At 40.0% G+C, this 58,661-nt stretch overlaps 5 protein-coding genes across 5 annotated transcripts; 3 read left to right on the top strand and 2 right to left on the bottom strand.

The window, feature by feature from the left end:
- Positions 1-38: 38 nt before the first annotated feature.
- On the bottom strand, positions 39-15,729 carry LOC109623096 (saccharopine dehydrogenase-like oxidoreductase; the record flags this gene model as incomplete). The annotated part of the gene is given in 2 exon segments (XM_062846983.1): positions 39-330; positions 15,481-15,729. A coding segment is annotated over 1 exon segment (236 nt), but the record flags the coding sequence as incomplete, so codon positions are not given.
- A 10,627-nt stretch (positions 15,730-26,356) lies between these two features.
- Positions 26,357-31,458, bottom strand: LOC109623095 (saccharopine dehydrogenase-like oxidoreductase). Its single transcript, XM_062849564.1, has 3 exons — positions 26,920-31,458; positions 26,588-26,847; positions 26,357-26,522 (listed from the first exon to the last, which is right to left on the bottom strand). The coding sequence occupies exons 1-3, from the start codon at positions 27,829-27,831 to the stop codon at positions 26,420-26,422; spliced, it is 1,275 nt and encodes a 424-aa protein (XP_062705548.1). The 5' UTR covers positions 27,832-31,458; the 3' UTR covers positions 26,357-26,419.
- A 6,341-nt stretch (positions 31,459-37,799) lies between these two features.
- On the top strand, positions 37,800-39,647 carry LOC109416868 (saccharopine dehydrogenase-like oxidoreductase). Its single transcript, XM_019690966.4, has 4 exons — positions 37,800-38,099; positions 38,199-39,014; positions 39,073-39,426; positions 39,490-39,647. Coding segments are annotated over exons 1-4 (1,278 nt in total). The 5' UTR covers positions 37,800-38,097; the 3' UTR covers positions 39,596-39,647.
- Positions 39,648-46,980: 7,333 nt separating this feature from the next.
- Positions 46,981-50,435, top strand: LOC134291950 (uncharacterized). The gene is made up of 2 exons (XM_062860447.1): positions 46,981-47,604; positions 48,078-50,435. Exons 1-2 carry the CDS (start codon positions 46,981-46,983, stop codon positions 50,433-50,435), a joined length of 2,982 nt encoding a protein of 993 aa, XP_062716431.1.
- A 477-nt stretch (positions 50,436-50,912) lies between these two features.
- Positions 50,913-54,133, top strand: LOC134285693 (uncharacterized). Its single transcript, XM_062846982.1, has 2 exons — positions 50,913-52,938; positions 53,218-54,133. The coding sequence occupies exon 1, from the start codon at positions 50,919-50,921 to the stop codon at positions 52,599-52,601; it is 1,683 nt and encodes a 560-aa protein (XP_062702966.1). The 5' UTR covers positions 50,913-50,918; the 3' UTR covers positions 52,602-52,938; positions 53,218-54,133.
- The last annotated feature ends 4,528 nt before the right edge of the window (positions 54,134-58,661 follow it).

Raw genomic sequence — 58,661 nt, 5'->3', positions numbered from 1 at the left:
GCCCACAGCAGTTAACCACAATCCGGCACTGCTCAGCCAATTTCTTCAGCGATTCAGCATCTTTCACATCGGCAATCACCATCGGCGTCTCCGAGAGATCTTTGTCGGCCTTCTGGCCAATCTCTTTCAGCACCTGGGCTAGTTTTTCCTTGTTCCGGCCGGCGACGCCCCACTTGAGACCCTCCAGCAGTTTGATTCCCTCGTAGATGGTGTACTTGCCGGTGAAACCGGTTGCACCGAAAATGACCACGTCCAGCGGGCGGTCGGCAGACATGATCGTGTCGTGCTATAGGTGACGTTGGTGTGGGTGGGTGAATGCAAGCTCGTCGGCTGAAAGTAAAACGTGAAAAATAATGTGGAATTTAGTTTGAGGCGGCTTGATTGAGTCATCGTTATGCTTATCGGCAAGCTTATGATCGTAGGGGGTAGATCTACAACCAGTTCAACATAAATCTAACTGGTAAAGAATATTGCCATCTACCGAACTATAACCCTGATTCGAATAGGGAAACTAGTTTGGATACTAGCGATCAGCATGATAGTATCAGGTATCAGTAGGTCGGCTCCAGAGGCACGCTGATAGTGCAGTTGAAGTCTCAGATCTTGCCGTGTAATTCATTAACAACGTAACCTTTTTGGCATTTTTTTTACGGTTCTACTCCATTAGGCCGTAAAGGTCGCTAGGACGAATGATCCTTTTGGCCTAATAAGTCGTTAAGCCGAATACCGTTAAGCTGAATGTCGTTAGTTCGAAATGGTTGCTAGGCCGAATGGGCCGTTATACCGAATGAGTCGTTAGGCCAAATGGATCGTTAGGTCGAACGGGTTGTTAGACCGAATTGATCACTAGGTTTAATGAATTGTTAGGTTGAACGATTTGTTAGAGCAACTGAATGGTATGGTAACTACAGGGGATACTCAAAATAACTGGGATACGTAAAATTTTCACTTTTCAAAAAATGTTCAACTCGTTGTAACTTTTCGAAAAGGGCATCAAATATTCTCAAATTTTTACTGTAAGTTCATCAACTAGTTGTGTATCAGTGGTCAAAATTCGGAAAAGATCGAGCCATTCTACACGAAGTTATAAAGGTTCTAAAAAAAGGTATAATTATCCGATAGCCAACTTCAAGCTGTTATATCTCCGGATTCAATGAACCGAGTGCAATGAAATTTTGATCATTTATGACTTATATAATGAACTTTGAAAAACAGTTTACTTAACATGTTGATTTTTTGAAATTTTACGCGATAAATTGGATGCAATGTGAAGAAAACCCCTCATTTTTGCCACCTTTTCAGCCCCTTGGCAAGCAATGGATCTAACAATTTAATCCAACCAAAGTGGTTTTCATCTTTATTTAATATTTTCAGCTAATAAGCAAGAAAAATAAAAAATCCCAGACAACCTGGTTTGAACTCAGAGAGAATTACCCATGACAAAATTGCTGTCCCATATTCATTTCATATGTCTTAACTTTCCCAATGCATCACGTTGGGAGCAGCTCGCTGAAGTAGTGTACGGTTTCGTTTGGTTCAAAAATGACCCTAATGCCTCAAAAGGGCTAGAAGCCGAGCTAGAAACTGACCTTATACGCTTCAAAATCTGTTATCAAATTTAAGAACGATGGGGAATGAGACACGGAGACAAATTTCGTTCGTTTGAAACAAAAATATTCATGGTTATTCGGTAAACTGATAAAATATTTAAAACTAAAATATTAATTTTTAAAACTAACTCAATTACACATTGATTTCTACAATACCCATTGAAGAGCCCCCCGTTCCGCCGTCGAGAACATAAACAAAACTCTCATGTTCCAGCTTCAGCACCAAACAAGATTTCCTCTTGCAAAAAAAGTCAAGTTTCACCAAAAGTTTCCACGAAATCCTATTGATTTCGGGAGCGTATGTTATCTACATGATGTTGGCATTGAAAGTGCCACGCGGGAAGTGGGTTTTCCTAGAGAAGGAAATGACTGTAAATTTAATTGGAAAACAAATATTTCCGTAGGGCCGACCTGCCACAAAAAAAAAACAAAAAAAAAATTACATTTGTTTCTAACATTACCTGTCAGAAGATGCATGTTTGTTTCAAAAATGGATTGAATTTGCTTCAAATGTTACATTCGATTTGCTCCAAGCAGTTTTATTTTTGTTACCAGAAAAAATTGATAATTTATTTGAGTTTATCTGAAATATTTTTGATTTTACCATGCTTTTTATCTGCGTGGAAGTGAGCAATAAAGAGTTAGGAGTAAGCAGTGCAGAATGTAAAGTGTGCAGTAAACCGTGGGAAGTTTGAGCAGAAGTGAGAAACGTGAGTAGGGAGAGATGATAAGTGAGCAGGAGTTTGATGTGAGTAGCGAGGAGTGAGCAGTGAATAGTGAAGAGTGCGCAGCAGTGGGAAGTCTGAAGAAGTGAGAAGCGTTAGAAGTGATAACTGACGATTTAAGAGTGAGTAGTAGAAGTGAGCAGCGATTACTAAGTATTGAAAAGTGAGAAATGATTGGTTCGGAGCAGGTGTCAAATTTCTCGCTCACGTGATCGAATTCATGGAGATATCCACCTTCGCTATAATGAATTTTCACTGCATGCGAAGAAAAATAAATATCCACAGCTCACTTTTTTGTGTCAAATTATAATTGTCACTGCATAAGATTTTCCGGATAACACAGTGAAACAAATATTAACTATTGGTCTGTGTCAAGAGCAAACCTACATGTGTGTCTCCGACGAATTTTAGGCCGCTGAATCCGAATCCGGGCTCAGATTTACTCCATCACGTCACAATTTTATAGGGCAAAATATACAATTTTTGGGCTTTTTTGACTATGCCATTAAGCATGGAAATATTTGTTTAAGCAATTGAAAGGTAAATTGGTCAATTAGCATGTACATTAACGACTCATGTAAAATATTTCATTTAAAAAAATCGAATTTGATAGTTTTAAGCGATTTCCCATACAAGTCACCCTCCAAAAGTTGCATGCCAGCACGCTTTCATCGCGCAAATGATCCCGAGTGAGAACCTTTTCAATCGTCAGAGTGCAAGGAACATATCACAGGTTGTTTTAACCGGATAACATCACGGTGTGATAGATCGTTACTCGCGTGAGTGAGGGAAAAATTTGGTGGCTGGTTCGGAGTGAGTGGTGAGGAATGCGCAGTGAAAAATGAGGAGTGAAAGGTAAGCAGTGTAGAGTAGAAGAGTAAGAAATGAGCAGCGAGGAATAAACAGTAAGTAGTATCATGCTGTGAGATGTGAGTAAGGATGAGAAGTGAGAAGTGAGGAATGAGCAGTGAAGAGTGGTAATGAATCATAAGGTATGGGCAGGCTTGATAATCCTCCTCGAAATCAAAAGAGTTTTGCAACATGCTCTAGAGCGGTGTTTTGCTTTTCCCTCGTCGCGAGGGAGCGAACGAACCCCAAACAGAGAGGCAATAAAAACTGAGCGAGGAAGAGGGGAACGAAAAAAGAGCCGATGATTATTTTGGGTTTTTGAGTGCGATTTTCGCCTCGAGAGTCTTGCTTTGTATGGGAGTCGAACTCGTGGAGAGCTTTTTGAGTGTGAGTGGACGTGAGAAACACAACAAGTAATTATGAGTGTTGGACGAACTCCTCGCTGCGCGGCAAGCTCACGCTCGATGCTGTTGAGGATTTGCGTTGTGATGTCTGAGTTTTATTTTCACTCCTCAGAAAATCGCCAAAATCGCTTCCTCATTTTCTCGCGAGGGAGTTTCTGTCAAGCCTGGGTATGGGCAGTGAAGAGTGAGGAGTGATTAGTGAGGAATGAAAAGTGAGGAATGAGAAGTGAGGGATTGTAGTCAGGGATGGGACCATTCATTTGCAAAGAGTTACATTCACTTGCCATTATCTCAATTCAGAAGCATGCTATCGAAAAACAATGTATGGGTGAATTTAAACTTCTAGTTTTATCTGAAAGTTTACCGAATAACATTGGTATCAGAAGGCCGGCTCCAGAGGCACGTTATCCTCCATTTGGGACATTTGTGCCATAAAATTAACATTGGGGTTGCACGCGCATACCAAAGTCGTGAGCGAGCTGTGAAGGCAACACTCCATGCGATGAATGTAAATTACATTCACGCCGTGAAGAGTTGCGTTTGCTGCCTTCTGTTGACTTAACTATTGATTCTACGCTAATATAATCTTCTACAAAACTTCAGGTAAAACAAAAATGAAAAAGTGTTGTAAATGTTAATGATTGCAAATGAATGATCCCATCCTTGATTATAGTCGGAAAGTGAGAAGTATAAGTGAGCAGTGAGTAGTGTGAAGCAGTGAGAATTAAGTACTTATAAAAAGTTGTGAAGTGAACTGTAAATAATGGTTAGTGAGTGGCAAGAAATGAGTGAAAAGCAATCTGTAAGGGTGCGCACTAAGAAGTGAAGTACGAGAAGTTAGAAATGGGCAGTGAAGAGTGAGGAGCGAAAAGTGAGTAGTAAGAAGTAAGCAATGAGGAATGAAAGTAAGGAGTGTCAATCTGTGAAAAGTGAATAATGATAAGTGAGCAGCCTTTAGTCAGAAGTAGAGAGTGTGCAATGTGGAGTGAAAATTAGGAAGTGAGCAATAGAGAGTGAGAAGTGAACCGTAAGGAATAAGGGGGTGAAGTAGCGATGATTGAGAAGTGAGAAATATTATGAGTGAGAAGTGAATAAGGACGAGTAATGAAGAATGAAGGGTCAGGAGTGAATGGGAAGTAATCAGTGAAAAGTGAAGAGTGAAGAGTAAAGAGTGTGATTCAATAAGGAGTGAGAAGTGAAGTGTTAAGAGTTACCTACCAGGGAGAAAGGGCACATTGCAATAATACCACTTTAGATTTCAACGGGGTGGAACTGAACGTAGAATCAAAACAAAACAGCTAAAAGGGTTACCATCAGTGTGTTTTTCGATGCCCACAGGGTTACTAGAAGTTAAAATTAGAAAATGAACCCCGTTTGTTTGCATGAGGTGTCGTTCAAAACAACGGGGTTAGACGGTACCGACAAAATACCGTTTTTTTAAATCGATAGATTTCGGTCTGATAGATTTCTTGTAAGAGCTAGAGCTTCACTGGTCGTCCCTTTAGCAACGCCATTGGGTGGATGTAATTGGGGTAACACCGTATATAAGATGATTCGATTTAATCGAGTCGATTGTATTCAATTCTTAGATAATTTGGTCAAGTCATCATAACATGGCACATTTTGTTTCATAATCGTACATTTATTTCATCAAATCCCAGCAGCTTCAAAACAAGTGAGTCACACATGCCGGCATTCGAGAACCTCTGGATTACATCTTATTTTTAAACCACCGAAAAGCCACATACACAGGTTGTTGTCGTTGTTGTACCTTGGCCATGTGTTGCGTACCCCGTGCACGCTGTTATCAGCGATAAGAGTTGCCCACGGGTACGAGGAGGTGACCGGCTGCACTTGGCAACGACGAAGACGACGACGACGACGCAGGAAGAGAAAGGTTACATTTTTTCGAGTGCATAGCCATTCTAAGATGCACGTTTAAATCGAGCCGAAAGTGTCTAAAAACAATCAAAGCGGCGATCGGTGATTGTTCATTCATTTCCCGTTTCGACTGACTGACTTGACTGGTGGTGTAGCTCCGTTTCAAAACGAGACTGCCCGCCCCGCGGAGGATGTTGAGCACGTGTGTGGGAGAACTTCAAAGCTTGAACTTGTTGGGAGTAGGGTATTAATAGCACCGCTGCCGCCGTGACTAATGCCACCTTATTGAGTTTGTATGCACAATGAGGCAGTGGGCATGGTAAAATATGGTTGGCAGATTTATTTGGGTTTGGATTGGCAATTTCACTAGAGCCTTGTGCAATACTATTTGTAACGAAGAAAGGCTTACTTCAATAGATGCATTGGCGCTGAAGGAAACCTTCTGTGCATAATGTCGAGGACGCAACTTAAAAAGGCAGTGCATTTAGCGCATTCCAATTATTTTTGGACATGATTGATGTTCTATAAAGCTGTTCAAGTTCCACGACTCTTTCTTCAATGGAAGTCCAGCAGGGTAAACTGCTAGAACTAGCCAATAAGGCACGCCGTGTGGAGCTTGAGATCCTAGGACTAGGCGAAGTCCGTTGCCCGAACTTTGGATAACACATATTGGCATCGGGTCAAATTCTGCTATATTCTAGGCTACGACGCGAACATGCTCTTCATCACCGTGGATATGGTTTCCTGCTCTGCGCTCATGTTGCGCTCATGGAGTGGAAACCTAGAAATGAGAGAATAACTGTGGCCAGCTTCAGAACACGGGTTCGAAACCTTGCCATAATCCAATGTTACGTGTCAACCGACGTTGCCGGGATGAAAGTTAAAGAGAACTTTTACAGCTTTACTGACTAGCTCGTGGATGAGATTCCAAAAGGTAACATCAAAATCCTTATGATCGACTTCAACGCGATGTTAAAAAAAAAACTGTTTGCAGAGTTTTGGAGCAACAACGATATGGTGATTGGGGGATCACTCTTTCCCCATCTACCAGAGCACGGAAAATCTAATCGACCACATTTGCATCAGCCAAAAGTAGTGCCGGCATTCCTTCTGACCATCATCTCCTACCGACGAGATGCGGCTGTGCATTTGCTAGGATCCATCGACAGGAGGAGAAAATCGGGTACCGGTTCAACACACGCTGACATGAAGACATCAAGACATCAAGAACGCCTTCATCGACACCGGCGAGAATAATTAGAATGAGCTATGCACCCGGAGAAAGCAGTGGATCAAAGATGATACCTGGAGGAAGATAGAGGAACGAAGGAACGGAAACTTTTTTCAAGTATCGGTCACGCCAAGGGTTCGACGCATTACCCGTGTCAACACCGATGCTCCATCAGTGCAGGAGATAGAAACAGCTGTCGATGCAAGGCGTCTTAGTGAAGGGACCCAAAAAGGGTGACCTGACTGTCTGCGATATTTTAAAAGAAAAGACAATTACACCGTCTTCGACCTTGTGGCCTCTACAGACTGAACATTACTAACATTCGACAACGGACAACATACACATAGAACACCCAGTGCACTATGGGCCAGAAATCAAAATTTCGCGACAAAATTCAAAAAAGCTTTTTTTTTCTGAGATCAATCAATTGTCATATATGTATGATTGTTTGGGCTATGTTTGATTGTATACTGACTGATTTATTCGTTTTGTAATAAAATTGTATAGTTTTTGTATGGAGAAACTTCTTATAAGCGAAAATTCTTAATTTTCACCAATATTAAATAAAGTGTGATTTGTGGTAAAAATGTGCCCAACGCATACATTTCCTAAATTAAGTACATTTGCATATTCAATGCACAAATTGTGATGTCTGTAACTGCCTGTGATCGCATAACTGTCCTAAAGGAATAAGAAATCCAAGAAATATGCGGTCATAGGCAATTAAAATTTCACAAAATTTACTCCAATTTGACGGTTTATTTGTCAATTTATTTAAAAAGTAGTGGTATTCGACCGTATTCGACATGCAACCGGTCTAGGAAGCTATATTAGACACTTTTTTCAGATGCTACCTGACTTTTTCGCGGGAATTTGGGTACCAAGTTAGAGTGATTTTAGTGCATGCGTTAATTTTACAATATTTTACGCTGTGCTTCAATAATAGCCCACTCCAAGATCCACTTTTTCCATTACGATGCAATCACTTTATGGCTTGCGAAACAATGTACATATCAACAAACAACTATTATTCTGGAAGGTTTCGTTTCAGATATGACTGTGATTGTAGGCTTTTAAATCAATACCACATATTTACTCAAAATTCAAAGTTTCGGTACATTAATTCGTGTGGTCAATTATGATTTTTAATTAACTCAACTTATGTATAGATGGATAAGTTTTTGGTGAAAAAATCTGCTGCTCTGGTGTTTCAGATGTCCGGCCATTTGGCCGAATGCCGCTTGGCCGAATTATGTTCAAAATAATTCAGAGATCCCTTTTCACATTCTAGCTGCCAATTTGATCATCATTAATTTTCCTTTTTTTAATCATTGACTATTCTTTCTAGTTTTGCCATTCAGGGATTAGTTGGCGTTGAAACTGCCAATATTTTATCAGAGCTTTTTCCTCCTTTAAATCATAGGCAATTATTTTGAGTTATACTGACGTGGAGAACAGTGGCACGATCATTTAAGTTCATCCTTTGTCCTTCAGCCAAATGGCATTCAGAAAAATGGCGTTCGGCCAAATGACCCTTTCGGCCAAATGGCGTTCGGCCAAGCGGCAATCAGCCAAATGACACTCGGCCAATTGACTCGGAGCCCGTATTTGAACAATAAATAAATTGCGGTCACTCATCATCGTACATATGTACAAGTCAGATGGATATATTTGCGATCAGGGGAAAGATTTGATTTTTCTTATATCAACTAAAATGCCGTGTCATTGATTGGCTCGGTAGCTTTGTCGGTAAAGCACTTGTGTAGCATATAACGGTTGTAAGTTAAATCGCACCTGAACTGTGGATTTGTTCCTAATTTCACTACAAAAGATGTCCATCTGTACATATGTACGTTGAGTTAATTAAAATTTTAATTGATCACACGGATTGATATACCGAAACTTTGCACATTTAGTAGGTGTGTGGTCTTGATATAAAAGCTTATTATCACATTTATATCTGAAACAAAACCTTACAGAATAATTGTTCTTTGTTGCTATGTATATTGTTTCGCAAGCCATAAAGGGATTGCGTCGTAATGGCAAGAGTGGATGATTATTGAAGCACAGCGTAAAATATTGTAAAATTAACGCATGCACTAAAATCACTCTAACTTGCTTTCCCGCAAATTCCCGCAGAAAGTTCGGAAGTATTCGAAAAAGAAGAGTCTAGACTAGCATCCTAAACCGGTTGCATGTCGAATACGGTCGAATACTACTACTTTTTGAACAAATTGGCAAATAAACCGTAAAATTTGAGTAACTATTGTTAAGTTTATTTTTAAAATTAAAATCAACGCAATTTGTGCATCAAATATGCAAAATATACTAAATTTGAGATTAGGAAATGTATACGTTATATTTGTTGGGCACATTTTTCATCACAAATCACATTTTTCTTAATATTGTTTAAAATCAAGAATTTTAGCTTATCTGAAATTTCTCCATACAAAAAACTACACAATTTTGTTACAAATTGAAAAAATCAGTCGGTTTACAATAAAACATAGCCCAAACAATCATACATATATGAAAATTAATTGATCTTGGAAAAACAACTTTTTTGAATTTTGTCGCGAAATTTAGATTTCTGGCCCATAGTGCAGTGGCCCAATAGAGAATTTTCCTTTTGACGAAAAGTTTTCTCCGACTGGAGCGGGAATCGAACCCACATTACGAGGCTTACGAGACACCTAAACGACTGACGCCGCTAACCGTTCGGCCACGTAGCCCACAATATTTGGTGGGGTATCATGCTGTTGTGCATCGTTCTCAAAGTCCTGTGCAAAGTGATCCTAAACCGGATACAGGAGAAGATTGACGCAACTCTCGACGGCAGCAAGCAGGATTCCGTGCCGGACGATCCTGTGTGGATCATATTGTCATGCTCCGCATCATCCTTGAGCAAATCAATGAATTCCAAGAATGTTTTACCAGGTGTTAATTAAATACGTAAAAGCTTTCGACCGTCTCGCAAAAGTCGAAAGCGAAAAAGCTTTTGACCGTCAGGCGTGAAGGTCAAGAAAATTATCGGCCTTATTCAAGCACAGTACGGGGCATTTTTGTGCAGAGTTTTGCACAGCGATGTCATGTCCGATCCTATCCAGGTGGTAGCTGCAGTGCAGGAAAACGGTAAGGTAGATAGATGGTAGAGCGGACAGTAGGATAGAGGATTAGGGTAGAGAGTAGGATGAAGAAATTAGATGAGATGAGATTTTCTCGAGATACCTTCGGGAATTCTCTCTGGGATTCAGGCATTCTTTTCGAAATTCTTCCCAGGATTCCGATAGTTGTTCCTTCTGGAATTCCTGTAGGGATTCTTCCTCACGGCGTGTGTATGGGAAAGGTTTATAACAAAAAATTGGGCATCGCCAAATTTTTCGCTATTCAAAAATAGAGACTTCCAGCTTTCATTTGCACGGTCCCTCAAAAAAATCCACCGAGGGATCTCGAACAACTTTTTCAGAATACTGTTTTTCCCCATACAAAATGAACGGTTCCAAATTAATCCCTATTTCTACTTAACAAACATACCCAATTTTTGTATGAAAAAGTTCCCCCGATGGAATATTTCGATGTTGGGCTTGAATGAAAGCTAGTAGCGTCAACTTTCACGTAACGTAAAAATTAGCGATGCCTATTTTTTTGTAATAAATTTCTTATACCAGACACACCGTGTCCTGAGATCTCCAGGTATTTTTAAAGGAATTGCTTTAGAAAATCCTGAAGCGATGCTTATAGTTATTCTAGTTGGCATTGCTTCAGATGTTCCTGCTGATTTTTTTCCAAGATTCCCTCCGGAGTTTGGTACAGGATCCCTTTAGTGATTCTTGGTATGATCCCTTCCGAACAGTATTATGGAAGAATATAGATTTCTACCGAGATGTCTTGCAGCCATTCTGGAGGGATTCTTTTAGGTATCCGTGCTGATGGGATTCCTTCAAAAATTCTTCCCGAGATTCATAAAATTCTTCAATATTTCCTTCCGCGATTCTTCCAGAGATTCCTGTTCAACTTCCAGACGAGATTCCTGCCGTGATTCCTCCAAGAATTCCATCAAGTATTCTCTACTGGATTCCTTCAGGAATTACTTCAGGGATGTCTGCCGGGATTGCTGTAGAAAATCCTGAAAGGATTTTTTCAGGTGTTCTAGCCGGCATTCCTACAGGGAATCCTGCTGGGATTACTTCACGGATTCCTCCTAGCTGTCTTTTAAAGTTTTCTGTTAAGATATATTCAGAAAATCCTAGTAGAATAGGGCACGATCGGTGAAGTACTAGATTTGTAGTAATGAGCTGAATTTTTGTATGGTGAGAAGGTAAATTCTCCGTTCCTGCATTGAAATGGTACAAAAAGCGTGGGTATTATGATCCCTTGCCTAATTTGATGCTGTTTGAGCAAAACTTTGAGTAACGGTGTTGTTTAAGTTGCAAGAAATGGAGAAAACAACAACACAGTTATCCAAAGTTTTGCTCAAACAGCGTCAAATTAGGCTAGGAATCATTGGGTCGTATGAATAAAAAGAATCGAATTTTATTACTTGTAGATCTACTTAAAAATAGAGTCCACAGAGTTTACTAAATCATAGGTCTGAACAAAAAAGTTTTCGATTATGTACTGTTAGTGTATCCATCTGGAAAATCGGTTACAATGATTTTTCCTGAAATGCTGTTGGGGTATTCTACAAATCATACAGAATTTCTTTCCAGTATTGCTCCCAGAGTTCCCGTGGGTTTCTACCAGGATTTATCTCTAGATCTCCTGATCCTGGGATGTCTCTCGAGAGTCTTTCAGAATTTATCCTGGACTTTCTCCTAAGATGTTTTAGAACAGGGGTTTCCAACCTTTTTGAGGTGGCGACCCCCTTTGATAATTCAGGCCAAACATGTCTAAAGGCCCTATCTGCAGAAGAGAGGCTCTCTTTGGTTTCCCTCTCTTTCGTTAATATCTCAGCTGTTTATTTGTATTATGATTGTCTCCTTGCATTGAACGATGGTCAAAACAATCGTCTTTTGATTTGTGCTGCAAAAATAGTTGAAAAGTGTACCTTTACATTGCAATAATTGAAAGAGAAAGCGAACAAAGAGAGCCTCTCAAATGCAGATAGGACCTATTGAAATGTTTGGCCTGAATTGTCAAAACATCCGCGGCCCAATGAAAATTTTTAGAAAAAAAAATATGAATTAAAAATTAAATGAACAAAACCGAGTTTTTTGGGTACAGTGACGTAGCCAGAAATTTATTGTGGGAGGGATTTTCGACGATCAAGGACACTCACATTTCGTAAAAATGATGTCATGAACATTCAATTTGAATCATAGCTGAAAAATAGCGGCGCAGCCGAAAAAATTTTTCTTCTGAAGGCGTTTTATACTGAAAATTTGTTCCTCAAATTGTGGCTTTTGGGGGTGGCGGCATACAAAATTAAAAATTGATATAATTTGCACAAAATAGAGTAAAAATTTAACAGTTTTTTTGGTAACATCGCGGCCCCCCTAGACTGACTTCACGGCCCCCCAGGGGGCCGCGGACCACCGGTTGGGAACCCGTGTTTTAGAGTGTCTTCTGGGGTTTCTGCAGGAGCTACAGATGCTATTTCTCATGGAGTTCGTGCCGTCACGATTCCAAGACGTCGAACTGCTTCATAGTAATTTTTATCGGATATTTACCAAGGCTTTTCCTTGCAATTGATTATTTAATTTCTTGCAGTGATCCACCTGAGAATATTTCTTGCAGATTTTCTCGGGATTATTCCCAGAGCTCTTCCCGGAATCTTTACCAGAAATAATCTCGACATTCTGGATGCTCTTCTTTGGGGTTCCTTTAAAAGTTGCTCCCGGAGTTCTTACATGATTTGTTCAAAAAGTTTTCCTCGGAATATCTCCTGGGATAACTACAAGAATTCTGGTAAGACATTCCCAGAGAAGTATCTGGAGGAATCCCGGTCAAATTTTGCGAAGATCTCTGCAAAGACTTATTGGAGAAATCTCGAGAGGAACTACGATAGAAAACCTGAGAGAAACTGAGACATCTTGAAAAAAAAAGTTCTGGTACTAATCCCAGGAGGAAATATTAAGGAAATTTAAGGTGGAACCCTGAAAACCTCTAAAAATAATCCCGGGAGAAAATACGTGCGTAATCTGAAAACTGTCTCTGAAAAAAAAACCTTGAAAGAACTTCTGCAAGAATCGCTAGAGAAACTCTTGGAAAAAATATCCCGAAACCACTAAGAGAAATTTTGGAAAGGTCTTCGGGAGGAATCCAGCGAGAAACTCTGGAAGAACATACTCCAGCAACGACCCCGTAAAAACCCTGGAAAAACATGAAATCGTGAACAATCTCAGAAGTACGTAAAACTTCTTGATATTCTTGGGAAAACTGGATAAAGCCAGAAAACAAAAATCTTTGATAATTTCAAGGAAAAACTCTGTGAGAAGCTGGAAATGAATTTAAAAGAAAAAATGTGGAAGGATTTGATGGAAGAATCATGGGTAGAGTTTCGATATCGATAACATTACTACAGCACCGGCACAGAGTACAAACATCCAACATTGGGAAAAGTTTAGAAATATTCCACAACCGATTTTTGCAATATATTCGTAAGAGTTTTTTTTTAATCTTTAGGATACTTGCATACTTGGCTTTTTGATACACCTAGAATGACCCCATTCGCACAACAGTCCCATGTGAATAGGAAACCCAACAAACATGGGACTGTTATGCGAATAGGGACAGTAGATATCTCAAGTAAATTATGATGTCATCTGACAGTCATTGTCTTATTCTTCTTGAGTAGTTATCCTTTCTGCCACTCATATGGATCAGAAGACAACGAAAGTATAAAAGTTGTGCTAAAATAGAGCATGAAAAAAAAAACAGATGTTGAGGACCCACATTGAAGATTATTTTTGGAACTACACCATAAACTTCTAGATTTTTCGTGTAATCATGTTTATTTTATTGAAACTGAACTTTTGATAGCAAATTTGTATGAAAGGTTTAATTGTGAGACACATTGGGCGTTAACGGGTTAATTTCTGTTGCACTTGTCCCATTTTAGAAGAAACATGGCATTTTTTACCAAACCTCATCAGGACGATTGATTATATTAGTTTTGGATTAGTTTTTTAGGGGTCTGTGTCATTTGGCATAAAGCCATTTGACGTGAGGCCGTTTGGCATAAGGTCACTTGGCATAAAGACATTGGGCATAACGGTCATTTGGCATAATGGACGCTTGGCATAATTCGGCACCAACATTTCAAAAGGGCGTAACTGCATTTGGCAGTAATACCTTCTTTCAAAGCTGTAGGTCGTACTGCCTCCCTTACACTCAAACCACCGTGGTTGTCGGAAAGAGGAGAGTTCTTCCCATCTGGTACTTGTTGTGAAAAACATGGAAATCATAACACATGATCCACAGCTTTAAAAGAAGGTAATGATTCCAAAAGCAGTTACGCCCTTTTGAAATGTTGGTGTCGAATTAAGAAAGGTGCATTTCGATTATACCAAATGGTCATTATGCCAAATGACCGTTATGCCAAATGTCTTTATGCCAAAATGACCTTATGCTAAACGACCTTATGCTGAATGACTTTATACCAAATGTCCTGCTCCCGTTTTTTAGATTCCAAGATTTCATATGGTAATCTCTTAAAACAAACAGTTCATCTACTGTTTGTTTTGAGAGATTACCATACAAAATCTTGGAATCTTAATTTTATTTTTATTGCAATTTTAGAGTAGAATTTCGTTCTACGGTAGAACGCAAGCTACCGTTGCTATCAGTCGGTCTTTTTGATATTTTAAATACGATACCGACGTCTGCAGTAGAACCCAACCGCAAGGAGGCGGCCATTTTTCTAAAAATCCGCAATTTTAATGCAACGCAATGCTGTTTTCCACTTTTGAAGAACTGCTGTTTCACTTATTTTCACAATATTCAACCAAGTAGTTCGTCCCTTTTTCAAATCCCAACGGTTATTTCCCTCTACACACCTAGAGGCACTAGTAGCGAGGGATAATATCAACTGTTCTACAATTGCAACCCCTAACGATAAATTCAGGGTGCTGCGTCGTGTAATGCGTGTTAGACGTCGTGGTGTTGTAGTATTGTAACACGTATATTGGACACGTGTAGCATGCGCACAATACTTCGTTTTGTATTATAGATTTCACAATCAAAACGATAGTTTACATTCGAAGATGACGACCGCTTCCCACATTGCTAAACTGGACAGGCAGCGATGAGCTAATTCGATAGCTTATCCGCTGATGTCAATGTCAACAGCATCATGTGTTTGCTGTATTTGTCCTATATGATTCCATCTGGTTGTCGTATCTTCCTGCTTACACAAACCAGTACCACAAAAATCTGGATAAATAGTTATAGAACGCTCATCTTGGATTTTGATTGGAACTTTCACTTCCCATAAGATAAATTTTGGCATTTGTTTGGAGATAAAATTATTTACGGTTTGATAACGTTTGACGACACTGCGTTGAGGTGTTTTAAAACACAATTTTATAGAAGCTTCCAACTGATTGATACCGCAACTACACTAAAGCAAAGCTCGTTTCTTTTCAGAATGTTTCAGCAATAAAATGCAATTCCTTCATTATCAGCTCTTTTTTTTTTGTGTGCGACTCGTTTCGTTAAACAGGTTAATTAATGTCAACGTGTGACTCATCAGATTTCATTTGTTCGAATGTCTATTCTTTTTTGCTTAAGTAACTTCATATTATCGCATCAAAACAGCTTTCAATTTTCCAGCCACTTACCTAATAGAGGACACAGTTTTTTTTTCTAACTATTGTACAGCTTCCACCTCACTGCTAAAACTTCCTATGTTTCAATTGCACAAAAAAGTACCTTCTCCAATAAGATTTATTCTTTAGACCCCACAACAGAACAATCTGAATCGTTTGGACGTGTACGACAAACTGAGTCTAGTTTGAAACTGTACCTTCTGGTGAATTCGACTGTTTCTGCGTCTTATACCTACACGTAGGCCATTAGCCGGCCGGTTTCAACGAATAACAACAACAGCGTAGTCGCATATAGTCGTAGCAGGGTATATGTCGTACATGCAATCGTCCATAGGGAAGCAGCGTGCTCTCCTCTCTCTTTGAACTTACGCTTTGCACCCTACCAAACTTGTAGTGTTTTTGTATGTATTTTGCTGTTACATTCATTGTGCCTTTACAGGCGTACGCGGATTGCACACATTACTCGGCTTGATAATGCATCGTTGCTGCTGATTGTATTGCGGTGTGTTGTATATGTGATAAGAACAGGGATTTTGTCGCACTTACAGTGAAATTCATTTTTACGCGATCAGCTTCATGGCTGGAAATATCGTTTGTTGAGAACTACTATCGAGTACTTAATATTTTTAAATTTAAATTTCAAAATTGTGCTAACTACAGGAGATAGACAAAGTTATGGAGGCAGGCAAAAATTTAGTAAAGTGACGCCAAAAACATCGATTAAGTGACGTCAACAACATTGCTTGCGTATGAACTAGAACGAACGAAAAAGAAGAAAGATTTTGTGGACGGTGACTGTAAAAATATAATACAATAATTGGGTTGCGTTGTTTTCGTAACTAAATTAAGAAAAAACTCTATTTTAAGTTATATATTTATAGTAGTTTTGTAAAAAAATTTAGTAGTTATATATTTATATATAGTTTTGTAAAAAAATGGCTCCAAAAATGTCATTTGAAAGTAAGATTGGTGAACAATCAGTAATAATACTCCAGCAAAAATATTGAAAAATGAGAGAATAAGTGGTTCTAGCGCTCGGAAAGTAATAGGCCAACGTTGTATCTACTAATAGGCCAAATTTTGTACCAACCAACATTCGATGTGATATTTTTTCAACGTAATTAAGCAAGTTCTTGAACATTCACGTTAGTTTACTTCCAAGTGGTGAAACATGGTCAACATTGTCAAAGCGGCTTGCATATTTGGCCAAGGTATAGTACGTATACCCTATTTAGTGATAAATTGGGTAAGATTTGATGAAAAATCGTCATTTTTGTTACCTTGACAAACGAGGTGTCCACCATTTTAACCAAACCGAAGTGGTGTTCCTCAAGAAATATCATCTAGGGATTCTTACGGAAGATTCTTCCAGGAATGCCTGAAGATTCCCCTACAAACTCCTTCGGAAGATTCCTCCCGAAACTTCCTCCGGAGATTCTTTCAATAATTCCACCTGGGAATTTCTCCAGTAATTCTGCAGATTCCTACATTTTATCTGGGAATCCTGGCTGAAGATTCCTCTAGAAGCTTTTTCTGGAGCTTCCTCCACGAATATATTCTGTGGATTCCTGCAGATTGCTCTATGAATTCCATCTAGGGATTTCTTCAGAGAACCCTACTCTAGGGATTCAAAAGAATTTCAGTCAGGAGAATTTCTCTGAGAGGTACTTTTGGAGATTAATCCAAGAACTCCTTCAGAAACCTCAGAAGGAACTCAGGGAGATACTCAGAAGAAACTCCAGAATGTTTCCCAGAAGGAACTCTTGGAAGATATTTCCTGAAGAAAATCCTTAAAGGCTTCAAGTAGAAATTTCTGAAAGTTTCCCAAAAAGTTATTCCTGAAAGACTCCAATCCAAGTAAAACTATCGGAAGATTCCCTCAAGGAACTGCCTGAACGATTTTGAAAAAGAACTTCTGGATGATTCTCAGAAAGAACTCCTTGAGATTTCCAGGAGGAACTGCATGAGGACACGCAGAAGGATATTCAGGATGATCTTCAGTAGAAAATCCTAGAGAATTTTCAGTAAGAACCTCTGAAGAATGAACAGGAGGAATCACAGTACGAATTCTTGGAGGATGCCTAGAAAAGCCTTCTATAGGATTCATAAAAGAAACTTCCAAACTAGAGAATTATTAGAATGGATTCTTGGAGGATTACCAGAAGCAAATCTTAGAGGAAACCCAGATGGAAATCCTGGAGTAATTCCAAGGACGACTCTGGAATGAATCCAAGAGATGCTCCAGGAGTAAATCTAAAAATGAAGTCATGGGTGAATCCCACAAAGAACTCCTGCGAAAACCTCAAAAAGAAACTCTAGTTAGAATCCTAGCAGAACCCCAGAACAAACTTTTGGAGAAATTCCTGGACAAACCCCAGAGTGCTGGAAAAAAGGAATCTTACCATACCTCGTAGCATTTCGTCACATATTCGGATACCCCGCCCCCTATAAATGACGTAGCTTGTTAAACAACCCCCCCTCCAACCAAAAAAATATTCATGTCAAAAAGCAAAAAAAAAAACTCGAACCTTTGTTCTTAGTATTTTAAGTTGTAAGAAAACATTGCCGACTGCCAGGTTCAGATCACCGACATCAATACCATAGGTGCAACCAGCGGAGATTATCACCAAAGCTAATGACTCAATAAACCACCTATCGTTCTGCTTGATGCCGTGCAGGGATAGGAACACTCACTTGCAAAGAGTTACACTCTCTTACTATTTTCTCAGCTCAGAAGCGTGCAATCAAGAAACAATGTATGGACGACTTTTGCCTTGTGGTTTTGTCTAAAAGTTTGCCGAATAGAGTAGGGGTTGCACACGCGTACCAAAGTCGTGACAGAGCTGTGAAAGCGACTCTCCACGAGGTGAATGTAAATTACACTCACCTCGTAGAGAGTCGCTTTCACAGCTCTGTCACGACTTTGGTATGCGTGTGCGACCCCTACTCTATTCGGCAAACTTTTGGACAAAACCACAAGGCAAAATTCGTTTATACATCATTTCTTGATTGCACGCTTCTGAGCTGAGAAAACAGCAAGTGAGTGTAAATCTTTGCAAGTGAGTGTTTCCATCCCTGAGAACAGGAAGTTGATATTCCCAATAAGTTAAATACCATATTAGCCTAGGAGCTTCTTCGATGATATTAGTTTGCTCACTAATAAATATGATAAGAATATCAAATTGGTTTCATTTCAATAAAAATCGCCACGACATTTGAAGGATTTTCTTATAAAATTCTTTCAGCAGTTCATTTTGGAATTCCTCGAGGAGTTTCTTTTGGGATTCCCATTTTTGAGAATTCCTCCCTTTTTGATTCCTCCAGCACTTCCTTCTGGGATTTCTCCAAGATTTTCCTTTGGGATTCCATTTGAGAATTCCTTCTTCTTGTATTCCTTCAGGGGTCCCTTCAGAAATCCCTCCAAGAATTCCTTCCAGAGATCCTTCTTAGGTTTTTTTAGGTTTTTTTTAAAGTTTATCCATGGTTTCCTTCAGGAGTTCTTCCTAGGTTTTCTTCTCCTTTTTTCCACCAGCACTTTCTTCAGACATCTCTTCAGGGATTTTAACCGGAATTGAGATTCCATCAGAACTTCTTCCTGGGTTTCCTGAACATGTTGCTTTCGGGAATCCTCCTGGAGTTCCTTCAGAAATTCACTTAGATATTCATTCCGCGATCTCTGCAAGAAACCCCTCTGACATTCTTTCGAAACCCCTCCAGGAGTTGCTTCTGGGACTCCTACAGGAGGTCTTTATCGTATTCCATCAGGAATTTCTTCCTGGAATCTTCTGGATTTCCTCGAGATCTTCCTTCTAGGATTTATCCAGGATTTTTTTCCCGAAACTTCTCCTGGAACTTTTTCCGGCATACCTCCATTCACTCCTTCCTGGATTCCTCCAGGATTCCTTAGAATTCCGCGAGGAATTTCTTTACGAATTCCTCCCATAGTGCCTTCCGGAATTCCTTCAGAAAATTCTTTCTTAGATTTCACCAGGAGTTCTATCTGAATGTATTCCGGGATTCCTCAAATGTTATTTCCGGGAGTCCTTCCGGGATTCCTTTAAAAAAATCTTCCATGTTTTCTTCAGAAATTGAACCAGGAGTTCCTTTTGAGACTCCACAAATAGCTCCTTATGAGATTCTTCCAAGAGTTTATTCAAAATTTCGTTAAAAGTTCCTTCTAGAACATTTCTAGGGCCTCCTCACGGGATTTCTGTAGGTATTTTTCTATGATTTACTTTTAAGATTCCTCTCGGAGTACCTTCTGCAATTCGTCTGGAAGTTTCTTCAGGGATTCCTTCTGAGATTCCTCCAAATCCTTTTGGAATGTTTCAGAAGTTTTTTTTTCTTCTGGGATTCCCAGTAGGAATTTCTGCGGAAATGTTATCCTTCACATGTCGGGGAAACCTAAAATGAACACCATGAAAAATTCCCTACAAAGCTGCTAGAGGAGCTCCTTAAGAAATTGTTGTTGGATTTCTTCGAGGAAGTCCTGTAGAAACTACATATATAAGCAGTGCTGAAAAATTCATTTCGTCATATCTAAATTCAATCACCTACAGCTCATTATAGAAACTGAACCTGAGAATATGGCATATGAAAAACTTGTGCGGCTAGACCAGTTCTGCAAGAAAGTCAGGGAAAAACCGCTATTTTTCGAATATTTAAGGTAAATGTCATGGACTTCCTTCGAAAAATGCAAATGATATTCACGGTGAATATCATTTGGCATTTTTCAAAGGTAGTCCGTGACATTTACCTTAAATATTCTAAAAATAGCGGTTTTTCCGTGACTTTCTTGCAGAACTGGTCTAGCCGCACAAGTTTTTCATATACCATATTCTCAGGTTCAGCTTCTAAAATGAGCTGTAGGTGGTTGAATTTAGATATGATGAAATGAAATTTTCAGCACTGTATATAAGGAACTCCTCGAATAATGCCATAATGCCAAAAACTGTGTGCAGTGCCTTATAGCAAGCAGCTATTGGTCGTGAGAAGCATTTGAGCGATATTGATTTTTTTCTGCGTACACAATACATTATTCTTTAACCGTTATGTGTCCGACAATTTTTTGCTTTTTTCTACACCGTGCTTTTTAAATGGGCACTGGGTACCCGGGTACTCTGTCGGACACATAAGGGTTAAGCAGGATTTCAAACCATTTTCTCAGATACAGTTGTTGCATCCGATAGCTGCATGTATTATGAAAGGAAGCCGGCATTTATGTCCGTTATTTGTTATTTACATTAATGTGAATGGGAAGAGAAATCATGCAATATATTTTTTTCTTTGATTTACCAATACTTAATGCAAGAAAAATTTTATTAATTACGAAATATGTTTTTCAATAGGCTTAGTAGAAAGCTACGTAGCATATTATAAACCCCTACCTCCCTATCGTCACGCTTCGTCACAAAATCACAAACATCCACCTCCCCCTCCCCCAAAAGCTACGTCATTAATGGACGACCCCTTTAAAGAAACTCCTGATGGAATCCCAAAAAAGCTTTTAGGTAAATTCGTGGGCTTCGTGGCCGTGCGGTTAGGGGCGTCAGTCATCTAGGCGTATCGTAAGCCTAAATTCCAGGAAGCCCTTAATATGGGGCAACTCTAGAAGGAACTTCTGAAGGAAAAGGAGTAAAACCCAGAGTAAATTCATTAAGAAATTTCGATTCCTGGTAGGGACCCTGAAGGAATCCCCGTAGATACTCCCGAAGGAATTTGTAAAACAACATAGGGGAAATTGTGTATTTTCGACAGTTATGATCTCTTCGTTATGTTTTTTTTTTTGAAAGTTGTTGAACTCAAAGTTGGCTTCAAATCCTTCCCAACCAAGCTGAGTTACAGTATCGGACAATAAAATTGCACCAAAGCCGTTTTCCCATACAAACTAGTCAACTTTGGATTGCCATATCTCAGTTATGTCTCAACCGATTGTTTTCATTTTTCTGTGATGAACTACAAAACATTTCAATTTTCAAAAACAATTGAAAAACTTCAGTGATAACTATTGATACAAAAGTTATAGATAGGTTGAATTTTGACAATAAAAATGCACCAAGACAAAAAATTATGTAGCCAAAAATGCTGAAGTCAAATCACTATGGTGTATTCGGCAAATATGTTTCTTGTGTGATGACCAATAAATTTGCTGAAGACACTATAGCTATCTGACTTCAGCATTTTTAGCTACACAATTTTTGTCTTGGTGCATTTTTATTGTCAAAATTCAACCTATCTGTAACTTTTGTATCAATAGTTATCACTGAAGCTTTTTAATAGTTTTTGAAAATTGAAATGTTTTGTAGTTCGTCACAGAAAAATGAAAACAATCGGTTGAGACATAACTGAGATATGGCAATCCAAAGTTGACTAGTTTGTATGGGAAAACGGCTTTGGTGCATTTTTATTGTCCGATACTGTACATGACCAAGTTTCAGGAAATTTGGTCGACAAAAACAAACCTGCCCATTATACCCATCGTCACCCTTAATTCAAGAAAGAACTCCTGAAGAAACTCTTGTAGAAGTCTTAGGGGTTATTATATCTTTTAGGAAGCCAACCCGAGCAGTAGAGAATATCAACAGTACAATAAAATATGTTAATTTGGCATAATAACTGTATAATGGAATCAGTAATGTTTGTGTTATTAACATATCTTATTATGTTATAAACTTGTCTGTCATAAGCGGCAAAATAACAAAAAAATGTACCTCTAAGACCAATTTAATAACATGTTTTGTTAGATTCCATAACAACTTAATATCAATGAATTTTGCAGTGAATTTGAAAACTTGTTTATATTGTCTATATCATCACATATTTGTACATTTTCAATAGTAGCATAATAACAAAACTTGGTCTACAACAAAGCATATTATTGAAATGTTATTTAGTGGATTTATCTCAACATGATCATAACAAAATTAGATTGCCCAACAAAACATGTTTTGAAAAAGTAATACTTTGATAAGTTAATAATAACAAACTATGATATAAAAACAGGCTATGTGATTCTGTTGTTATGAATTTGATATTCTCCTCTGCTCGGGAAACGAAAACTTTCCATCGAATTTTAAGAGATAGTTAATCGTAATCGCGAATGTCTAAAAAAATCTAAGAAACATTATTTTAGGAAATACAGAAGCTATCACTTGAGTCTAGAAGTAGTTTTGGAGTAAAGCTAAGATATATAAAATTTCCATTGTATTTCTTAAAGATATTTCAGAACAAATTTATGGGGAATTCGTCAAAGAATTTCTGAAGGAATCTCAGAAGAAACTCATGAAGAGGTTTTCGGGGGGAATTTTTAAGAGAAATTCCAATGGATGACCATTCCTGGAAGGAACTCCTGGTGGATTTTCTGGAGGGACTCCTGTAGGTATTTCAGGAGAATCTTCGGCAAAACCCCCAGAAGAAACATCTTAAGGATTACAAAAAGATTTGATGAACTTGGACGCATCCCTAAAGAAGGAATTTGAAGGAAAGCGAAAATCCCACAAGATTACATCATGAATATACTTGGAGGAATCTTAGAACGAATCTCGTATGAAAGAACACCTGGAAATGGAACCCCTCGAGGAATCCAGAAAGAACTTCTATTCCCAAAAGATTATCGAAACACCGAAGTTTTTAAGGATTGAACAAGACCAAATCTTGCAAACAACTGCAACGAATGCCGTTTAAATTGATTTGGGTTCGTTTTACAAGGGCTGAAAGTCTCTTTAATAAAGACAAATCAACCAATCGTTTTACAAGCGAACAAGTTTTCGGCACTGTACTCGTGAGAGCGAGATTTTGCATAAAAAATCGCGCATGAGAAAATGATTCAGAATCGCGTGTGCGTTTGCTCATACAGGAGAGGTTCATGAACGAGCTTTGAGTGTTATTATACCAACAATAGTCATGAGATTTCGTGAAAGTATCCCAAAATAAACTCCTTGAATCCGTACAAAAGTACTTGTTTACGAATTATTACACGCAGAGAAATTTCATCATATTGAATCAAAAAAATATATTTTTGAACCTCATTTTTGTTGTAAACAAACTTATTCTTGAATTCTACAATTTTATTTTGTTCATTCAACTATAAAATTTGTTGTTTTCAATACGACAGCTAAACGAGACAAAAATTGTAAATTCAAAAAAATATTTTTTTGTTTGAAATACTTTTTTATTTTTGAATCTAAAAAAAACATTGTAAATCCAAAAAATGTTCACATCTAAATGGCAGACAGCTGACACACTAGTGTATGCGAAAAAGACTACAACTTTGTAAGTGCCATCTGCCAAATTTTGAGCGTTGTTGGCACCTCCAACCATACACGCAGAAAAATCTTTTTTAAACTCAAAAAAATCCTGTGTAAAAACAACAATAATAATTATCGTTCCCCGGCTAAAAATTTTATTTTTTGATTTGAAAAATAAATATTTTTTGGTTTAATAATCAAAATTGTTGGTTTTAAAAAAGTCAGCTGTCAACATCTACAAAGAATTTTTTTGTTGAATTTACAATTTTTTTAATGTTTTGGCAAAACAACAATGATTCCAAGCGGGAATCGAACACACACGTCTGGAATGCTGATGAATTATTGCGCGTTGTTTATTATAGCCACAACTGCTCTTGAAAATTGATCAATAAATATGAATCACTTTCTACGTTATGGACGCTTGACGCTTTCCGATATTGCCAAAACATGATCATAAATTATCGGTCAACGTGATTTTCCTCTATGGTTGGAGGTGCCAACAACGCTCAAAATTTGGCAGATGGCACTTACAAAGTTGTAGTCTTTTTCGCATACACTAGTGTGTCAGCTGTCTGCCATTTAGATGTGAACATTTTTTGGATTTACAATGTTTTTTTTAGATTCAAAAATAAAAAAGTATTTCAAACAAAAAAATATTTTTTTGAATTTACAATTTTTGTCTCGTTTAGCTGTCGTATTGAAAACAACAAATTTTATAGTTGAATGAACAAAATAAAATTGTAGAATTCAAGAATAAGTTTGTTTACAACAAAAATGAGGTTCAAAAATATATTTTTTTGATTCAATATGATGAAATTTCTCTGCGTGTAGAGGAAAATCACGTTGACCGATAATTTATGATCATGTTTTGGCAATATCGGAAAGCGTCAAGCGTCCATAACGTAGAAAGTGATTCATATTTATTGATCAATTTTCAAGAGCAGTTGTGGCTATAATAAACAACGCGCAATAATTCATCAGCATTCCAGACGTGTGTGTTCGATTCCCGCTTGGAATCATTGTTGTTTTGCCAAAACATTAAAAAAATTGTAAATTCAACAAAAAAATTCTTTGTAGATGTTGACAGCTGACTTTTTTAAAACCAACAATTTTGATTATTAAACCAAAAAATATTTATTTTTCAAATCAAAAAATAAAATTTTTAGCCGGGGAACGATAATTATTATTGTTGTTTTTACACAGGATTTTTTTGAGTTTAAAAAAGATTTTTCTGCGTGTACAGAGAACCAAGCGGAATGCTATGAAATGCGAAATGCGATAAGCGTTCAAGAGAGAGAATGTAGAAGGAGTCGCTTGAGAAACCCTGAATAAACTTGGGGATCAATTCTTAGAAAAATTCAATGAATATAGGCGCTACTTTGCGCATTTCGCCGTACGCAAAAATGTACAAATCATTCATAGATCGTCACCTGTACATCATGTCATGTTCGGGTTTCCTGTACACGCTAAAACGCTCAGCACTAAAGTGCATAATTTCCAGACTACACCAAAAATGTGTAAGCCTTACACATTCACAAAATCAGCTCCTGCGTCCACAAAATCGTGAAATTCGCAATTTTTTTTGTACTGTAACCTAGCTAGGTTTACTAGTGATCTTGGTAAACAAAAAAATATCGACATTTGGCATCTAGAAGAGTGTAAGAGCTGTTTTTTGTGAATGTGTAACTGTTACACAATTTTGGTGTGGTCTGGAAATCATGCACTTATGAGTAGGGCTTACACATTTTAAGTGCTGAGTGGTTTTACCGTGTAAGTGCGGAAATCAACTATAGATTGACCACTAAGGTGTCCCAAAATTGCACATAGTAAAAAATCTTAGGGGCTCACCCTGTAAATGATAGCTAAGGATGTTTAAAACCAACTTTTGTATGACAGCAACTTTCAGAAATAACGTTTTCGGCAACGGTAGTGTAGTGGTAAGCGTGGTTGCCTCTCACCCCCGTCGGTCGGGGTTCAATTCCCGCCGACGCCGATGGGATTTTCCAAGATATAAAATCCATGGTCCCTCGGATGGGAAGTAAAGCCGTAGGTCCCGGCCCATGTGTTGATAGGTTCGATATGTAGGGTCCCAGGTGTTGTGGCTGTCTCCCTGGGCGTCGGAATTTAAGGCTTAGCTCCTAGACCCGCCGACGTGAAACACAACTGGCGTCGAACGGTGCTAGTTGGCCAGAAAAAAGAAGAAGAAGATGGTTCAACGAATACTGTGACAAAAGAAGAAAATGAGATTTGTTCCGCCTATAGATTAATGTATATTTATTTTTTATACCCATTAATAGTTATTTATGTGACGAGTTGCAAAAAGTTGATTTTTTCAGCACGAGTCGTACATTTATCCAACGAGGCTCGCCGAGTTGGATAAATACGAAGAGTGCTGAAAAAATCGAGTTTTGCAACGAGTTCCATACAAAATTTTATGCAATGATTTTTTCATAATGCAACTCATTTGAGTTGCATAATATTCATAATGCAACTCAAATGAGTTGCATTATGAACATTATAGAACTATTTTTCATTATGCAACTCATTTCAGTTGCATAATGAACCAGTACGGAAAAAATAGCCATTATGATACCAAAATGAGTTAGATAAAATGTAAATTATGATACTGAATTGCATAAAATATTTTTTTAATCATTTATTTAAGTGTTTTAACAACTAGCCTTAAAATAGAAGCGAACATAGCATTATTTGTTTGGGTTGACTGTTTCAAACTTAAATCCATTTTTGCAGAGATCTTCAATCAGATTAGTTTTATAGAAAGCGGCTCCTGGCGTAAGCACTCCTCCCCTAAAATGAATAAACACCATGTTTTAAAGATTAAAACACAAATTAGAATTCTGTTTGAAACTTACGACGCTGGCATTTTGTCGCTCTGGCCCAGAATGGTCTTTGCCGATAGCAACAATGCCACACAGGTTGCACCATATCCCGGATTAGTGCCGGATACCCTAACAATGAGCTGTTTGTTCGGTGATTCGTCGGAAGGTTCCAACCGATTCTTGACGCGATCCCATCCTTCACCTACGATGTAGATGTTGAATTCCGTATTCTTCAACGCTTCTTCCGACGGACCTTCGCGTGACACTAAGCCAGCTGAGAAGAAGCGTGGATACTGCGTGAAAAAAAGAGTTAAGAAAGAAAGGTGTTGAATGTCTAGGTTGTTGATATTGAGCAAACAAAATACCTTCAGTAGCAATTTTCGTCCAAACCTGGACCAAGTCATAAGCCCGCACACAGTGCCGATAAGAATCACGGAAAATGCCTCAAGGAACGACGAGAAAGTCAAATAAGCCCGCATTTGTATGGGGCGCTTCCTGTAATTCTCATAAAAGTATCGCTGAGTGCGCCTCACCACGGATTGATCTGTTCCTGGACGTGGAAGACACCAAAGGCCGTTCACGACCTTACTTCGATGCAGCAATGGACGAGCTTTCAAAGGTGGTTGAAAGCTGGGAAGTCTCGTCTTGAACAGTTGCTTTCTCAATGCCAGTAAGCCTTTAACATCAGACAGGGCGTGAATGGCCGATTCCCACGTGCCATAGTGCACCAGAGCTCCACCTTCCGACTGAATCGATTTCTCCAAGAACGTCTCGACCGAATTGACAGTTCCGTTGAATTCGTTTTCCAGGAACACTACTCCCATATCCCCTGGAATGCTGTCGAAACCACAAGCCGACACCACGTAGACACCTTTCTGTTGCGCTTCCGCGTGGTACAGCAACTGCATCCGTTCCATGTAATGGGCTTCCCCACTGATGTCCACGTGGTGCGTGCCGGCTTCGACGCAGGCTTTCACAACCGGTTCGCCGAATAGTCGATAGGGACCGCAGCAGTTGACCACAATTTGGCACTGCTCGGCCATTTTCTTCAATGAGCCGGGATCGTTCACGTCTGCGATCAGCGTTGGAATTCGTGAGAGATCCACGCCGGTTTTTCGTCCTACTTGCTGAAGAACTTGCGCAAGTTTTTCCTGGTTTCGTCCGGCAACGCCCCAACGGAGATCTTCCAGTAATTTAACTGCTTCGTAGACGGTACAGCTGCCGGTGAAACCGGTAGCACCGAAAATTATTACGTCCAGCGGACGTTGCGATGGCATGTCTCCTTCGGATGTAAGAATATGCAGACTGAGATAATCGTTAGTTCCAAGTAGTTAAAATACACATCCATATGCTTTCTTATGTTGACTTTTCGATCCTTATCAAGCTTTACCAAAGATTTGAAGTTCTACATGTGGTATACCAAAAAAAAACTTCTAAAACATTGTCGAAAATGACGATGAAAGATGTGTATGAATGAGGCTCTCTTTTAAAAATAGCAAAGTATAAAACGATACAAATTCAGAAAAAAACGCTACGCCGTCTTCAGCTAGAAGTTGTGGAGACTGAACGATCACTCACAATAGGCAACAGATAATGCACGAAACACCCAGTGATCCAGAGAAGAATTTTCGATTTGACAAAAAGTTACGTGAGAATCGAACGCACACTTCGAGGCTTATGATGATGATGATGATGATGATGATGATAAGTTTTCCATTCATTGTAGCACGGTAACTAAGCCCGATAGCAGTGAGCTGTCCAACGCACACTTCAAGGCTTATGACATGCCTAAACCACTGACGTCGCTAACCACCCTAGTGATGGTAAATCTGCGACCAAATTTGGAACTACTTTACAGCGACTGAAGCTACCGGATGTCGCTATTGTTTACGCGCAGAGTTTCGAGGCAGTGTTGCCGGATGAGGGAGTACTCGATATGGCCCCTTCTGACTTTCTGAGGATTGCAGTAATAGCAGCCATCGAAGACGCGGGCAAGAGCATCGTCGAGTACATGGAGCAGAGTCGAAGGCACGATTATTAGTTCGACTAGCAATGCAGAGAGATTTTAAAGGCAAAACGCGTGGGCGTTATTGCTGCAGCCTAAGCCCCGACAGAACGTGAAGTATTCCTGCAACTTCCTGCAGAAAAAAATGGCCGACTGAAAAAAAGCTGAGAGCGGGGGAGTGAAACTTTCGTTCTGTTCTGAAGAAACACGAAAGTTCTACCAAAAGCTCTACGCATCCCGCAACTGCTTCGTGCCAAAAGCCGGAAAATGCAGGGATAAGGACGGGAGCCTTTCGATGGACATATGTAAGGTGATTAAAAGGTGGAAGCACCACTTCGACGAACACCAAGATAAAGGGAGGAACTCAGGTACGAAGGAGGTGCAGGAAAGCGGAATAAATAACTCATGAGTATGGCAAATAACGGGAACCAACCAACATGCTCGCTGAGTGAAGTTGAGGATGCCATTCAACAGCTCAAAAACAATAGAACAGCTAGTGGGTGAACTCATCAAAATAGGCCCGAAAACGTTGGTCGTTTTACTGCACCGACTGATTGTCTGAATCGAAACCTAACAGATACCGAAAAAGAGTAAGGAAAAGTTAATTTGCCCTATCTACAAGTTAAGGCGAAAAGTTGGAATGTTAGAATTTCCGCGCAATTACTACTATGAATGTCGTCTCCAGAGTGCCGTCGTGTTATCCCAGATCATTTTTCTTTATCTATCACCAATAACAAATTAGTTCGTGAGAAGTAATTACGTCGGCTTCGAACTTGATCAGCCGTCAAAGATTCACTTCGCACCTAAAGTACCATGTACAAAACGCTTAAAAGACCAATGCTTCTCTACGGATATGAGAACTGGGTCATGGTCGAGAAAAACTTGCAAACATTTGGATTACCTAGAGTATTAGAGTGACGAATCCCGCGTCCATCATCAAATCAACTTTTGTTTCATTGATGTATTTATAACGAATGCCGTTTTAACTGGTCGTACACCGGCGTATGAAAGGATATAAAGCCTGTATCCGCAATAATCGGAACACAGAAGTGCGGCTGTAACTCTGCACTGAATCGGTAAAATTGGCCAAATAAATGAATGAGAACTCTTTGGTGTATGCTTATTGTTTGCCAAATTTCATAAAAATCGATGCATTACTTTTAACTGTGGATGAAAAAGAAACAGATGTGGTTTTAAGCATTTCGTACAATCATGACCAATTTTAATTCGCATAAGAGATGGTTCTTTTACGCTACAGCTCAAAACTCTGTGATGATAATTATGAAATTTCATTAGCAGTTATAATACTTATAGAGACACTTTCTTGCAAAACTTCATCAACTTTGATCAATTGGTTTGAAAGCTACTGGTGTTGATAGGGGTGAGTGTCGGTGAAAGTTTTTGTGTTTTTCCTGTGCGATGTTTGCCTATTCATAACTTTTGAATTCCTCCGTCAATTTTCATTAAATTTTCACAGAAGGTAGTTGATTATGTGTTTAGTATGCCGAAAATTTTGATGATTATTGGTACAGTACTTTCAATAGTGCAATCGAAACAATAAGGGGTGCTGACTGCTGTCTGAGGGGTCAAAATCACGTTCAGTCCCATGTCCCAGGTTTTGACTATAAAATTTTTGATGGTGCATCGATTTGTTTGAAATTTTGCCAAAGCAAAAAATGTAGATTAAGAGGTTTGTTTTCAAAATTTCAGCCATTTCCTTTGCCAAATTCAAAAGTTACAGCGCTGACAAGCAAAACTAGAGATTGTAAAAAAATCAATGGCGCACATTCTACTCTTTCATTGCCACAACAAAAAGTACTGCACCAATTCACATGAAATTTTTAAGGTGAAATGAACACATCTTAAGATTTTATTAGGCCAAATATGAGCAGTTTTAATGTATCTATTACAGAGTTACAGCTGCATTTCTGTTTCCCGATTATTGCAGATACAGGCTTTAGTATTCCTTTATAATGAATGAAACTATTTGCACTATGTCATTATATGTATTTAATTGAAGTCTGCCTCTACAAATCATCATACAACAGACATTTGCATTTGCATTCACAGGCAAATATATTTGGTTACTCTACTAGACAAGGTCACTCATAAAATGTTGGCATCTGTGTCTCCTGATTAAAGTTAACTCAGCACCGTAGATGACTCACACTTTGCGTTTCATGGCCAGCCCTTATGTAGACACTTTTTGCTTTAATTTCTTCTTTACAGATACTGTAAGATTCTTGTTATATGGAATCCGTCTTACTTTCAGTTGGCAAAGATCCTCCGATCATCCGACTTAAGACTGTTAAAACTGTTCAAGTTGGTGTAGTTTCTGCAGTGCTAGTGATAAACTGAGCTGTCCACTGTTTGTATCCCAAATGTAGTTTAATCGACTGCAGTTCCCTTATCTTTTATAGAATTTGAATGCGCAATGTTTTGTTTAGTGATGCATAGTATCACTCTCGTGTGGTGTTTTATTTATCTATGCTCATAACAAAATATATGCTTATCACCATCATCTCTATATCATTAAGAAATTTTCCACTCAATCAGTTGAAAACTGAGCTGGCGCATTTGAGTTCAAGTTTACATCATTTTCAGCCCTCAAGCAGTGAGAGATGGTCCTTAGTTTCTCTCTTGGCACACCAGTTTGTCATGCACGATTTGACTATCGATATAGTAAGGACTGTTCAATTTATAAAACAGCCAAGTTTACAAGGCTATGAAAAGAAGATGCGTAGTTCAGTTCGCCTTGCTTTATTGTTTAGCCACAGGGATGGGAACACTCACTTGCAAAGAGTTACACTCACTTGCTGTTTTCTCAGCCCAGAAGCGTGCAATCAAAAAACGATGTATGGACGACTTTTACCTTATGGTTTTATCTAAAAGTTTGCCGAATATAGTAGGGGTCGAACACGCATACCAAAGTCGTAACAGAGCTGTGAAAGCGACTCTCCACGAGGTGAGTCTAATTTACATTTACCTTGTGCAGAGTTGCATTCGCAGTTCTGTCACGACTTCGGTATGCGTGTGCGACCCCTACTCTATTCGGCAAACTTTTAGAAAAAAAACACAAGGCAAAAGTCGTCCATACATTGTTTTTTGATTGCACGCTTCTGAATTGAGAAAATAGCAAGTGAGTGTAACTCTTTGCAAGTGAGTGTTCCCATCCTTGGACCAGGCGCTGGCTGTCCAAAAACTACGTAGACTCATTTTTGGCCATCTTAGACCCTCTTAACTAGTATACTTTTGTTTATGCAAAATTTTCGACGTTTGTAATTTATCGAAGTAAACATTTTTTCAAAAATGCAGTGAAAATTATCGAAATTTGTTAAGAAATTACCAAACGTTCGGTAAAATGTACTGAATAATTCCATGGGGATTTCAAAGGATTTCGGCGGCGTTGCAGGGGGTTTCTGAGGACTTTCTACACATTTAAAGATGTTATTCGAGTGAGTGAAATCAGCTTTGTATCTTTTAATTCCGCCTTTGGTAACAGGGCGGAATTAAAAAGGTACAAAGCTGATTGTACTCATTCGAAGAGGGTATTCTGCTTATAGGGTTCGAAAAGTCGCTACAAGATTTAAAGATGTTTTGGGAGAAAAGAGGGGTTTCAAGAGGTTTTAGGGTGTTTCGAGTTGTGTTAGGGAAGTCTTAGAGGGGTTTAATGATGTTTCAGAGCGTCTCGTGCAGAGATTTTCAAGAAGTTTTCAAGAGAGTTTTAGAGGGTTTAAATGGGCTTTCAGGAACGTTTCAGGGGAATTTAGGGACGTCTTAGGGGGTCTCAAGAACAGTTCCAGTGGTTTTAGAATGGGCTGCAGGGCCAAGAAGCACCAAAACTGCCCTTAAACTCTCATGTAATTAATAAAAAGCAAAATTCGGGAAACAGCTGCCTTGAATCCACTCGAACCGCCCTAAACCCCTGAAAATGCTCCTATAGCACCCTAATACTGCTAAACAGCATCTTAATATTTTTTTTCAATTTTTTGAAACGGTCTAGAACGCCCTAAGACCCCTTCAAACCCTCTAAACACTCTTGAAATTTCTTCAAACTCCCTGACACTCTTCTGAAATCATCTGAAATGCTTCCGAAAAGCCTCAAAGCCCCATGAAACGTCGTAGAAACTCTTTGCAACGCCCAGATACCCAGATTGAGACTTCAAACCCACTGAAAAGCCATAAAATCTCTGAAACTACCACCATTTAAACTCTATGATATGATGATGATGAAGGTCAACCATTCATTGTAGTACGGAATTTTAATCCGACAGTAGTGGGCTGTTCAGTGTCCACTCAATGTGATTCAGTGCTTGAAAACTGATGCAGTTTTCCTCGAACGAAGCAAAATTTGCTTTTTTTTTACGGGCGCTTTTCCACCCAAAGCGGTAGCTAAATGTCTTCATTGCCTCACATGCTTTAGAAGCAAGAGGGAGCATGAGCAATCAATTTTAATATTGAGAGTGAGAAAAGATAGTTCAGCGGCGTGGTGGCTCTCTGAATCTTTTTCTTCGCCGGAGTATAGGGCAATGAATATACATGGTTTTTAACCCGTTATTACAGTGCAATTGACATAAACTCATATTAAATCAATTGTAATAGTCACCTCGAACATTCCCTTGCCTACAAATGATTGTTTTTACATATTTGGAGAAACAAATAAATCCACTGAATCATTTCCCCGCATGCTCTCCCTCATCACAGCAAGTGAGAACGGATGGTCTGCAGTGAGTTTGCTTCACCAGTCAACCGACAGATGAGGTACAGCGGTTGCAGTTGCTTCGGTTTCTCTTTACTTCCTGTGCGTGTTCGTTCGTAGTGACGGTTGACACTGATACTTACTGATCGTATTTTTCATATTCACTCGGATCCAAGCACTGATGTGATTCGATCAAGCAAAACATTATTATTATACTCAACTTGTTCCAAAGATCATACAATACTATATGGTGCGAGCCATCACATCGGAGGATGCCCAAATGAATGTGAAGAAGAGCCCGCCTTTCTCATCAGAATGGTTTTATCAGAAAGTTGGCATCTTCACTCTTCCCAACCAGACTTTTTAAACCTTATGAAGCCCCTTGAAATTTCTACAAAAACCTCTCTCTATCTTGGGATCCTCATGAAAACCCCTCAAATACCACTGTCTGCCGTGTGCAGCATAGTTGTCCCATGTTCCAAAACAGCAAACTGAGAAAAACGCGTTTTAAGTTTCAGCCTTGTTTCCATCTCTACGGGAAAGTGTAATGCAAACACAAAGTGAATTCATCAGCATGTCGTTGGAATTGGTATTTTTCATTGAAGTATGAACAAAAAATTTCATAAACATTCAATTTACTTTGATTTTTAAAAGAAAAGCTCTGTTGGGACTGTAATGCCGATAGATCTAGCAATTTTCGGGATTTTCTCAGCATAAGCTGTCCCATGTCATGTGAGATGTTCAGCATAAGCTGTCCCATGTCGAGTTTTGCAGCATAATTTGTCTTACGTTGAATTTTACAAATTATATCAGGATTTTCGGAGAATGTTCAGGATTCCCTCAGAGATGCTCGGATAGCTTTTTATGCGTTTGAACATGGGATAGCTTTTGAGAAAAAAAAATGAACATGGGACAGCTTATGCTGCAAAATGGAACATACAAAAATAGTATGCGGTAGAGAACCAGCGAAAGGCCAGCGACTGTGTGGCAGGGACTGGAAGCGATTGGCACAGGACTGGGTCCAGTGAAGGCGTAGATTCAACAGAGCCAATTGTAGCCCACTAAGTTACAAATACGTGACCTGGTGAACGACGTTAAGGTTTACAGCCTAGGGATGGGAGTAGTTACACTCCCGTGCAAAAGTTTGGTGTCACCCTCTCAAAAACATGGAAATGTTTATCGGTCATATCTCAGTCATTTTTCATTTAATCCACTCGAGCTTAGACTCTATCGAAAGATAAAGAGTTAGATTTGATTCGTAGGTACTTTCCACAAATTTTATATGAATTTTTAGTATAAAAACTTTACCTAAACTTACATGTTTTTCTTAAATCTGAACGAAAAAAAGGTTTTCCGTGTAGTTCAAAATTGGGTCGATCAAATTTTGAAATGAAAGTTGCATTAGAACCCTATTTCAATCCTCTTTGAGAGCCATTCATTAGATTTTAGTGGAAAATTTCAACACAAAATTTAAATTATCGAGTTAGGTTTACACGTTATCGTGCAAAAGTTGAAAATGGTATACATTAGTGACCCGATTTTGTCAGCCCCTTTTCATAACACATTTTTTGCTCTCCTCGAAAACCTGAACAGTTTTTCAAACTTTTTATCCCTCTATGTTTTGCATTTAAGCTGTGGTTTGATGATAATCATAAATTAATTGGTTAAAATTTGGTCGCAACATAACGAGAGCAAAAAGCAAAAATGGGGCTAACAAAATCGGGCCATCACTGTATACAATCCATACTAAATCAGCTTAGTTCGTTATATAATGTGTAAAATAGAATGGAAGTCAGATGAAAATTACTTATCTGTGAATTCTACCCTACATAAATGTAACGATCATAACCAGTATTATATCATTAGCCCAAAAACCGTAACAACGAAAACCATTTCTCCGAGTAAACTATTGCTATCCAAATCAGGATTTGGATTTTGGTGTAATGGTGCGTTCCTTGAGTAGCCTTCGGAATTTAGTTATTTGCGATTTTGGGATGGAATTTTCAAAGCTACCCACCAGTACATCGATTAACAATAATGGATAAATAAAATGGGTAATTGAAGAAGGAGTATGTGTTAAGTCAATCTAAATTATTATGTGGTTTATTAAGTAGTTTGTTTATTTATATACCATTTTCTAACTTAAGGCGAAACTGGTTTTTTGGTTTTTGATTTTTTATTACATAACGAAGCAATATTTTCAAAATCGGTTTCCGTACACATGTAGAGTATGGATCAAGGTATCTTCTGAACTTTTTTGAGGTGGAAAATATTTTTCGTTTTTGCAGAAACCATTTTTTTGTGAAATTTTGTTCAAAAATGGGGTCTGCAAAAACGAAAGATATTTTCCACCTCAAAAGAAAAAAAAATCAGAAGATACCTTGATCCATACTCTACATGTGTACGAAACCCGATTTTGAAAATATTGCTTCGTTATTTAATAAAAAATCAAAAACCAACAAGTGAGGAAATGCTTCCAGTTTCGCCTTAAGAGTGTAACTTAGTCTAGAACTTAATTTATGAACATACTCTAACCATTTCTGTGACCTGCCATTCTGCTACCAAGGGAAGAAATTGTAGTTGTACCAAAAAAATGACGATTTGAATGAAAATCTGACTCCGATTTCATTTGGAAGGAGACCCCAAACTTATGCACGATGCAGCATACTAAGGGGTGACCCCAAACTTTTGCACGGTGACGTGTAAACCTAAATCGATAATTTAAATTATGGCATGAATTTTTTCCACTAAAATCTAATGAATGGCTCTCAAAGAGGATAGAAATGGGGTTGTAATGCAACTTTCATTTCAAAATTTGGTCGACCCAATTGTGAATTACACGGAAAACAATTTTCCGTACAGATTTAGGAAAAACATGTAAGTTTAGGTAAAGTTTTTATACTAAAAAATATATATGAAATTTGTGAAAAGTACCTACGAATCAAAGCTTACCCTTTATCTTTCGATAGAGTCTAAGCACGAGTGAATTCAATGAAAGATGGCTAAGATATGACCGATAAACATTTCCATGTTCATGAGGGGGTGACCCCAAACTTTTGCACGGGAGTGTAGATAAGAGACCATTTCAGACTTCTTAAAAGTAACAGAAGTACCGTAAAATGGGGTAGCTTTGATAGTTTTTCAGCGAATTTTCTTAATATTTTCCCATGTAACAGTATTTCTCCGAGTTTTATATTTTTAAAACTAGTACTGGGGTATCAGTCATCAATTGCAAATAAAAGATTCGATAATCTGAAATATGTAGGGTGACTTTGATTGTTTCATATGAGCGAGAATCATATTTTTATTTTGGGGTAACTTTGATAATGCCCTGAAAAACACATCAAATCTTAAAAAACACAGATTGAAATCTTAGGAGTATGAACATGATGAGAGAAGCCTTGTGGAATATATCAGATAGCATTTTTATATCAAAACATTGATTTTTAGTAAATTCTACATATAAAAATGTGTTTGTGGAGTACTGAGTGAAAAACACAGTGAATTAGCAAAAATCATTATCTTTGTAAAAATATATGTTTAACGGTACATCAACGTACGATAGCATGCTATTCATGGTGAGTTCTTTTTATTTTTGAGTTGTTTTTTAATGTTTTATTAACAAATTTTGAACAACACTGATTTATCTACATATTATAAGGGCATTGCATACTTTTAGGCGTTTTTCAATGTATGGAGATTTGTGTCACAATTTACAAAACTGCTTCCATTTCGTAAAAACACACTTCGTTAAGAGATTCAATACCAGATTTGGAATCTACAATGATAATTATAACGAGAATAAGAGTCCATTCATTGAAAAAATAGTTGTAACGAAGTCGTATAGTAGATTGTTTGAAGGGGTTGACAAATGACAAAAATATTAACAATTTTTATTTTTTGTCCAAAAAGTTGTATTTAAATTAGGTTTTAATGAAAATACGTCTAAGATGAACTTTCATATGTATAGAATTGATCTACGTTTGCCTTTTTCTTAACTGGTTGAATGAATCATAGTTATGAGATAAACTATACAATGCCTGTCGTACTATCAAAGTTACCCGCATTAGCAAAGATATCCCGTTTTACGGTACCGATGATAGCGTGAACAGGAATCAGATGTAATAAATACATACATCTGCGTATTAAATTATGAAAAGAAGGTTCCTACTGACATAGCAGTCCGAGGATGATTCTTAAGCAAAGTAATTATATCTATACGATTTTTTTAAACTAAGTATTCTTAAATTTCAAGTTCAAGAAAACGCCGATTATGAAATAGAATAAACAAAGCAATTATTTAAATTTCTGGTCTTAGAATTGACATAATCATCGTTCGACAGTTTTCGCAGAGTATCATCGTCTGATCAAGCTGACGAAACAACGTGCAACAAGTGGTTCATCGCATTGACCATTTGATTTGAGAGAAGCACATATCAATGGACGGAACATACCGTACCTACACAACCGCACACATATTTGTGTGAATGTTGCAAAATCGAATGTCTTGTAAGACATTCGACTGGAGATGTATTGCGGGTATGTTCCTTTTTATTGCACCGGTTTTTTGCCGGTGTGTTCGGAGTTTACTCTGAGTAGATGGCGAAGCAAAATAAAAACGCCGAAAAACAAACCTTACATCATACAGTGATAGGTGTACGAGTCAGTGAGACAGACTCAAACTTGCAATTCAGTGGAAGCATTAAGCTTTTTTTTTGGTTCAAAGTTATTTCTGTGAAGCAAAATACTGTTAGTTTTGTAAACACCTGGATTTCATTTATGAAATACGCTTAGGTGACTAATCTTAATTAGGGAGTGTGTTCAAAATAGCCCTTTAAAATGTAAGTACATTATATCATTCAGCACTATTACGCCTAGCCTTGTAATCTTATCAGATTGTTCACACAAAAAAATGACCTTTGTCTCCGCCCATGCACTAGGTCCGTGGCACGCAAGCTGGACGTTATCATATTCGGTGCAACCGGGTTCACCGGCAAGTATACCGTGTTCGAGGGTATCAAACTGCTGGCGGATATGAACTGGGGTGTCGCCGGACGGAATCGGTCCAAGCTGGAGGAAACCCTCGCGGAAATGGGCCAGAAAGCTAATACCGACTTGTCGCACATTCCGATAGTTATGGCCGATGTTGGTGATAGGAAATCTTTGGTCCAAATGGCCCGGGACTGCAGTGTGGTGGTCAATTGCTGCGGGCCGTATCGCCTATTCGGGGAGCCGGTTATCCAGGCTTGTCTAGAGGCCGGAACGCACCACGTTGATGTAAGTGGAGAGCCCCAATTTTTGGAAGGGATGCAATTGAAATACCATGAGGAAGCCAAAGCGAAAGGGGTTTATCTGATATCGGCCTGCGGCTTCGATAGCATCCCTGCAGATATGGGAACCGTATTTTTGGAACAGCAGTTTGACGGGGTGGTTAACTCGGTCGAAAGCCATGTTATGACTAGGATGAAGGGTCACCGAGAGCTGGGGAGCATTCACTATGGAACGTGGGCTTCCGCCGTACATGCGATCGCTAATATGAAGGAAGTTGGGAAGATTCGAAGGGAGCTGTTCAAAACAAAGATGCCGGAGGTTACACCTAAGTTGAAGGAAAGACCTGTGCTTCATAAATCGAGCGGAAACAAATGGTCCTTGCCATTTATGGGGGCCGATCGGTCCTGTGTGCTGAGAACTCAACGATTCTTGTATGAAACTGAGGGAAAGAGACCGCTACAAATGCGAGCTTACATTTCTTTCGGGTGCGTATTAATAGCTGGTTTAATAAGGATTGCTAAACTTGGACCGTTTCTCTTTCAGTGGACTCGTAGAAGTCATGGCCGTTTCATTCATCGGAGCAATTTTCTGGCTGCTGGTGAAGACCTCCGTTGGCCAGAACTTGCTTCTCAACTATCCTCGGCTGTTTTCGTTGGGATTGGTTTCACACGAAGGCCCGTCTGATAAAGCCATGAAAAACACATCCTTCACGATGTACTTCGAGGGTCGCGGGTGGGAAGAAAAGCTTGCTGATTCCGGCGATAGTTATACGTATCCTCCAAACAAGGTGATTCGCACAAAGGTCACTGGAACCAATCCGGGCTATGGAGCCACTTGCGTAGCTCTGCTCGTCTCTGCAAAGACAATTTTGAAAGAGGCAGACAAAATGCCGGGAAAGTAAGTACATAGTTGGTGTTTTACGCAATCACATATTTCAAAACACTTTTCTTGTGTTTTCAGTGGAGGATTTCTGACTCCTGGTGCGGCGTTTGGCAAGACCAGTCTGATTTCAGAGCTGTGCAAAAATGGATTCACGTTCGAAGTTATATCTAAGGCAAAACTTTAATCATTCCATGAGCATACCATCATTTCAAGCTAAATTAAAAAAGTATTTTTTTTTTACTAATTTTACCTGCCCTTGCATGATGCATATTGACCTAGTGAAGAAATTCGTAACAATCTCAACTGACCTATAAACGTACAGTCACGCTAGTGCTGAAACTTGCATATGCAGAAGACATACACATTCCGTTACAAGAAGCTACCGACCACCCTCCCCAAAAAAAAACCTGTCTGCCTTGAGGTTAACGACTTCCTTATCCTCACGCTGGGTGCTTTGCTCCTCCTTGTTGGGAGAAAGGTAACAAACCTAATTGAAAAATGATAAGAATCATCCTTTAATGGTATACAGCCTTAACCCACCACCGCGTGTATATTCCGTGAGCTACACGGCTGGTAACACTTAATTAGCGTCGAAAATTTCCCCATTAACTATGCTGCTATCCGGTGACGAGCACGTGGTGGTGTCCCAAGCAACACACATGTTATAATAGAGTTACGACAGCGCAAGTTTTGGTTGTATAGAAGTCTATTTTACGTAATTCTAACATTGTGTTGAAATAACGTAAAATAAACTTCTATACAACCAAAACTTGCGCTGTCGTAACTTTTATATAACATGTGTGTTACTTGGGGTACACCTAGCTATGTCGCCTATTCCGACGAAAGGATAACGGAATGGACAAACACTTTTCATTCGTGTTTTTCACTTTTCGACAGCCTGATTTTTCACTTTCGTTTACTTTACATTGTGGGCCGTGGGAAAAATGTGGGGCATGCGCACAGGTGTTCATGCGAAGGACGTTCCAAAAGGTACGTCACAGGTGATTTAGTTTTTGTTCTTTAACCCATATCCGCCCAGCGTCCTATTTATAGGACAGATGCCCCGAACGCCCAGCGTCCTATAAATAGGACAGTCCTTTTGATGTGAATATCTCCAGAATTATGCAAAATTTTAGAATACTTTCTTCAGAGAAGATGTTCTCCACACCCATACCTTGCTCATAGTCGATAATTTAGTTTGTGACTGGTTCACTAGGTGGCGTAAACGATGATGCAAAGATTGCATATTGTCACGATCTATGAGCTTCATTTCCAATGCAAAAAAAAATATTTCCCTGGGATCTTGACAATGGTTAATAAATTATAGTTCATTTCTTCGGCAAAGTTGTTAATCAATACATACAAAAGTCGATGTACCGTGTATGCACCAAACTTTGCGCAGTTAAGAAAAATCAAATTTCTAGTCGTTATAAAAAATACAAACAATCAAAATATATCATGAACAACATGCTCATACGATAGACTAATGATCCTTCTTTGAGTCTGCAATATAAAAAAAAATCATAATATTAACCAAAAAATAATTAAAATAGAAAAACTATTTCATTGCCTTGTTCCTAACTTTGCGCACAAAATCTTCGATTGTTCCTAACTTTGCGCATAGTGTGCCTAACTTTGCGCATGCTATGAATTGCTTAAAAAAGAAATCAAAAATGCTATTATTTAATGTTTGCCCATTAAACTAAAGTTATTCAGATGAGGTAGTGTGCCCTTAATTGATCTTTGTTGAAATATTTTGTCCTACGAGGGGGGGGGGAACGGAGGCCTCCGGAGTTCTTGATTTCGTCTGCGGTTTGTACTAGGCACCTACCGTGTGAACAATCCAAACTTCATAAGGGGTTGTTTCCTGTGGCTAAAGATCAAAGGTAAAAGCTTCCTGATAAATGAAGTGACCGTTACGAATAGGAACAATAAGGGGTCATTTAAATATGACGTCCATCTTTGGGGGGGAGGGGGCTGGGGTTGTCTAAGAAAGTGTGATATGCCATGTATTAGGTATACTATGAAGCGTGACGGGGTGGCCCAGGGGAAGAGGGGGTTCTAAAAGTCTTAAAAATGGTGGACGTCATATTTTAATCGTCCCTAACATTGACCGCCGGAAAATCCAAATAAAGGACTGTTCACAAATCACGTCTCATTGTAGACAGATGGAGAGTGCCTGCCATAGTGCTACGGTTCATGCAATTTTCAACTAATTTCTATACAAAATTTGCTACATGGCGGAGAGGCAGGCCTGAAATTATCAGTACTGGTGTTACATAATATTTAAATGGTTCATAAGTCATGTATTCACGTTCAACAAGCATTTACTGCAAGTGCGCAAAAATTAGGAACACAGTGCAAATAATGGTTCCAAACATTGCGCACCACTATTTACTAATTAAATTGAAAAATTTCTTACGAACTGTGATTGATATTACTAGAATATCACCTTTTTTGTCAATTAACTGCAAAATTAATCATCGTTGCACAGTTTTATCGAGGAAAATGTTGATTTTTAGTAGAGTTACTTCTTGGCAACCGTGTTAAGGCGAGGCAAATTTTGACATTTTTGTGTATTTTTTGTTTTTTATTCAACATAAACAAAGATTTTATGGACATTATATTTGTCAAATAATGTTTATGTCTACACAATGCTAGTACAATGATTAAACTGGTGAATATGTTAACATTTAGTTATTTGTTTCGTTATTTTACAAGAATGCGCAAAGTTTGGACCTGCGCAAAGTTAGGTGCGCACACGGTATGTATGATTGTATGTTTATATGTTTGAATGTTTGTCTATTTGTATGTTTATATGTATTTACGTATGTATTGTATGGTATGTGGGGGCAAGATGGGTCAGTACCGTTTTCAATCGCACAATATATGTTTTGAATCTTTCAATAATTTTCCCAGATGAACGACGGGGATACACAAAACAGTGGTATATTGTTTTGAAAATTCTATACGTTCCTCGCACAGAAAAAAATAAAATATTTTTTCGTTATACTCCTTATGCTATACATTCCATATAACTACGTGTATTGTGTAGACGGGACAAGATGGGTCATCCTAATTTTTCGGTATGTTTGCATAGTTTTTGATAATGTTTTTTTTTCATGGAAAGGCTATTCTGTGACCTACATTATCGAAGCGATGAGAGCACTGAAAATTTGAGAACATATTTTTTTAATTTTTCTTCAAAAAATATAGGTTTTCAAAGTCCGTTTATGGCTACCCGAACAAAAATCTTCTAGTTCTGAGAATAATCTACCGATATGTATCAACACTTTCTTCATGTAATCTGTACGTCTATGAAGCTTAGATGTATAGAGAAAAACTAGAAGATTTAGTATTTTTTGTTGGAGGAAAATCGAGTTTTCTAATAGCTGACCCATCTTGCCCCCGTTAAAATGAGGTGGGGCAAGATGGGTCATGTTTTGAAAATTATTTGTCAAGAAGCAGGTTTCAAACTTTATTACCTTTTTATACTCTTATATCATAGCTGACTAGTGTATCTGAGAGTCGTGGTAGAATACAGAGAAATGCGAATTATATTTAGAAAGTTATAGTGATCCATTTCTTAGGTGACCCATCCTGCCCCCACTTACCATATATATGTATGCCGGAACATAGGCATAACTCTGAAATCCGTCAAGAAATTTTAATCAAATTTGGTATACACAGTCCTTTTAGGATGTGGAGGTGGTAGTAGGGGTATTGAAATTCAAGATGGCGGCTTAGGTTCCAAGATGGCGGTAAAAAACTCCAGAATATATGCTTTTTAACGGCAATGCTGCTTCGGATACTATGCAATATGGGCATCTATCGATCGGGCTTCACAAGTAGAACTCAAAAATGAATATCCGACGCCATTTTGAAATCCAAGATGGCGGACCATATTCAAGATGGCGGCCATGGAATGGTAGTTTGATCTACAATACCATGCAATATGGGTATCTATCGATCGGGCATGATGAGTAGAAGTCAAAAATCGATATTTAACGCTATTTTGAAATCCAAGATGGCGGCTCATACCCAAGATGGCGGCCACGGAATGGTAGTTTGAGCTATGATACCATGCAATATGGGTATCTATCGATCAGGCTTCATGAGTAGAAGTCAAAAATCGATATTTGACTCTATTTCGAAATCCAAGATGGCGGACCATATCCAAGATGGCGGCCACAGAATGAGAGTTTAAGCTATGATACTATGCAGTATAGGTATCTATCGATCGGGATTCATGAGTAGAAGTCAAGGATCGATATCCGACGCCATTTTGAAACCGAAGATGGCGGATCATATCCTAGATGGCGGCCACGGAATGTTAGTTTGAGATATAATACCATGCAATATGGGTATCTACCGATCGGGCTTTATGAGAAAAAGGGTTAAGGGTCATGGTAGATGGTAGAGTAGCGGGTAGGATAAACGGTGGAGCAGATGGTCGGGTAGAGGGTTTGGGTGAAGGATAGAGTAGAGGGAGTTGAGTAGAAGGTTAGGGTAGAGGATATGGTTGGCGGTATTTAAGAGGATAGGATAGAAAGTAGGGTTGAGGGTAGGAAAAATGTTAGGGTAGAGAGTAGGGTAGACGGTACGACTAAGCACAATATAGACTAGAGGGTACGGTATAGGATAGGGCAGAGCGTAGTATAGAGGGTTGGAAAAGAGGGCAAAGAAGACAGTAAGGTAGAGGCTAGAGAGGATGAAGAATTGAGATGTGATTAGATGAGCTGAGGTTCTTTTTCGAGATACATACCTTCAGAAATTCTTACCAGGATTTCTTCAGGCATTCCTTTTGGTAGAGCAAGGGATAAAATGAGTGACCGAACATGTTCCACAGTCGTCGTACTGTTAGTCATCCCGTTCTGCCACATGTTTTGCCTTGGCCCGTTTCGTTCTGGGCAACGATCGGATCCGCAAGGTAGCACTCATACGCTTTACATACGATCGCCTCTCGATCGCCACCACCGGTCAGCTGTTTACTGTAAATACACAGATTGATTAGATGGAAATATACCGCGCGAACATTTGGTCCTTCGAGCCGGATTCTATTCCCGGCGAAGGTTCTCGGACACGGGCGCGGTTAAAGTGGGCAATTGCCAAGTGAAAAAAGTGACTTTGGACTGCACCATTGCGGTAACGGTGACAAAGGGACGACAGTGAAAAGTGTCACCATTTTCGGTGAAAGTTGCGCCATCGCGAAGAAATTGGGCGCCGTCGGTAGTGCTGAAAGTGCTTTAAAGCAACAATAGGAGACCACCGGAGCAGATAGTGGCCATCTCCTGCGACAGCGGTCAACCCCTTGGAGGAACCAGCACGACGAGGACGGATTGCGCCAACGAGGACGAGTGGATGAAGTAGTCGGATGCTGCTAGCAAAACAGGGAGTAGAGTGCATGATATTGTGGTGGCGAATTGCATGAATCGCCGTAAAAAAAATCTGTGGCTGTGAGAAATAAATACCTAATTGATTGCATGTGAGTGAGTCCATTTTCATTTAAGTGCAGTAGCCCTGGTGTCCGCCCAAAAAGGTCTTGTTTGGTCTCGGTTCTGCTGGATTTAGTTGGCCTGTCGATTCTTCCATGGTTGATTCCCCTGCTGCTGTCGTTTTTATTGGGTTGTAAGTCTGTCAATCGGGTCGCGTGGGTGGTTCGTCGAGTCGATCAAAGTGCTAGGTGTTTGTGCAAGTGCAGTGCAGTGCAGTGGTGTGAATTTTCGACTGTGCAGTGGAGTGACTTGGTACTTTATTTGATTGAGCTGCCCACCTCGATCGTTAGTGCGAGTGTTAGTGCAGTTTGTGACCAATGATGCCTGACCTTCGCACGCTTAATAAGCAGGAGCACCAGCTGCGGAAATCACTGGAAGGAATTCAGCAGTTCGTCAGTGGTTTCCAAACGAAGCGAGATGCGGGACAAGTGAGCGTTAGACTGCACAGTGTTTTATTTTGCCGATTTCGTGCGCTTTTTTAATAACGTTTCAATCGATGATTTTTGCGATATAGTTTCTTCGGAGAAGTTTCTACATTAGCCAAGGCGCTTCTTTTGACATAAAGAGTTGAATGATCAATCCACCTATAAGTGAGATGGAAAAAATATTTTTTCGAAAAATGCAGATAGACGTTTCATGACTTCGACAAAGTTGTGCAAAATGCAATTTTGAACAACTTTGTCAAAGACGCCATTATGCTGAATCTTATACTTTACGAGATATATTGCGTTGTATGTGCATGACCCCTAGAAATCATATATTTCATCATAACTTTTTAACGGAATTTTTTAGATTTTTTGCGTCTTCTACAAAGTGGTTTGGAATGTAAAAATACATGTTTTTGCTGAACATCGAAAAACGCTAGCTTTTGAAATAAAAAAGTTATTTACAAATTACTGATTTTTATAGGGTAACTTTGAACTCGTGTTACTTTTTTCGGCGCAAAATGGCGCAGAGAACCGTTTCGAATAATGGAACAACTATATTTCTACTATATGAAAATGACGTAAACTTTTGTATACAAGTGTATTCTTTATGTGTCATGGTAAATATACAAACAATTGTCAAATATTGAAATTATTCAATAACTTCTTAATTTAAAGAGATAGAATGTCGCAATGTTCAGCAAAATTGTGTATTTTTGTAAGCTCAACAACTTTCTAGAACATAAAAAAATTGTAGAAAATCTTGGTAAAAAGCTATGATTATTTTAACGAATTATAAAAAAAAAACTTATTTAAAAATCACTCAGAAATTGATTTTTATTATAACTTTTAATCCATAATTTTTACATTATTTGCATGTTCTGCAAAGTTGTTGAGCATATAAAAATACACAATTTTGCTGAACATTGCGACATTCTATCTCGTTAAATGAAGAAGTTATTAAATAATTTCAATATTTGATAATTGTTTGTTTATTTACCATAACACATAAAGAATACACTTGTATACAAAAGTTTATGCCATTTTGATATAGTAGAAATATAGTTGTTTCATTATTCGAAATGGATCTCTGCGCCATTTTGCGCCGAAAGCAGTTAGACGAGTTCGAAGTTACCCTATAAAAATCAGTAATTTGTAAATAACTTTCTTATTTCAAAAGCTAGCGTTTTTCGATGTTCAGCAAAAACATGTATTTTTACATTCCAAACAACTTTGTAGAAGACGCAAAAAATCTAAAAAATCCCGTTAAAAAGTTATGATGAAATATATGATTTCTAGGGGTCATGCACATACAACGCAATATATCTTGTAAAGTATGAGGTTCAGCATAATGGCGTCTTTGACAAAGTTGTTCAAAATTGCATTTTGCACAACTTTGCCGAAGACATGAAACGTCTATCTGCATTTTTCGAAAAAATATTTTTTCCATCTCACTTATAGGTGGATTGATCATTCAACTCTTTATGTCAAAAGAAGCGCCTTAGCTAATGTAGAAACTTCTCCGAAGAAACTATATCGCAAAAATCATCGGTTGAAACGTTATTAAAAAAGCGCACGAAATCGGCAAAATAAAACACTGTGGACTGGAAGCATTGGACAAGCTATTCAGTCAGTTTCTCGAGATCCGAATGCAAATCGAGCTGCTTTTGGAGGATGCGATTGAGGACGGCGATGGCGATGAAGAAGCGCTCGTCGAGCAGAACGACAAGGTACGGCAGGACTTCGAAAACGTATACTACGCGCTGAAGTCCGAACTGCAGGCCTTCCAGTCGATTGGATGCAGTACGTTGAAGAACTCCACGTCGCAAGCACCGGATGCGCAACCAGGAACCCAGTTTGCGAAGGTAAAACTCCCCGAGATAAAGCTGCCGTCGTTCTCTGGAAAGATCCAAGAATGGGTGCCGTACCGTGACAGCTTCCGGAGTCTCATACATGACAGCAATCTCCTCACGGAAGTGGACAAGTTTACGTACTTGAGGTCTTCGTTGTCCGGTGATGCGCTGCAGGAAATAAACTGCATTGATTTGTCTGCAGCCAACTACGCGGTGGCCTGGAAGGCGTTGGAGAGCCGATACGAAAACAAGAAGTTGATCGTCAAGGCGCACCTCGATGCACTTTTCGCCGTGGAGGCACTCAAGAAGGAAAGCTACGAGGAGCTCAACCGGTTGATCAGCGCGTTCGAGAAGAACCTGCAGATGCTGGAGAAGATTGGCGAAAAACCTTCGGACTGGAGCACGATTCTCGCCTATATGGTTTGTTCACGATTGGACATGGCTACCCGACTAGAAGATTCTAACAAAAATATAACATAATTATAACAAACCATGATATGTATAGCTCATTGTGATACAATCATGTTTAACATCATTGGTGTTTAAACGTATTATAACTTAATTGTATCATATTATGTTATAAATGTTGTTCAATAACTCATTGTGAAATAATTTAGTTTTGATTCTTTGACATTCAGAATATCATTTTACACAATTGTATCAAAATATGATAGAAACTAGTTTTCTTGAAGCTAAAATTTATATCATATTGTGTTATAATTTAGATCTGATTGTAACCAAATAGGTTATTATTTTAATTAGACCGGTGTACTTTTTGTTGCAATTTTTGTTATTTTAACATCATCCTGCATCTAGTTTATAACATAATAAGTTATAGAATAAAGTCATAACATCATAACACAATGTGTTATAAAATTGATATATTTTTCTAGTCGGATACCCTACGCCACTGGGAAACCCACCACAACAGCAAGGAAGTTGCACAGTATCCCGCTGTGTTGGACTTTCTCAAGAGTCACTGCTCCGTTCTGCAGTCGATCGCTCCATCAAAGCCTACGGTTCCCATCCAGCAACGACAATCTCGCCCAGCGGTATGCAACACATCTTTCAAGTCCGCTCTGAAGTGTCATTTCTGCAGCGAGCCACAACACTCTGTATTCCAGTGCGCAAGATTCCAGCGGATGAGCGTGCCGGAGAGGATTGAGGCTGTAAATAGGAACAAGCTCTGCCGGAATTGTTTGTATCCTGGACATTTCGCCAGAACCTGCGAGAAGGGAACTTGTCATCAATGCCATCAGAAGCATCACACACTGCTGCACTCTGAAGCGCCCAGATCCTCCGTTCCACCCACGCAGTCAAGACCGTCGACAGTCAATCCACAACCTAGACAGCCACAATCCAAGCCGCCAACACCGAACCAACAGACACGGACTGCTAACACTGCAAACACACCAGACTCACACACTCAGCCAGCCACAGAACACGCCACCACAAGCCAAACACATGTAGGTCTCCCAATTACACCGACACAAACCATCATTCTCTCGACCGCACTAGTCAGTATTCAAGACCGCTATGGCAACCCCGTGGTAGCACGAGCTCCGCTCGACTCGTGTTCGCAGCATTGTCTCATGACAAGAGGTTTCGCTAGCAAGCTGAAGCTAGACGAAACGCCAGTCTACCTGTCGATTCAAGGCATTGGATCGTCGCAAGCAGTGTCGACAAGGCTGATTACCGCTGTAGTTGGTCCAAGGTCGCCGAACATATCGTCGTTCGTCGAGGAGATGTCGTTTCATGTGTTGCCGAAGCTGACTGTGTCACTGCCGACAGTAAGCTTCTGTGTCGCAACGTGGAATCTTCCGAATCCCTCGGTGCTAGCGGATCCCAAGTTCTTCGAGATAGGACCGATAGACATCATCATTGGGACAGAATACTACATGGAGCTGCTCAAAAACGAACGGCGGAGGGCAACAGACGACGGCCCAACTCTACAAGACACCGTGTTCGGATGGATTGTTTCCGGTCCTGTTCCCGAGGGTCTGACTGCTGCAACGTACTCCTTAACCCACGTTTGCTCGACGGCGGAGATCCAGGATCAACTTTCCCGTTTCTGGGAAGTAGAGACTTGCCAGTCAACCAGCACGCTGTCGGTTGAAGAATCGGCCTGCGAGGAGTTTTTTGACAGGACGACATTTCGGGACGAAGAAGGGAGGTACGTAGTCACACTGCCGAAGAAGGAGCGGGTGATCCAGCAGCTAGGCGACTCCAGATCTACAGAAATCAAGCGCTTTTTGGGAGTAGAACGGCGGCTCGCGATGAATCCAGAACTGAAGAAGCAGTACGCGGAGTTCATGCGCGAATATCTGGACATGGGCCACATGAAGGAGCTTTCCGGCGATGATGCGAGCGCAAAGTCGTATTACTTGCCTCACCACGCTGTTCTGAAGCCAGACAGCACGACTACGAAGCTGCGTGTCGTTTTCGATGCCTCCTGCAAGACTTCCAGTGGGATTTCGCTGAACGATGCTCTAATGGTCGGACCCGTTGTGCAGGACATGATCGTGGACATCACACTCCGGTTCCGTACGCACCGATTCGCCCTCGTAGGAGACGTCGCTAAAATGTACCGCATGGTACTGATGAATGCAGCCGATCAGCAGCTGCAAAGGATCGTTTGGAGAGATAGCGCTTCAGAGCCGATCCGTACTTTCGCTCTCACGACAGTCACCTGCGGTACAGCGTCCGCTCCATACCTTGCAACGAAGTGTCTGCAGCGCCTGGCAGAAGAAGGGGAAAAGTCGCATCCTGCAGCGGCAAAGGTCCTCAGAAAGGACTTCTACGTCGATGATATGCTGTCCGGCGTAGACGACATCGAAGAAGGGAAGACACTAGTTGGTCAGATGGTAGAACTCCTGCAGTCTGCCGGATTCTCCTTGCGAAAGTGGAATTCTAACAGCAAAGAGTTGCTGTCAGCGGTGCCGGAGGGTTTGAGAGATGAGCGCTCGATTCTGGAGCTAGATTCGTCTACCGCCGCCGTGAAAACGTTAGGCTTGACATGGGAGCCTAGCACGGACTGCTTCCGATTCAGTTCGCCAGCCTGGAATGAGGCCGCGGAGATTACGAAGCGTTGCGTCTTGTCTGATGCGTCTCGACTATTTGACCCGTTAGGACTGGTGGGTCCGGTAATCATCCAGGCGAAGATCTTCCTTCAAGATCTCTGGAAGCACGACTGCGAGTGGGATGAACCGCTTAACTCGCAGCTTCAAGAGCAGTGGCGTGAGTACAGGTGAAATCTAGCAGGCCTAGACGGGATTGCAGTTCCCCGATGGGTCGGAACGAGCCGTAGCACCGAAACGATTGAGCTGCACGGATTCTGCGACGCGTCGAACAAGGCATACGGCGCATGCGTGTACGTGCGTACCGCGACAGCAGATGGGAACGTGTCAGTTCACCTGCTGACCTCCAAATCTCGGGTGGCTCCGCTCGAGAATTTGAAGAAAAACAAGAAGTCGCTGTCAACACCCCGCCTAGAGTTGTCCTCGGCACTTCTCCTCGCTCACCTATACGAGAAAGTCGCTAAAAACATCAACGCCGTCACCAAGTGCCACTTCTGGACAGACTCGACGATCGTCGTCTGCTGGCTTTCATCGTCACCTGCGAGATGGAAACAGTTTGTGGCGAATCGTGTCTCCGAAATCCAGCACATTACGAAGGGTAGCGTGTGGCAGCACGTCGCCGGTGAGAATAACCCGGCGGACATTATTTCTCGAGGAATGAGTCCAGCACAGCTTCAGTACGAGTCTCGATGGTTTCACGGACCGAAATGGTTGATGTTGGACAACCAGTACTGGCCCAATTCGGCACAGATCGACGAAGGCAGTCTCGACCAGGCAGACTTAGAGGAAAAAGCGATTATCGCGGCCCTCCCCGCCGTTTCCCCTAGTGAGATCTTCGGACTTCGTTCATCGCTGGTGGATCTAGTTCGGCTGACTGTTCACATTCGACGGTTCAAGTGGAATACATCGCCGGCGAATCGGTCCTGTCGGAAAGTAGGCTGCATCACTTCCCAGGAGTACGACGACGCAGTTAAGGAGCTGGTGAAGCTATCGCAGCGGGAAAGCTTTCCACAGGAGTTCGCGGACATCGCTCGGCACGGGCAGGTGCAGGATTCCTCTAGAATATCGAACCTCAATCCCCAATTAGTTGAAGGCGTATTGTGCGTTGGCGGCCGGCTGAAGAACGCGGATGTTCCGGATGGCAGGAAGCATCCATACATACTCGACCATCGGCATCCCTTCACGAGAATCGTCGTAGTTTATTACCACCGGAAACACTTCCACGCTGGTCAACAGCAGATCGTCACGGCAGTCCGAGAGCGATTCTGGCCAACGAGCGCCAGGAATCTCGCAAGGAAGGTTGTCCACGAATGCGTGCAGTGCTTTCGTGCGAAACCGAAAATTCAGCAGCAACTGATGGCCGATCTACCCCCCGAGCGAGTAAGGCCATGTTTCCCGTTCCAGAAAGTTGGTGTCGATTACTGCGGTCCGTTCCACGTGGTGTACCCGCAGCGTCGAGCCCGACCGATCAAATGCTTTGTAGCAGTGTACGTGTGCCTAGTTACCAAAGCGGTGCATTTGGAGCTAGCGGCTGATCTGTCAACGCAGGCATTCCTCGCAACGTTACATCGCTTCACTGCGCGTCGTGGCAAACCATCGTTGATAATGTGCGACAACGGGACGAACTTCGTCGGCGCTCGACGAAAGCTGGATGAGCTAGCCCAGCTGTTCGCAAGTCAGCAGTTCATGGATGCAGTGCTTCGGCAGACGATAGAGGACAGGATCGAGTTCCGGTTCATTCCAGCCCGCTCACCGAACTTCGGAGGACTGTGGGAATCGGCGGTGAAGTCGTTCAAGACCCTGTTCAAGCGAACGATTGGCACCCGCAGCCTGGAATACGACAGGATGCAAACGGTGCTGGCACAGACAGAGGCAATCTTGAATTCAAGACCGCTGACCCCGATCAGCAACGATCCGGACGACTTCGAGGCCCTCACCCCTGGACACTTCTTGATCCAGCGGCCGCTGACGGCCATTCCGGGACCCGATCTTGGTGGAGTTCCGGAGAACAGACTTTCGGCTTGGGAAAGAATGACGGAGTTCACCCAGAGGTTGTGGAAGAAATGGTCGGAGCAGTATTTGTCCAACCTCCACAATCGGACGAAATGGACGAGGCAGAGGAACAACATAGCTGTTGGCACTATGGTTGTTTTGAAAGAGGAGAATTTGCCACCCTTGAAGTGGCAGTTGGCACGGGTGACCGAGGTTCACCCTGGGTCTGACGGGAACATCAGAGTTGTTACCGTGCGGACCAAAGATGGCAGTTACCAGCGAGCGATCTCCAAGATCTGCGTGCTGCCAATCCGAGACAACTTTCCATCTGGTGAAGGGGAGAACTAGGACTCCTCCAACGGCGGAGGTCGAAAAGACCTCCGCAACCCCAGTTAAGTTATGTATTTGTTTGACTTTCGAAAAAGTAACCTCCTCATTTTTCTCCAGAAATGCCTCCCTGCCGTTTGGTGCAGCCAAACAAACGACACTCAAGTCAAATTTTCAAAGTTGTCTTCCGTCCATTGTCGTCCAAATTGAGGTAATATGTGTCGTGTACGTTGGTGGTTGTTGCATGTGCATCGTTGCATCCCGTCCAGTTTGTCTCGTCAGTCTAGCAAACGGCTAGAAGTCTGGTAGTATTTTGTCTGTTCTGACACTAAAGTCACAAAACGTTTGATGTTCCGAGGTACGTCTACCGTTGCAATTGGAGGAAGAAGTGCGCAATTCGACCTCCCGGGTTCCCGCCACGATTTCCCACGGGTATGGCCAATCAGTGAAGATCGTTCGGCATCAAGGATCCGTTAAAATCGCCACGGATAGCTAGGAAGCTTACGAGCATCATCGTCACCGAGAAACAGGACAAACCGAATCTACCATCGTTTGTCAGAGGGACCGTCGGCGCCACACGGGCGTCATTGTTATATTCATCATTACATTTCAAAAAGCACCCTCTCATCTTATTTAGAGACCACCATCGTCACCCGAGCCACAGAGCCAGAAGTCCGAATCGAAGTCCGTCAAGTCAAGCACATCGTCATCCGTTGAAGCGGCGCTCAAGTCGTCCAAGTCTGTCCAAGAAGTCCATCAGAATCGTCATCAGTCGTCCAGGAAGTCATCGTTGAAGTAGCCAGAATCATCGTCACGCCACCAGTCGTCCAAGGTCGAAGTCGCTGCAATGCACCGAGGCCCGAAACATTAATCAACGTCAGGAAAAATACAGTCCACACTTCGCCACCCACCCACCCCATGGAGCACATCGGTAGTCAACACGTTCTGGCAGACACCTACTCACCGTATCGAACGGTCTCCAGTGCAGAAATTTGTCTGCCAGGTAAGTTGTTCCGGTTTTACAAATTTTACTACACGATACTACATCATCAATTTCCCATCCAACCGAGGCACACCGAGAACAACAACATCGAGCAACAACAATCCTATGAAGAGCAATTGGCAGTCGACAGCCCGTCGGTGCCAAGTATATAGGCTCATCATCGTTGTCGTCAGCAGTAGCAGCAGCAGTGTATATAGTATATAAGCAAAATTGAATTTGTTCACGTTGTAATTACTACCTAAGCTAGTTTTGAACACAAACGTTAGTAAGAGTAGGAGGTATTGAAATTGTTTGTATTTCAAGGCGGCCGGCTTATGGTAGAGCAAGGGATAAAATGAGTGACCGAACATGTTCCACAGTCGTCGTACTGTTAGTCATCCCGTTCTGCCACATGTTTTGCCTTGGCCCGTTTCGTTCTGGGCAACGATCGGATCCGCAGGTAGCACTCATACGCTTTACATACGATCGCCTCTCGATCGCCGCCGCCGGTCAGCTGTTTACTGTAAATACACAGATTGATTAGATGGAAATATACCGCGCGAACACCTTTCGAGAATCATCTCATGTTTATTTCCGAGATTCCTTCAGATATTGCTTCCGAGATTGCTGTACGGATTGTTCCGGAGTATTCTTCAGGGATTTTTGCAGGGGTTGCTTTGGAAAAATCTGAAAGAACTCTTTCAATCATTCTTTTCTACATTCCTTCGGGGGTTTGAGCTGGAATTCCTTTAAAGATTCCTTCCAGGATTCCTGCTGTAATTCCTTAAGGGGTTCCTCACGAAAAAAAAAATATGTATTTCTTCCAAGATTTTTTTCAGGCAATCCTAGAACATAGAGAGATCTTTATGGTTCTTGCAGGAATGCCTGCTCAGCTTCTGGCCGGCATTCCTGTCATGATCTCTCTTAGGATTCCATCAGAGAATCCTAATAGAATTCTTTCTACGAGCCGGGATCCTCGCTCGGGATTTATTCAGCAATTCCTCTCGAGATTTCTTCTGTGATTATTTCAGGGATTTCCTCAGAATTCTACCAGATATGCCTCTCAGAATTCCTTCAGTAAATCCTCCCGGGATTCCTTCGGGGATTTCTACCGGGAATGTTCTTCCCCCAGCGTTATGTTTTCCAGACTTTTGTACGTAATAATAAAAATTTTGGGTGGTTTATCATTTTCCATGTAGCCAAAAGACACATTATCTTTTCGATGTAACTTTGATAGTGCCCAGAATAACACCATAAAACCCACATATTGTTCACGAATAAAAAACATAAGTGGAGAAGCCGTGTAGAGTATATCTGCTTGAAATTTTATATCAAAACATGGAATGATGATGAACCAGGGCGTGTTAGTGGAATACTTGTAAGTACGAGACACCGAAGGCGACCTTATAGTTGAGGTCGAAATACGTATCTGTCAAAGGATATAAATTAAAAGGCACAGTACCTAACACGATTTTTTTTAAATATGCAAAATTTCTGAAAAGTTTACGTATACTGAGTACGTAAAGAGAGTTTGTGGGGTGGTGAAGCAAAAACTCAATTACTTTATTAGAAATCATTATCTGTGTAAAATCTAACTTCTACAGTATTTTAACGTTTGGTTATGCTACACATAGTGCGCTCTTTCTATTTGATTTTTTAAAAAATGAGAAATGTTGAACACTGCAGCCGAAATTACATGAAATTGCAAGAACCATGCATTACATACCCAAGTAACATTTTAAGTTTTATGCAGCTCCACAAGGCTGTTATAAATGTATTTCAATAAAACTATAGTCAAGACAATAACATCTTCAGAGCTTCTACCAAAACCTCATGTAGTTTAAAATCCGGCTAGTTGGCCCACCCTTGAGAAGGTTATGAAGAATGGCAAATGCTTCAGCTGACAAAGTAGTTTGACGTTTATAATAACCCTCTCCATGCTATTTCATCTTGGAAACTGCTCTTCACACTAGCGAGGGCATTCATGATAACAATTAGAAATTCATAAATTATATTTATCTTCGTTTATTTTGTCTTGGGAAATATTCCATCAGAGCTTTAAATTGATGAATTTTGCGAGAAGTTGTTTACCATGTAGCAACCTAATTTGGGGTCTCCAGTTAGCCTAGTGGTTAAGGCTATGGATCGCCAATCCGGAGATGGCGGGTTCGATTCCCGTTCCGGTCGGGAAAATTTTCTCGATTCCCTGGGCATAGTGTATCATTTTACTTGCCTCACAATATACAAATTCATGCAATGGCAGGCAAAGAAAGCCCTTCAATTAATAACTGTGGAAGTGCTCAAAGAACACTAAGTTGAAGCGAGGCAGGCCAAGTCCCAGTGAGGACGTCGAGCCATTAAGAAGAAGAAGAACAACCTAATTTCCTTGGTCCTATGAAATTTACCGTGAAAAGTGTCATAAATCTACCGAAAAACAAGTGCTCCCGCTGAAAATTAATGATTTCAGATAATATTTAAACAATATTTTACAATATGTTACCAAATAAGTATATCAGCGAAATGCTGTATCGCCATTATGGCGGAGGCCCAAACATATTTTTTTTTGCATTGCTATCTTGCTGTCATAGAAGAACTTATTGATGCAAACAGATTAGAAATCGCATTTGTAAAAGTAGAATGTATGCAAAATAGTTGCTTCAAATGCCAACATAAAGCCGTTCAGCTTTTTTTCTGCTTTATATGATTGTCAAACGGCAAGCAGATAAATTTTGACAGCTGAAGTGCATTATTTACATTTTAATCACATTCGCGTTAATTAATCGCTCGCATTGTAGCTGTTACAATCATTTTGTCACATGAAAGTGCTACTACATCGCGACTACCATTTCATCATGCACCGCAAGCAAACACCATGAAGCCATCGAAAATCACGTCAGGTAAGCTTCAGTGAATATCCTCCTTCTACGATGAAGTGCCGTTCACGATTCTTGAGCATTGGACGTTGCCGTCTGTGAAACTTTCAATCTGATGGAGTGGTAGCGTCCCGCGATGTGATACGAGTGTCTATTGAGTTCTTGCAATTCGCGAGGTCATCACAGCTTCCAAAAATGAATTCTATAATGATTCTCCTCGTAGTGTTAAAACAGTGAATGACAGTGATCGCCATGTTGATAGGCAACCGCTGCTTCGCTGACTTTTGTTTGGTTTATTATTGGCATTTATACAAACAAAACAGTCTTTTAGAACATTTTATTTTGGCTACTATAAAACTAAGTTCGATAGCATTTTCGAGAGGTTTTATGGAGGTACAAAATGCCGTGATAAATTAAGTGTTGAAGCCAATTCATTTTAGATTTTATTATCCTACTACCGTCAAGGCGCCATTCACCGTGGGGGTTCCATTCACCGTGTGCCTTCGAATATTTTTTCATTATTTCCATATTATGATTGAATGATATGACAATTTCCCTTCAATTTCACCAATACAACACTAATGTATTGTTACCATGTCAAAACGCTCATTAGAAACATTTAAAAGAATCATTTTGACACTAAAGTGTGTTTACATGAAGCGGGTTTCTGCTCGTTCACTGCATTCATAGTGAAAAAACGAAAACTGCGCTAAGGTGATTTAAGCGATAAACTAAATGTAGTAACGTTTTTATTCCATCAAGAAGCAATTAAATTCACATATAAGGTATGTATTTTGCATTACCGAAGTAAGTTTAACAAGAAAGTACGATTACTCGTACTTTTTAATTGAAACAAAAAGACACGGTAAATGGGTACCCTAAAAATCAATGGTCTCCATTCACCGTGCCCCATATTGTCCCATATATCTAGAAAAAAAATCGAAAATTTGAACATTCGTTTTTCTAATAAAATCTTGCAAGTTATTACTTGAAATGAATTTTAACGAAGAAAATTCCCTTGGCTGGGTTGTTTTGATCATTTTTAAACAAAGTAGAATAAAATTTCTCATACACGGTGAATGGGTCCCTACTACCACGGTGAATGGTGACCTACCACGGAATTAGGCGACCCTACTACCCTTTACTAATTGTACTATATCACCAAATTTTGTGAAAAATTTTCTACTTCTGTGGATATTGCTTTAATTTTAACCTATAACGAAGGCAATTAAAAGCGGCACCAACAATGTTTATAAGACTGGTGTCAGCCCTTATTTGCCCCGAATCCTCTTAGATCCACAGTGAATGGTACCTTGACGGTACAAACAGTTTTAAAAACAGCTGGAAGAAAAGTTTTGAAAAGTAGTTGCTTAGCATTTTTAAATGCACCAATAAAGCAAAGCTGCAAGGTTGCTGCTACAATAAAACCATTATAAATACGCATGAATGCTCAAAGGTTGTCATATTGTTACTTGGGTACCTTTAGGCGTTTATCGGGTTATATTTCTGCCCCAATTTATAAGTCCTTCTTCTTTTCTTTTTGAGTGGTTATCATCTCTCTCACTTGTTTAGAGCTGTATTGTATCTATACGGATCAGAATATAACGATAGCGAAGAAATTGTGCTGAAATAGAACTCGAGAAAATTATAAGATATTGAGGACCTACAATGAAGATTTTAATAGGAACTACACCATAGACTTTTATTTTTATCGTCAAATCATGCTTATTTTATTGGAACTTGACCTTTGATAACCAATTTATTTGAATATTTAAATTGTGAGACACCTTGGGCGTTAACGGGTTAACCTTCAATAAAACTATTTCGAATTCACAAAAGCATCTGCTTTAAATTATTTTAAATTCTTAACATGATTTTTATGTTAAAACAAGACTATTAAAAAGTAATTAAGGAGGTCCCTACAAAATTTCAATTTTTCCGGTTTCGGATTTGTACATAGTGTGATAGCGAGAGGTCCGGCGTTCTTTAGTGTGTGGTGGCTCAGCAGCTCGAGAGCCAGAATCGCGCGCGTTTCGCTTTCGGTGCTTCAATTTTTTTTTCCGCCTTCGGATTTGTACATAGTGTGATAGCGAGAGGTCCGGCGTTCTTTAGTGTGTGGTGGCTCAGCAGCTCGAGACCCAGAATCACGCGCGTTTCGCTTTCGGTGCTTCGATTTTTTTTTCCGCCTTCGGATTCATAGTGTGACAACGGGACGAGAGATCTGGC

The sequence above is a fragment of the Aedes albopictus genome, chromosome 1, assembly GCF_035046485.1.
Source record: "Aedes albopictus strain Foshan chromosome 1, AalbF5, whole genome shotgun sequence".
Taxonomy (NCBI): Eukaryota; Metazoa; Arthropoda; class Insecta; order Diptera; family Culicidae; genus Aedes; species Aedes albopictus.
This window is presented reverse-complemented; position numbering and strand designations above follow the sequence as displayed.

Excerpts from the sequence above, each read along its gene's own strand:
- LOC109623095 (XM_062849564.1), bottom strand. The coding sequence starts at position 27,831 with ATGCCATCGCAACGTCCGCTGGACGTAATAATTTTCGGTGCTACCGGT. Across the intron at positions 26,848-26,919 it reads GACGAAAATTGCTACTGAAG|TATCCACGCTTCTTCTCAGC; the intron begins GTATTTTGTTTG and ends TTTTTCACGCAG. Across the intron at positions 26,523-26,587 it reads AGCGACAAAATGCCAGCGTC|GGGAGGAGTGCTTACGCCAG; the intron begins GTAAGTTTCAAA and ends TATTCATTTTAG.
- LOC109416868 (XM_019690966.4), top strand. Across the intron at positions 39,015-39,072 it reads CGAGCTTACATTTCTTTCGG|TGGACTCGTAGAAGTCATGG; the intron begins GTGCGTATTAAT and ends TTTCTCTTTCAG. Across the intron at positions 39,427-39,489 it reads GCAGACAAAATGCCGGGAAA|TGGAGGATTTCTGACTCCTG; the intron begins GTAAGTACATAG and ends TTGTGTTTTCAG.
- LOC134291950 (XM_062860447.1), top strand. The coding sequence starts at position 46,981 with ATGCAAATCGAGCTGCTTTTGGAGGATGCGATTGAGGACGGCGATGGC. Across the intron at positions 47,605-48,077 it reads GCACGATTCTCGCCTATATG|TCGGATACCCTACGCCACTG; the intron begins GTTTGTTCACGA and ends ATATTTTTCTAG.
- LOC134285693 (XM_062846982.1), top strand. The coding sequence starts at position 50,919 with ATGAGTCCAGCACAGCTTCAGTACGAGTCTCGATGGTTTCACGGACCG.